Raw genomic sequence first — 72,089 nt, 5'->3', positions numbered from 1 at the left:
CGTCGCCCTGTCTCGCTTCCTCGCCCGATCGGGCGATCGCTGCCTCCCTTTCTTCAAGGCGCTCAAAGACCCGAAGAATTTCCAATGGACATCGGAATGCGAGGAGGTTTTCAAACAGATGAAGCAGCACTTGGCCAGCCTCCCTCGACTCGCCTCCGTCATTCCCGGCGAGAAGCTGGGACTCTATCTGGCGGCCTCCCCGCACGTAGTTAGCTCCGTCCTCGTCAAGGAAAGCTCCGCCGCACAACTCCCGGTCTACTACGTCAGCCACGTCCTGAAAGGACCTGAGGAGCGTTACACACCGATAGAAAAACTCGCACTCGCCCTGGTGCTCTCGGCTAGGAAGTTGCGCCCCTACTTCCAAGCGCACTCGGTGGAAGTCGTCACCGACCAGCCCCTCCGACAGATCTTAACAAAGTTCGATGTTGCAGGTCGGCTCCTCAGATGGGCGGTGGAGCTCGGAGAACACGATATCAGCTACGTGCCCAGAACCGCCATCAAGGCCCAGGCGATAGCCGACTTCATCATGGAATTGACTCGGATGGACAAAGACCTCGAGCGAACTCCTGAGGCTTGGACCCTACACGTGGACGGCTCGGCCAGCTCAAGGGGTGCCGGAGCTGGGCTGGTCCTTCTCGCTCCCGACGGACGCTCATTCGAATGCTCCCTCCGCTTCGGGTTTAAAGCCACCAACAACGAGGCAGAGTACGAAGCGCTCCTAGCCGGATTAAGGCTGGCCCTCGAAATGCAGGTGGCCGCAATACACGTCCTCACTGACTCGCAACTCGTGGCCGAACAGCTCAGCGGTGGATACGAATCTCGTGACGCGACCATGGCCAAATATCTGGCGCGGGTAAGGGATCTAACCGCGAAATTCCCTTACTTCACATTATCTAATGTTCCGAGGGAGGAAAACGGACGAGCCAACGCGCTCGCTAAGCTGGCGTCAAGACGAACCCCCGAAGCATGGCCGGAGATAGAGGAGCTTCCCGCTCGCGCCATCGAGGTGGCAACCACGGCCCCGGGCGGCGCGCCGACCACGTGGGTGCAAGAGCTGCTGAGCTTCAAGCGAGATGGAACCCTCCCCCTCGACGAAGTCGCAGCTCGGCGTCTGCGCCGCACACACGCGTGGTACACTGAGGAAAGTGGCCGGCTTTATAGACGATCCTTCACCTACCCCCTCCTGAGGTGTTTGGAGCCTGACGAAGCCCAGACCGTCCTGGCTGAAACTCACGAGGGGATCTGCGACGAACACATTGGCGGGCGGACCCTGGCGCACAAGATACTACGCCAAGGCTACTACTGGCCAACCATGTGTCGAGACGCAAAAGCTCACGTACAGCGGTGCAGCTTGTGCTAGCAACACGCCCGCGTGCCCCGACAGCCTGCGGTCCCCCTCAGTCCCATCAACTGCGCATGGCCGTTCGCCTAGTGGGGACTGGACCTCCTCGGCCCCTTTCCACCGGCCTCTGGGCAGCGGAAGTATATAATCGTAGGAGTGGACTACTTCACAAAGTGGGTCGAGGCCGAGCCACTGGCCACGATGACGGAACACCAAATGGAGAAATTCGTTTGGAAAAACCTTGTGACCCCATTCGGGTTGCCTAGAGCCATAGTCACCGACAACGGACCTCAGTTCGCTGGCACGAGATTCCGGGAATTCTGCGCCGGTCATGGCATTCAACTGAGGTTCAGTTCGGTGGCCCACCCTTAGACGAACGGGTTGGCCGAGGTAACCAACCGATCCATCTTGGATTGCCTCAGAAGAAGAGTGTCCGCGGCCCGATCGACCTGGACAGACGAGCTCCCCAGCGTGCTGTGGTCGCTGCGCACCACCCCCAAGGCTGCGACCGGAGAATCCCCCTATAGCCTGACTTTCAGAACCGAAGCCGTCCTACCGCCCGAGATGATTGTCGCTACGCTTCGGACAAGGAGCTATGACCAGGAGGCCTCGAACCAGGGACTTCGCGCCAACCTCAACGTACTCGAGGAGCGACGCGCCGATGCACACCTGAAGGCCCTCTCTCACCAGAGAGCCATCGCAAGGGTCTACAACAGAAAGGTGCAACCTAGGCCAATCAGGTTAGGCGATCTAGTCCTACGAAGGGCCGAAGTCAGCGACCCGACCCGAACGAGGGGGAAGCTGGCCCCCAAGTGGGAGGGACCTTACCGGGTTACCAGCGTGGTTCGACCAGGTACTTATCGACTCACAATGATGGACGGTTCCTCCCTGCCGAGGACATGGAACGTCCAGAACCTTAAAAGGTTCTTCATCTGAGGCCAATGCCCCGAGTTGAAGTTGTGCAATTCTCAGAGCTTAAAAGACACTGGAGAAAGACTCTTTTATTTACGAAGCATGGGATTACAAGACTCGACTTTCGAAGCAGAAAGACGTACTGGGAGGAGGTTTTCTTTACAAAGCAAGGGGCTACAACCGCAACCAGACCCGAAGGTCACGAAAATTACAAAATACGGAAGCTGCTCGGTTGAGCTGACCTCCAGACCGCCCTAACCGTCTGATCCTCCCATGCCATCATCGAAGGGAACTTCCTCCGGCATGTCCACATCCAAATCCTCAGGATGCGAGACAAACGGATCCGCCTCCACTTCCAGCCCGGGATGGCTCGTCTGGAACCGGCCAAGGGCGATTCGGTACCCATACTCGTAGGTAACCTGCCCCGACCTAGCCAGCCCGAGCTGGAAGCCCGGGGACTGTTTATAAGCCTCGATTATCTCCTTCTCTTTCTCCGGCCGCCCCTCCCGCTCGGCCGCCAGGGCTTCTGAAGCCCCCTTCACGTCAGCCAGTGCGCCCTCCAGCCGCTGGGTCAGGACGACTGCCTCGTCTCGGGCCAGACGAGCCTCTGACTGTGCCCCCTCCAGGAGTCCCCGGAGATTGCCTTTCTCCTCCTCGGTCGCCTTCACCTCGGACCTTAAGCGAAGGACCTCGGCCTCCAGCGCCAACGCACGCTTGTCGGCCGCCCCTGCCTCAGCTCGGAGACGCATCGCCTCCTCCTCGAGCTCCGAGGAGCGCTGCTCGGCCGCCGCAACCGCCTCCGGAGCCGCCCCGGTCCGCACCTCCTCGAGCTGTTTGCGCAGCTCGGCGTTACGGTCGCACAGAATTCCAAGGGCCCGACCCGCGTCGCGGACCCGGTCTGCCAGTGCCATCGCGTAGTGCTGGCCCTGCAAGAAGAAAGTCAGAACGGCCCTCGGGAGCACCACAAGCAGGAAGCCGACAGTAGAACACTTACCCACAACAGCGACTTCACCGACTTCCCGAACAGGACGTCGGACGGCAGAGTGTACATCTCGCGGGCCAGATTAGGGTGCAGCCCCCCTTGGACAAACACGGCCGCGGTCTCCCCGTCGGCACAGACCCAGGTCCCGCGGGTCAACCCCCCCCACCGGGCTACCAACCGGTCAGAAGGTTGGCCCTTAGAAAGTTCGCCCATCAGGCGTGCATGGTAGAAGTCGTTCGGCGGGCCCGCCGGAAGACGGCACAAGTCCCGGATCGAGGGCTCCCAAGGTGCCTTTCCTGCGACCACGTTGCTCGGGCCTGCCTCGCCCCTACCTCGCCCTCCTCGCCTATCACGCGAGCCCGACTCCGCCGCCTCTGCGCTCTCCTGAGCCCTTGGGGGAGTCGGTTTCCTCGGAGCTACGACCTTGGCCTTCTTTCGAGGACGGGCGTTCTCGAGATCCACCGGCGCCTCTCTAGTGCCAACGCTCGGGTCGACATGGCGCCGCGGAGATGCGGCGGACGAAATGCGTCCTCCACGCACCACGGCAAGGTTCACCATCTCTACACAAACACAACGACCTCGGTTAGTATCCCAAAAGAAAAAAAAGAAGAACAGCAAAACTGGAAGGCCCACCGCCACCTTCTCAGGGCATACCTCGAGGTACTGGGCTCAAGCCCGCCTCGACCAGCCACGCCTCGGTCATCTTTCGGATGACTCGAGAAGAAGGGAGGATCTCCTTCAATCTTCGAAGGGCTTGGAGCTCCCCCTCGTCCAGGGCCGGGGCAGTATTATCGACTGCGCGCGCCGCCCACCGGAGCCCGAAGCTCCAACTCCTCGGATGGCAAACGTAGAAGAAGCGCTCCTTCCACCCCTTGTTGCTGGAAGGAGCCCCATTGACACGGAAACCCGGTCGGGCAGACAAATAATAGCCTCCCGACCCTCTGGATAGACGGAAACAGGAGAGGAAAAGGGACCGGCTCGGGGTGATCTGGGCATAATAGCATTCCCCAAGGAACGCCACCAGATAGCGCCAAGAATTCGGCGCCATCTGGGAAGGGGAAATGCGCCACCACGAGACGCAGGCGGTAATGACGGGGTGGAACGGAAGGCGAAGCCCGACCTCAAAGGCGTCTACTGTTAGGGCGAAGCCCTTGGGTATAGGGTCATACGCCCGTTGCCCCGGCTCGGGGGCGATTAGCGTGAACTCCGCCGGGATACCGTAATGGTCCCAGAGGAGGCCGAGCGACGACTCGCTCACGGTGGAGTCGAGGTCATGCGGCCACATAAGCGATTCAAGGGCTTTGGTGGCCCTTTCCTCGGACGACGAGCGAGAGCTCGCCAACGCCACCTCCTCACCGGCGGCACCGTGAAGAGGAGGCGGAGAAGGAGGGGACGAAGGAGGGGAAGCCATCCTTACCGAACTTTTGGGAAGGAAGGGTGGCTGAAGAAGAGCCGGACTAGGACACCCAAAGGAGGGATTGAAGCAGAAGCAGGTACCAAGAAGTGAAAGGGACCGACGGAGCGCTACTTATAGCCTGTTTCCCGTCGAAACGGCGACCTTTCCTCTCCTGAGCCACGCTGCGAAGATGCAAAAGTCGCATCGCCATAACTTCGGCCGGTGCGGCCCTTAATTGCGACGCGGTACGAAGTACGGAGCCCCGAGTCATATCATCCTCGAAAACCGACGACGCCCGAAAAGCACGGCCCTTTGACCTTTCCCAGGCGAAAGGCGACAGGCCGCCCGTGCCCGCACAAACGGTCGAAACGACCTAACGCTAATCGAAAGTCAAGTATCGCTTCGATCACGTTACGCCTGAACCCATCACCTCGGCCGCGGCCCACCTGCACCAAGCGCCTCGGTCAATCTACCCCGAATCACACCTGCGCGGTCACCCCGCCAGCGTTGTGCTCCTCGGCTCTCGGCGCCACGCCATCCCGAGACCACACCTGCGCGGTCACCCCGCCTGCGTTGTGCTCCTCGGCTCTCGGCACCACGCCATCCCGAGACCACACCTGCGCGGTCACCCCGCCTGCGTTGTGTTCCTCGGCCCCCGGCTCCCGAGCCACACCTGCGCGGTCACCCCGCCTGCGTTGTGCTCCCCGGCCCTCGGCTCCACGCCATCCCGAGACCACACCTGCGCGGTCACCCCGCCTGCGTTGTGCTGCTCGGCCCTCGGCTCCCGAGCCACACCTTCGCGGTCACCCCGCCTACATTGTGCTCCTCGGCCCCCGGATCTCGAGACCACACCTGCGCGGTCACCCCACCTGCGTTGTGCTCCTCGGCCCCCGGCTCCCGAGTCACACCTGCGCGGTCACCCCGCCAGCGTTGTGCTCCTCAGCCCCCGGCTCCCGAGCCACACCCGCGCGGTCACCCTGCCTGCATTGTGCTCCTCGGCCCCCGGATCCCGAGACCACACCTGCGCAGTCACCCCGCCTGCGTTGTGCTCCTCAGCCCCCGGCTCCCGAGCCACACTTGCGCGGTCACCCCGCCTGCGCTGTGCTCCTTGCCCCCGCGGCTCCGATCTCCCCGAAACTGCGTCCACACGGCCAGCCTACCTGAAGACAGAAGCCATGCATCGGACTTCCCATACGTGACCACCGACGCATAGCTCCTTTCGGGGGGGGGGAATATGATAAGGGCAAAAATGGCAGCGCGCCACGTCAGCACGCCAAGTGGACACACTGCCCGAGGAGGCAAGCATTTACGCCGACTCGACGTGCGCCGACGTCACCAGCCCTCAGCCGACCACCTCAGCTGTAGCTCCGCGCGCTTGACCGAGGCGCGGGAGCACACCGACCGAGGCTCGCCCATACCCTGCGGCAGCCCGGTTCTCCACGCGACCCTAGTGGCCATGTCAGACGCCACGTGAGGTATTGTCCTGCCCCTGCAAGCGGGCACGTCAGGTAACATCAAACCTCCTCTATAAATACTCCTGAGTCCTAAGCAAAAAAAGGGGGACTCATTCAGACGCAAGACACACAAAGGCTCTTGTTCTGCCTCATCCACAATCCCCTCCACATCTTTCTCTAACTTGATCGTCGGAGGGGTCGGGCCGAGCTCCCGGCCCGACCTGTGTGCAGGTGCGAGACGGTGTTGCCTCTTCCTGAAGCTGCGACGGAGCTGTCTCCCGACCCGAACCGCCGACCCGACCTCCCGAACCGAACCACCCGACCCGAACCACCGTGCCAGGCCGCCGGGAGACCCCGAGGAGCTGCGCCCGAGATCCCCGACATCCGGACCCCCGAACCAAGCCGCGTCGGCCCCGAGGCCACGGCTAAAAAAGTTACTTACCGTAACAGCACTCATAGTATCAATTTATATATTTCTCCCCCTTTGTCATCAACAACAAGGAGAACGATATAAGCAAATTTTAAATATAAGTGTGATGCCATAATTTGGTTCATATCATTTTCCAATAGTGAGTGATAGGATACCAATTATGCAAACATCTCGAGGAAAACATGACATGGAGATAGCTTTTATTGCTTCTTCCTTTTTATTTGTTATCTTTTTACATGAAGGAGGAAAGCCATATGTGAAGTTCAAATCGATAAGATATTAAAGCACACTTCATTTTTGCAAGGATTAAGATATGTAAGTGAGTCAAATCCTTGTATGTAAAAATATCTTCCTTTTATAAGAGGGAATCATCAAATATGTTTCTCGAAAAATATTTTTCACATGATAAGTGCATTTGCTAGATGATTCCATATGTCAAAAATCAATGATGTGAATTAAACTTGATATGACATATGCTTGTTAAGTTCGGAAGAGGATAATGTATCAAGAAAATCCAATTGTTAGGATCAAGAAAATCCGAAAATGTAATTTGACACTTTCATACATTCGGACAGGGTTTTACTAGAGATATTCAATTACAATCATGAAGGTAAAACATGCTTATTATCATGGAAAATTTTGTATTCAAGCACATAATTTCCAACATGTAATCATGGCAAGTAATTGTGTAAAATCATTATGGCAATCAAGTGATTTGATTATTCAATCAAAAAAGTCCGAAAAATAATTTTAACACATTTAATCATTCGGACATATTTTTGCCATAGTTTTTCAAATATAATCATGAAGATAAGGCATGCTCATCATCATGGTAGTATGATAGCAAGTTTACAATATACAAGCTAGTAAAAAATTTCTACATTTTAAGACCCGCAAGCTAGCAATTTTGAGATGTTCAAGAAAGCAACTCTTGCTTCTTGAAATATAAGTTTTGCTAGATGTGCAAGTTAGCTTTTTGCTTCTTGAGATAGGCAAGATAGCATTCCTTGGTGATGTTCAATATAGCTAAGTTCTACGTCATGCAAGTTAGTGAATTTTATAACATTTTAGAACATGCATAATCACCAAAGCATCATAAATTTTAATGATGTGCAAAATTACAAAGTTTGCATGATTGCATTTGTGTGTCTTGAGATTTGCAAGATAGCACTTCTTGGTGATGTTCAAGATAGTAATTTCTTCTCTTTTGAGAAGTGCAATTTTTGCTTTCTTCTTGAATTGTGCAAGCTAGCTGTCTCCCATTTTGTCATTGTCAAAAAGAAGGGAAAAACCCTTTACATCAATTTTTAAATCATGACAAAGGTTAGTATCAATCTCATTTGTGCATCATTATATTTTCAAATTAAAACATGCACATTTTCAAAACATATAAACTCATTATTATATGCATGATTCCAAATCATCATTCATATTATTTCAATCATTATTTCACTCATTACTATAACTTATCATGCATAATATGTAAAACCATCTAACATGATATAAACATTTATTTATTTAATTTTTTTAAGCATTCATGATACACATCATATATTATCATAATAAAAAGCATATGCATCATTCCAAATCATAAATATTTCAAATCATCATGGTATTAATTTGTCACATTGCATCCTACCATGCATGATTGAAACTTCTCATTTGCATACATCAAAATAAATTCATAAATATCTCCTGCATTCATATCATCACTTGAGGAATATTGAAAAGAAATAATTGGGTGATGAGATAAATATTTCATAAATACAAAGAATTGCATAAAAATCATATCATGAATACAAGGAATACGAGTCACAATCATTCAAGAGAAAAATCATCGTTCATTTTCAATTCATTCAATTTGATAAATCAAGATCATGATTTTGATCAAATTCATTTCAAATTTAAATCATCAAAATCATTTTTATGGCTCACAAAATTTATAACATAAATAGATTCATGATTTCATTGATAATATATTTTCCCCCTTTTAAAGTGTTTCATTTTAAGTGGTTGATTTCATGTTAGCATGCCTTTTCATTTATGAAAATATGCATCAATTTTTTTTTAAAGCCACTGTTATTATCATGAAAATTGATAATCCATAAATATCAAGAATCATCATACATAATTTCAAAAATATATACTCATTAATCATAACTTCAAATTAAACATGATTTCATATACTCAAAATCGAGAAATAACAATGGAAATCAACATGATACACATTATTACTTCTCAACCACATATAGCATGATTTCATAAGGTATTTTTAATCAAAATCATTTTGTTTATCATAAACATACAATTTTCATGATTATTTTCAAAATTACTAGAATGATAAGCATGATTCCTAATTGTTTGTATTTTCATTATAAAATTATTAAACATGTAATTTTCAAGAAAATTAAATAAAAAAGAAAAATGCTTTATGAAAAGCATCATTGAATTTCAAAGTAAATTAAAGATATTTTGATTACCTTAGCGTCGAAAGGCGTAAAGGCGTAGTTTGCCACATCGCCTTTGTTGATTTTCTCCTCGTCTTCGGAGGAGCTCGATTCATCCCAATTTTTGTTCTTCTTCTTGCCACATCGCCTTTGTTATGAAGTAGTTCCATTCTTTTTTACTTTTTAATTTTTGTTTCATTTGTAGTTTAAGTTCACCATCACTTGAGCTTATGCTCGAGTGGTCTTCAAATGTTCTATATCCCAAATCCTTCCTGTTCTTTGGAATGTGGTTCTTAAGTTCTTTACGTGCATTGCACGTCATTTCATATGTGATCAATGAACCAATTAGTTCTTCAAGTGGAAAAATATTTAAATCTTTAGTTTCTTGTAAAGCCGTTACTTTTGAATCCCACTTCTTAGAAAGAGAACGCAAAATCTTGTTCACAAGTTCAAAATTCGAAAAACATTTGCCAAGAACTCTTAAACCATTGACGACATCCGTAAAACGGGTGTACATGTCACCAATGGTTTCGCTTGACTTCATTTGAAAAAGCTCGAAATCATGCAGTAAAATATTAACTTTCAAGTCTTTGACTCTACTAGTTCCCTCGTGCATGATTTTAAGAGTGCGCCAAATATCGAAAGCCGTTTCGCACAAAGAAACCCGATTGAACTCATTTTTGTCCAAAGCGCAAAATAAGACATTCATAGCCTTTGCGTTTAAAGAAAAATGCTTCTTCTCTAAATCCGACCATTCGATCATTGGAAGAAAAGACTTCGAAAAACCGTTTTCGACAAGATTCCAAAGTTCAACATCCATAAAAATAAGAAAGATCCTCATTCGGGTCTTCCAATAGGTGTAGTCCAATCTGTTAAACAACGGTGGACGAAAAACCGAAAAGCCCTCTTGAAAGCCATGAAGAGCCATTTCTCTCGGGTGTAAGTTTGAAATGAGAAATACTGGGCTCTGATACCAATTGTTAGGATCAAGAGCATTAAGAGGGGGGGGGGGGGGGGGGGGTGAATTAGTGCAGCAGAAATCTTTCGACGATTAAAACTTCGAAAGCTGCGTTCGTTCGATAAAAACGATTTCGATGTAAAAGCCGATTCTAAGATTACTTTAACTTAAGATTAAGCAAGATGACGTTAAAGTAGATCTATGAAAGCAGTTTGCAGTTTATGATGGAAATCAGAATGCAAGCGCAAACTGAAAAGCGACGTTCGTACGATAAAACCAGTTTACGTCTAAATGCCGATTCTGAAGATACTGAACTTTGAGATATGTTTTATAAATACGCAAAAGGCAGTTTGTAGTTATGATTGAAGTCTAAACGTAAACGTAAACTGAAATATGATGATCGTATAAAAAAGCCGATTTACGTCTAAACGCAGATTCAGAAAGCTCTGAACTTAGAAACTCGTTCGTTAAAAGCGCAGAGGGCAGTAAGCTATTAAGGAGGTTTGTAGTAAAGATAAAATGCTCAAAGTAAATGCAAACCGAGATTTAGAGTGGTTCGATCAATCTTGACCTACTCCACTTTTGGCTTCCTCCACCGACGAGGTCACCGACGTCAACTAGAGGCCTTCCTTCAATAGGCGAAGGCCAACCACCCTTTTACAGTTTCACTCTTTTTGACGGGCTTAGGAGACAACCCTTACAGAAATTTCTCTCCTCTCTTTACAACTCAGAACTTGGAAGAAAAGAGAAAGGAGAACTTTTGGCCTTTACAATAATTTTGAGGCCTAAAAATCACTAAAAAATATCAAGATTTCGGGTAAGTTCTTACTCTCTCAGTGCTGAATGGGTGGGGTATTTATAGGCCCCAACCCAGTTCAAATTTGGAGCTCAAAACTGTCAATTCCCAGAATTTCGGGATCAGGCAGTTGCACCTCCTGACTGGAGCGGTTGCACCTCTTGGTAGAGCTCGAAGAGTGAACCTCTGGGCGGTGCCACCTTTGTCAGGGGCGGTTGCACCTCTCTGCCAGAGCTCAAAGACCAAGCTCAGGCGGTTGCACCTCCTGACTAGGGCGATTGCACCGCTTGGTAGAGCTCGAAGACTGAGATCAAGCGGTGCCACCTCATGTCAAGAGAGGTTGCACCGCCCAGTCTCACTTGGAGACTGAGCCCAGGCGGTGCCACCTCTTGGCTAGGGCGGTTGCACCGCCCAGCCTCGCTGGGAGACTTAGCCCAGGCAGTGCTACCTCCTGGCCTGGGCGGTTGCACCTCTTGACACTATTTCAGATCACTGGTTGGGCTCCAAACTTGGCCCAAACCAGTCCGAATTCGGGCCCAATTGGCCCCTAACCGGGATATAAGATTAACACCTGATCATAATCCTAATTAACATGCTAACTATGAATTTAAAGACATTTCTTAAGCTATTACAAAGTCCGCAAGTCAAGACTTCTTCCGGCGAGCTTCTAGTGAACTTCCGACGGTCTTCCGATAAACTCTCAGAAACTATTCTACGGACTCCCGGCAAGCTCTTAGACTTCACGATTTGATCTTGGCGAGTTCCGACGAGCTTCTTTGGCAACCTTCTGGACTTCTCGGATTTGTTCCTGCAAAACCTCCGACGACCGTCCGAACTTCCGTCGAACTCTCGAACTCCCAACGTGATCATAGTCTTGACTCCAACGCAACTCCAGCTACATGTCTTACTTTCATCGTAGTTAATTCTGCACATATAAAACAAAAACTTTGATCGAGACAATTAATCCTAAGCAATTAACCAAGTTGTCCGGCATGTCATTGGTCTCTCGACGCTTCGTCCGATTCTTCGGCGCATTGTCCTCTCCTGCGGCCTAATGCCCAATCGGCCAGTTGACTCTGCAACTCCGATATCCTTGGCACAATACCCGCTCTTCTTGGCCCGATGCCCGAGTCCACGGCCCGAAGCCTTCTGTCGATACGTCGACCGATCCACCGGCCCGACGTCCAATCTTCTAACATGTTCCTCCGGCCCAACATGATTTTCTTGCTTTAATTGTCTCATCCTGATCGAAGTATCCTGCATCACTTAAAACGCAGATTAAATCACAAACATACATCAAGTGGTTTCATCATCAAAATACGAGATTCAACAAAAATAATTGGACCATAAAACATACGAACTTTTTTTCCTCTTACATTGACTATCATCGATCCAATCTTCGCTAATGACAATAGGAAATATAATAATGTAGATATTAAAAAATTGATGCTCAAATATGAGACCTATCATTTATGTAATAAGAATGCATTAACTAACTTAAATATTTCAATTAGGGTCGGAAGGTGCAATGTACCACAATGCCCGTTTCATTTGTAAAATGAATATGGTTATCCTTTATGATCCACTTTACCCTACTGTTAATCTAATCTAATTACATCAGACTCAAGCTAAAGCTTACCCTTTCCAAACATTCACATACATTGATATCCATTCGTTGAGTAGAATGAAGAGGGAAAGGTGACTATTGCTGAAGAAAAAAATTATAATAATATAAATATAAGGGAGTTGTTTTTATTCTTTGCCCCATTGATTGATACGATAAAAATAATAAAATGACATGCCAAATCATCACAAATCATGATAAAAATATTTTCTCATGACATAATTGATTTGGATAATATTTTCATAATCAGAAGCAAATTGTAACTTCCAACTATAAATAAGGGTTCTTTTAACCACGACACAAGTTATCTCTCCTCTCTATTATCCACTTAGAGATCTATTTGATAAACATGAGTATTTGAGGGATTTTATTAGAAGCATATGTAATATTTTTTAATTTTAAAATTATTTTTTACATGATAATTTTTTTATTATTTTAATATGAAATTTTATTTATAATTAATTATATTAACTAATTTTATATTGAAGGATTAATGTGTGAATTCTGGAATTTAGATATGATTTGTAAAAATTTTTATGTTAAGTTAGTGAAAGAGAAAAACATGAAAAGAAAACAAAAAAAGTAAAATGTGACATGTGTTTCACACAAATATGTGTGTGCCACCTAACCAAATGTGTGTGCCACCTATGCTGGATAAATTGTTGACACAAATATCTCTTTGTTGCATGGTTGTCACATTATAACTTTTTATGTTATCTAATTATAATAAAAGTAAAAAAAATTCTCAAGCTAGAAGCTTGCCAACCTTTAATGAAAGAAAAGGAAGAAACGAAAAAGAATTAAAGTCTTCTTTCTTTGTTAGAGAAATTTGGGCTAATTCAACATTTTGTAATTAGCTTTTAAGGCAAGTGTTCTATCCCATCTTATAGTATTTTTGTATCTTTGATTTCTTCTTAGTAATGAATAATTAGTAAAGCTTTAGCTACAGCATCAACCTCAATTGAGTTGTAAACTTACTAATGCTAAAATTTTAAGAATTTTGACCTATTTATCTTTTTTAAACTATAAATTTTGGTACAAAATTTGAAATTAAGCAAACTCTCTTTTCTTAAAAACTAGACTCTCATATCTTTCTGCCAATATCTTATATGAATAATTTAAAATATATCCAAATATTTATTTCAATTGATCCCTTAAATTATATTAAATAGAGATAAAATGATCTAACTTATCTATCTTGTTTTAATTATAATGTTTTGTACAAGACTCTAAATCAAGTAAATTAAACTCTTATATCTTTCTTTTAATATTTATTTGAATGATTTGAAATATCAACGACTATCCAAATGATTATTTCCTTTAAACTCTTGAATTTTGCTATATAGAGAGGATATATTTTAACTTATCTATATTAAATTACTTGCATCTTTTTTTTTTGTAAATAATTGTAATCTATACAAAACTTATTTTATTTGAGAGTAGACTCATTAATCTTCCTAACAATATCTTATTTAAATAAATTAGAGCATAATTTCTTATCTGAACATCTTGTGTAACTTACCTTATATATTTTGTTTGAACAAATTGATTCTCAAATTTACTAAATTTTATTTCTATTTTTGGAACTTAACTTTAGCTAAAATCCTCTAAGATAATTGCTTATTAAACTCTTATATCTTTTTACTCATTGTTCTTGAATATAGTTAAATAAATTATGCATATGCTTAAGTTACTTTTAATATTGCTCTTGCATGCACATATATATTTTTGATGTTTTATATATACTTTTGATATTATTCTACTTTTTTTTATTAAAATATTTTTTTATACTCCAATGTTTGTGGGATATTATAAACTCTTTGCCAGAAATGAAAAATGAATTATATTATATTGTGAAGCTTGACAAATAGAAATATAAATTATATTATCTTATGATTCTACTAGACCATATAAGTTCGTTTGATATGATTCCAAAAGATATGCTTTTGTATTGCTATATATTTCTTTGATAGTTTGTTGTCTTATTTATATTGATTTAGTAATATGTCACTTTTTTTCCTTTATTTTTAATGAATTAAATGAAATATCAAATATATCACTTAAGCTCATGCCTTTGAATCTTTGACTTGCATATAAGATACTTTTTACTCTCTTGTTATTAATGAATTGAATGAAATATCAAATATGATTCTACTCTTGAGCTCATGGCTTGTATTATAATATTGGTTCTCTCATATGTAATATGCTTTTTTTTATATGTTTCTTGAGCTCATTGGTTATGTTACTATATATTCCTTTTGATATCAATAGAATCAAATAAAATTATAATTATGACTCTACTTTTGATATCATGCTTTGTATTTTGATCTTGCTATACTCATATCATCATTTGTTCCTTTGTTAACACTGAATCAAATGAAATATCAAATGTGACACTTGAGATCATGCTTTATATTTTGACTTTAATCTAATCATATGTTGCTATATGCTCCTTTGATATTAATGAAATTAAATGAAACTATAAAAATGACTCTTGAGCTCATATTTTTTTATCTCGATTTGCTTATATATTACTCTTTACTCTTTATTAAGTATGAATTATATGAAATGCTAAGTATGACTCTTGAATCTATGCCTCATATCTTAAACCTTGTCTCATATAATTTGCATCTCTATATCAGCTTTGTAGCAAATATTATTACTATATAAAATTTTCTTGTTAACTTGTCACTTACACTCATATGAATTTTGGGTGGGCAATAGAATGTCAGAAGTTTGTAGAATGTTTTTGATGGTTTAGTAAGATATTATTGTAAAGAACATATTGCTTATAATGTTATCGGAAAGTATAAGTTGGTATGTGTTAATGTAAATACTAAATGATCTTTCATGTTTTAAAAGTAAGATTTTCAAATATGAAGTTTTTATATTGATATAAACTTATGATAAATTATTGATTTATGATTATTGTGTCCATTGAATTTATAAGTTTATAAGTGGTTGTTAATGATTTTTAAATTAAGTTTGGATTTTATAGAGTTATCAATGTGTTGAATGATTAATAATAGTATATATTTTATAGTATGGGAATGAGAATTAAATGTCCTCAAAATTATGTTAGTTTCGATTCTGAATAGTTGAAAAACTTAAATTATATTTAAGATAAATTCACATCCAATAAGTTAAGCGTCATGCTTACGAAGGGATCAAGTCATACCAATCCCCTAATCTATCATTAACCCTTGTAAGTGGTTCCAAATATCTTAATTAGCCATCCACAGTGAGATAATGTGAATGAATCATGTTCCACTACTTGCTTCTGTGGTGAACATTATGATATCATGTTTGGTGTGGCAAAGTCATGTCTTATTCTCTCTCTCTATCTCTATATATATATTTGTGTGGGGTTGTCTTTTTTATCTTTGCCTAATGAAATGTGGAAGCTCAACCCACCCTCTTCCTCTCTCTCAAACTTGGTTGTTCCATGATTTGTGCATGCATATAATTAATTAGAAATGGCTTCTTATTGGCTCTTCAAAAAGATATGGAAAAATAATACATCATTTTGTCGTCCGTGCAATTATTACCAAAAGAGTATCCCAATGTGCGAAACTCTCATCAATTTTCTTTTTGATGATATCATAGAAAAATAAACTCATCATTTAATATGGATGCAAAAAGATTCACAACTACGAGTCCAAATTGATGTTGAACGTTCCCATCAATCGATCGATTCAGACTTGTCATATTGATTGAGGAGACCTCTAATCAAACTTTGGTTCCTCTTTCTCTTCATTCTCTTGCTTCTTGTCCCTCCAATTAACATAAAGCTCGGTGTGCAGTAGAATTATGTTTGATAGTATGTGTTATCGACGAAGCTTAGGCAAAAGCAAGAAAGAAAAGCTATCGATTTAGAATGGAATTTGTAAAGATGATATGGATTAGAGTGTTGAGTGTTGAGTGAGGAGATCATTTATTGGGGGGGGGGGGGAGATTAGTGGCTTCAATAACTATAGAATTTGGGTCACCTTTGTTTATGTCAATGATAGAGATTTTAAAGTAGGATTGTTATTTTACTTTGATTTATGTCATATTTTAATTTTTTTCTCATCAAATAATCATATTAAAGTATTAAAAATATTCATACCTGTGAGATAAAATTAAAGATGAATTAAATAATAATATTATGTTGCTAGGTATTCTAAGAATCGCATAACATAAGATGAGTTTGACCCATAATTTAGTACTTTAAATCTTTGAATCATTTTAGTGCACAATCTCTATTGATTGATGTTACTAATGATCAATTCACTTCAGATTTGAAGAGAAAAAAATGTTCTACCGTGTGATTGGGCAAAATTCCATTTGCATGAGTTAAAGAGAGAGAGAGATATATATATATATATATATATATATATATATATAAGGAAAAGAAGTTAAAAATCAACGAAAATGTCATATATTATTAAGAATTAAACGATCAAACCATATAAGATGAGTTTTGCTGATCATTATGAGTTAAAAATCGTAAGGTCTATTTGATTACTTTAAAGAAGCATCACAAGTGGTCGCAATCACTTTATAACCAACACTACCTCTCTCTCTCTCTCTCTCTCTCTCTCTCTCTCGGGTCGATCATGACGACGGACTGCGGCAACCACGAGGAGCAGAAACGGCACAAGGTGTATCGCCGCCTGTTCGCGGCCTTCCTGCTGCTGATCATCCTCGTCCTCTTCGTCGTGCTCATCGTCTGGCTTGTCCTCCGCCCCACGAAGCCCAAGTTCTACCTCCAGGACGCCTCCGTCGCCCAGTTCAATCTCTCCTCCGGCGATGGCACCCTGACCGCCGTCCTCCAGGTCACCCTCGCCTCCCGCAACCCCAACGACCGCATCGGCGTCTACTACGACCGCGTCGACGCCTTCGCCCTCTACAAGGCCCAGCAGGTCACCGCCACCACCGCCCTCCCACCCGGCTACCAGGGCCACAACGACGTCACCGTCTGGTCTCCCTACCTCTACGGCGCCGCCGTCCCTCTCGGCCCCTACCTCGCCGACGCCCTCTCCCAGGACCAGAACGCCGGCTACATCCTCCTCTACATCCGCGTCATCGGTAGCCTCAGGTGGAAGGTCGGCACCTGGATCTCCGGCCATTACCACCTCCAGGTCAACTGCCCCGTCTTCCTTACCGTCGACAGCGGCAGGTCCCACGGCGGCGACCCATCCACGCCCTACCTCCGCTTCCAGCACATGACCGCCTGCAGCGTTGACGTCTGAGGCCGTGCCCTACGTGGCCATGAGCGTTGACGGAGACGTCCACATGCAACCCCCTTCCTTTTCGCCTTCAATCTAATCTCCATTTTGACGCCGTTGGCGACGGTCTCTGTATGCTTTGTCGTGATCCAAGTACAATAATAGATGGCACATATTATTATTATTATTACTCAGAAATAAACCGTAATTATTCCAATAATGATTTCATATGAGTCTCTGCATGATTAGATATAGGATAAGGTTGGGAAGCTACAAAGAAAGTGGCTCACAAGAAATGAAACGCCAGCTTGTTTGATACTTGGAAGAGACTGTGTGGGGGGAGACAGCATTGCGTGGAGATTTCTTTGTTGGGGAAAGGCGGTAGGTGCCACTCCGCTCACAGGCATTAGACAAACACAGACATGTGCAGTTAGTTAACTGCTTAGAAGCTTCTTCTTCCTCTTCTTGTGTGGGTGGAATGTTTAGGTCAATGGAATGGTGGGGTGATGGATCCGAGTCGCTTCGATCGATGAGATTCGTGTGCAGTGCAGTCAACGGTGGCAATTAAAGATGTATGATATTATTATATTCGTGGAGGGAAGTGATACGTCGTTTGGGCTCCAACCTTTTGCCAAGTGGATGGGGGCCAATTCACGCATACGAGAAGCTCAGCCTAATGCGAAAGCCGGAATCGATGCATCAGACTCATCTCTACAAAAGAATATGGGAGAGTTGAAGATCTCATCTGATAAAAATTTAAAGATGTTAGAAATTTACCGAGTAAAAATCTTAATTGTCGACAATAACATGTTGGCTTTTGTTTCACATCTTCATCACTTATTCTATATATATATATATATATATATATGAATTTTTACAAGAATTTATGCATATGAATTTTAAAAAAATAATTTTTTTTATAAGAATTCATCATATATATATATATATATATATATATATATATATATATATATATATATGTATATATATAAAATAGCTATCGCCTCCACCTAGTATCATCACCCTCGTCACACCCATTGTCACTAGGCCTACCCCTACATCTATGAACCAAAATTCTCACAAAGTATTATTTTTAAATGATGATATTACGCCTAATAGCCATCGCCTCTACCTAGTATCATCACTCTCATCACACTCGTTGTCATTGGACCTACCCCTGCATCCTAACCCTACATCCGTGAACCCCATTGGCCTTAGTTGAACCTACCCTGCATGTCTCACTCTCATTATCCTCACTCACGACATAGGCAACTATTGGCCCTCATCACTCCCTTCCCCTTTGCCTTACGGGACTCGCCCATGCCTTCGCTCCCTTAGCCCCCTCTACATACACCTCCATGCCACCTATTCCACAAACAAGAATAGTAAGGGAGAGGTGTGTATGGGTGCCAACAAGGGTTTGTAAAGATAGAGATGGACACGATGGGGCAAAGGGGAGGAGAATTAAGATGGTGAGAGCTAACAATTTCTTGTGCCACAAGCAAGAACAGTAAGGACGAGGCGCACAAAGGTAGGGTCCATGAAGACAAAGGTGATGTAGAGCAAAGGTAATAATGGGTATAAGGAAGAGAGGGATAAAATAATATTTTCACGTGAAAAATGATAACTCAAATTAAATTAAAATATTAAGAAACATGGCAGATCAAATAATTGATAAAAATTAAAGATATCATTTTAGATACTTAACGTTAGGACCAAAATCTATTGTAAGAGGAAGGGGTGTAAATTAGTACTTGCATAAAAGTGTTTAAGCTTGACTTATAATAAATGTAAAGTAAAGTAAGTAATTAAATAAGCAGCAAATGGAAAGAGCACATTGAATTTATTGTGGTTCAGTCGTCTCGACCTACATCCACTCCCGATTCCTTTTTACTAAAGACCACCGGCTTCCACTATTGATCTTTTTTCCAACAAGCGCAGATCAACTACCCTTATAACTCATTTTTCTTTTTCATAGGCTCAAGAGAGAACCTTTACAGCTCTCTCTTTTAGACCTCACTCCTCCCTTAGAAACCTTCTAACTCTACGAGGAAGAGACTCACTAACTTTAGAGAGATTACAACACTTTTTTCTCAAGTATATTTTCTCCTTTTTCTGCTTAATTTCTTGTTATTCCAAGAAAAAATAACTGGGGTATTTATAGACCCCAAGTGGCTTCAAAAATGGAGCCAAAAAAGGTCTCATTTTGTGTTTCTCGAGTCATGGCAATACCATCGCCTACAGCACTGACACTGGGTAATACCACCACCCAGACTGACGATACTACTACCTGATAGCCTAGAAAAGTATGCTTTTGACTTTTCCAACTTATAGGTGGTTCCACCTGACCTTTGGTGATCAAATGAGCTTTTTATTTGGCTCAAAATAGTCCTAAGTTAGGCCCAATGGGCTCCTAATTGAGTTAGCATGGTTATACCCAAAACCTTTTTATTTGGCTCAAAATAGTCCTAAGTTAGGCCCAATGGGCTCCTAATTGAGTTAGCATGGTTATACCCAAAACCAACTCTCATTTTGGGTTTCTCGAGTCATGGCAATACCACCACCTATAGCATTGACACTGGGTAGTACTACCACCCAAACTGACGATAGCCTAGAAAAGTATGCTTTTGACTTTTCCAACTTATAGGTGGTTCCACCTGACCTTTGGTGATCAAATGAACTTTTTATTTGGTTCAAAATAGTCCTAAGTTAGGCCCAATGGGCTCCTAATTGAGTCGGACCAAAATGCTTAAGCGGGAGTTAACGTAGTACACTCATCAGACCCTTATAAGCTAATCATACACATTGTCGACTTCCGATGTGGAACTAACAAGATGTTACACCCCCCCCCCCCCCCCCCCCCCCAACTTTTGATGATAATAACTAATTGATAATTGAGTTTAACTAAACTCCCCTTATCAATATGTCATATTGATAGAACCTCTGAATTCATGAGTATCATGAGTGTTTCATCATTGCATGCATCATGAATATTGAAAGAACCAATTAGTCATATTATTATATAAATCATAAAATCATGCATAATAATTTTAAAATATAAAATTTTATCATACCATACCATGCGTGATCATCATCATAACGTCTCTCACTTTGTTATCAACAAAAGAAGAAAAGTGCAACTATCAAGTTTTTTTGAAACATATAAGTTTTACAATACTTTAAAGCATACAAGCTACTAAGTTTTAGAGATATGTAAGTTTAGTAATTTTGCTTCTTTTGATATGTCCAAGCTAGCATATTTTTACATCTTATTGAAATGTGCAAGCTAGCACTTCTCTTTAGATATGTATGTACTTTTGGTTCTCGTTAAGATGTACAAGCTAGCATTTTTATATTTCTTGAAATGCTAGCAAGTTTTCTTTCTCCCCTTTGTCATTGTCAAAAAGAAAAAGAGGAGAATAATATAATGGTACGATTCATTTCCCTTTACATCAATTCTCTAAGCATCACATAAGGTATATAACCATAATACAAAAAAATTGTACATAATGAATATCACATAAAAAAAAATATAATATCAAAGTTCATATGAATACCAAAAGATATGATTCATTTTGATCTCCTTTTTAAAAAAAATAAAAAAAAATCTTAGGAGACCGAATAGTAAGAGAAATCATAAGTCATGAATTTCGAAAAGGATATTCTCTTTAGTAAATAGTAAAAAATAATATAGAAAAATAAAATATCTTGATTCATGTATAAGAAATATTTAGTTATTAAGATCATAAAAAATTAAAGTATTAATTCCTAGAATTCAAAAGAAAAATCATGATTCATTTAGATACTTCTCCTTTTGTAAATAGTGAAAAAGAAACATAGGAGATAAAATATCTTGATTTATTTAGAATAAATCTCAAGTATGAAGTGAAAGATTTGGAAAAAAGTTATTCAAATTTAAATCATCAAAATTATTTCATAGTTCATGAGATTCATAAAATAACATAAATTCATCACTCTCTTATTGAAAAACTCGATAAGATAAAGATTGAGAAATTTTCAAGAAAAATATTTTTCTCTTTTTAGTTGTTTCAATTCAATTTCATATAAGCATGCCCAAGTTTTTTTTATATCAAAACCATACATCATGTTTAAAATCAAAAAACAAGATTCATCACAAAAATTATCAAGACTTCAAATCATCATACATAATTAAATCATTAAATTATCAAGCATAATTTCATTAAATATAAAGTATTTTCAATTAAAATCATTTTGTTTCAGCTAGTGAGCTTTGTGAATTGTATTGGATCTACGGTCAGAAGCCTTGAGCATCCACTATCAAAATTTTATTTTTGTTATTAGCTTTTGATGGTAAATATGTATACAAGAAATGTGGGTTTCTTTTAGGTATCCATTTAACTTTGAGTTCCTCGTGGTTAGATCTATCTATCTTGATTTTTAGCATAAGATCATTTATGGTTCCTTTAAGAACCTAAACTAATTCGTGTGAATCATACTTTTTGAATGAACATTTATATGCAAAATGATCATGTCTATCACAAAAATTATATTTATTGTTAGCTTTTGTAGAGTGTTACTACTCATAAAATCAATTTCTTTTTTCTATAAATATGACTTTTATTGGCAAGAATCATGTTTAAAAATTTGTTACCAATTTTAAAATTTTCTAATATTTATTTTAGTAATAAATGTTTCATTTTGCATGAAACTAATTCTTCACGTTAAGTGCAAAAGGTTAACATGCACTAGAAAAATAAGCATGATCTTTATTTAATAATTTATAATTTTTATCAACTAATTTAAATTCATCAAATAAATCATGAAAAGCATCAAGCAATTCATTGTAAGGTAAAGGAGTTTTGATTGAGTCATTTACTTCATCATTGAAAGCCATTAAGGTGTAGTTCACCACTTTGTCTTTGTTGATTTGCTTCTGATATACTCGATTCATCCCAAGTCATCTTGAATACTTTCTTTTTCTTCGATAACCTTTTTTTAAGTTCATTTTTATTTTTAAAATTTTATTTTATAAACCTTTTAAATTTATTTGTGAGGAATTTAAAGTCATCATCACTTAAGCTTTCGCTCAAGTGGTCTTCTTTAGTTCTAAGTGTTAAATCTTTTTGTTATTTGGAATTCAAATTTTAATTTTTAGAAAGATACCGTAAAACTTTATTAACAAGTTCAAGATTCAAAAAATATTTGCCAAGAGATTTTAAACTATTGACGATATGTAAAATGGGTATACATGTCAATAATAGTTTAACTTGGATTTATTCGAAACAATTCAAAAATATACATCAAAAGATTTATTTTAGATATTTAACTCTATTTGTACCTTTATGTGTAATTTTAAAAGTGTATCAAATGTCATGTGCAGTTTCACAAATTGAAATATGATTAAAAAAACATAAAATAAAGCATTCATAACTTTCGCATTTAAAGAAAAAAAAAATTCTCCAAATCATTCCCTTCAAAAGAATTTTAAAAATTATTTTTAATAATATTTCATAAATCAAAGTTTATAGAAAGCAAAAAAATATACATTCAAGTTTTCCAATATGTGTAGTCTGTCCCATTGAACATAAGAGGACGAGTGATAGAAAGAGTCTTTTGATTGTTAGTAAAAGTCATTTCTCTAAATCAAAAGAGAAAAATCTTGACTTTGATATCAATTATTAGGATCGAAATAGACACTAAGAGAGGGAGTAAATTAGTACATATGTAAAAATTATATCAATTTAAAAACTCGTTCAATATAGAAAAACTGTTTTGATAAAACCCATATTGGAAAGTGTTTAAGCTTGACTTGGAGTAAATGTAAAGTGAAATGAGCAGCTAAGTAAGTAATAAAAGTAAGCAACAAAGGGAAAGAGCATACTGGAATCTCAATTTATGTCTACTCTCGATTCTTCTTCACTCGAGGCCATTAGCTTCTACTATTGATCTTCTTTCTAATGGGCGAAGATCAACTATCCTTACAACTCTTTGTCCTTTTTATAGGCTCAAGAGAGAACCTCTAGGAGGAAGAGATTTACTAACTTAGAAATTATAACAATTTTTTCTAAAGTATATTTTTCTTATTTTCTACTCAATTTCATGTTATTCCAAGTAGAAATAACTATAGTATTTATAGACTCTAAATGACTTCAAAAATGGAGCAAAAAAAGGTCTCATCCTAGGTTTCCTTAGTCCTAGTGATACCACCGCCTACGTTAGGTAGTACCGCCATGTGTAGCGTTGACACTGGACTATACCACTACCTAACACAGTGATACAAGGTGGTACCATGCGCTTGACACAGTTTGGGAGACTATATCTGGGTAATAATATCGCTTGATTGCTTGGAAAAGTATGCTCTCAACTTTTCTAGCTCATATGTGATTCCACCTAATCTTGGGTGACCGAATGGCCTTCCACTTAGCCCAAAACAGTCCCAACTCAAGCCCAATAGGCCCTCAATTGAGTTGGCATGGTTACACCCGAAACCAACTTAATTACGACCTATACTACTTCAATTAAGACATTACAAGCATGAATCACATGTTATCCAGCATACCATTGGTTCATCCAGTGTTTCGTCCGACCCTTCGGCGTATCGTCTTCTCCTTCGACATATTGTCCAATCGGCATATTAACCTCGACAACATCCGATCTCCTTAGTGCAATTTTCGATCCTTCTGGCCCGATGCCCGAACTCATGACACAAAGCCTTCTACCGACACGTCGGTTAGTCCTCCAACCCGATGTCCAATCTTTTGACATATTCCATTTTGACTCAATCTCTGAAGCTAGTTCGTCACTTAAATACAGATTATATCATAATTTTGTCAATTGATTTTATCATCAAAATTTGAGATTTAATACTTAATAATTTAATATTTTTAATCTTGATTAGCAGTATTTAGTTTGAGCTATTAGATGAATGGTAATGGAAGACATGTAATTATTTTGAGGGTCATATATGTCAAATTAAAATTTTTAAAGGGATATTTATACAAAGTTTAATGTAGACCCGTAAAACGTACTTGAGCAAGTTTGTTAAGCACCAAATACGAAAATGATGACGAGTAGAGTACTTATTCGCAAATCTAACATCTATACATTCAATCAAATTCATCCCCCCTTTTTTTTTTCTTCAATCATCTATTTCTCACCTCCTATTCTTTTCAAATCTGATTATCATACTTTTAACTTTGAGAATTTTGTTTAATCTAGTTTAGTATGAAATAGATTATACATACTAGTCCGAATATGGATCGATATATATAGTGTTCATTTCATGTTCGATCGATCGTCTGCTTCGAACAATCCGATCCAACCTAATATAAAAGAAAAAAAAAAACTTAAAACACTTATTCATGAGAAAGCATAGAACTGACATCGTTATCATTGTCATTATTCTTCATTTTTGAAATATTAAAACCGATACATATCAGTCCAACCAATGACCGATATAACTCCGATATGCAATACAATATTCTTTGTTTTAACTTAGCTTAAGCGGATAAGTCACCAAGAAACAAGAATTGAATCATATTCAGTGATCAACATTATTCTTCTCTAAGGTCAATGAGGTTCTGATTTCTATTCTCAAAGATTAGTTGTGAGCCACTTGAAGAGCTCAAGATGAGAGAAGACACTAACCGGTGTTGATGGGTATATTGTCGATTTTTTTGTTTTTTTTTTAATTAAGAGAATTTTATTTATTCATATAACTATGGGGATGATCAAAAAGTTATTGAGTAGTATAAAAAGGAATAGGGATATCATATTCCCTGGAACACAAAGTTATGCACATTCCTCGTTTGTATATCTAGGAATGTAGGAGGACCAACAAATGATCTTTACAGATTTAGAATTTTCAGAAATGTTAGTCAAAATGTTCACTAAGGAATAGAAACCAAAATTTATGATGAGTCTGATTGTATCCTCAGATTGGTAAAGCTTTTGTTGACTACCCAAGATAATGTCTTTAGTTTGAAGGGGGTGATCGAGCTTTAGTCGCATTGTGTATCCCACTGTGATGTTCTGACCATATGAGCATACGAGGATGAAGCCAAAACCAGCATAATCACAAGTAGTAGGGTTAAAAGAGCCATCACATTGTACTATCAAATCATCAAGTTTCATTGGGTGTAGAAGAATCATGTTCGATCCTCTAAATCCCCTCGGCCATAATAGGTATAAAAGTGTTCTAATTAGTTAAAGCAAAAAAAAAAAAAACTTCTAAAGAAAATATGCGAAGTGGAGTCTTATAAAAAGATTACAAAATGAAAATATCAATTTTTCTATTGGTGTTATTGAATCTAATAGCTATCGAAGAAGCAATATTGAATGAGTCAAAAGAAAATTGAACTTCCAACCTGGAAATATTTTTATTTCATCTACTAAAGAATCATTCTAATATCATAAATCTCAATGAAGCATAGTTGATGAAAAAGTCTTTTTAAGTTTAGGTTTCATAATTTTTTACAGTCAAATATTGAATAAGCGGTGTTGAATAAACAATAATGTATTCGAAGGAGATCTGGACTTGCATTCTAAAAATATTTTTATTTTGTGACATAAATCTTCACGAAACATAGTCGATCAAAAAGTTTTTCTAAAAACAAAATTATTAGGCTTCATAAATTTTTATATGTATTTGGTAGGATCCTTCCGATAAACAAGAAATTACTTACCGCTAAAGAAATAGTTTTCAAACTCATTTTATTTAAAAGATATTTTGGTTAGTATACTTCCGTGTGATTTTCCGACAGATGTTGAATCTCAAATTTGGCTTATTATTTAAGTTAATTTGTTTCCATTCGATGGTGATTAGGCCAAACATTGAATCGGCAAATGTTAATGTAGGAGAGTGATAGAGAGTAGGTATTTGTATATATTGTTTGTCGCCCTCCTGTCAATGCTGTTGCCACTCCCCGTATTCTCATCTGTCTCAATTACTCTGCATTTATTTGGTATTATGGGATTTCCAATCCAACATATCCATTTCTTTCAATGCTGTCAACCACCCAAACTTGATTACATAATTAATTGGCCAATATATATTCATGTTGATTAGAGAACCTTAAGAATTAAGTCCATGTCAGAGCCATTAGTCTCCTTTTGACCTTCTCATCATGTTATGGCTCTTCTGACCAGTACTGTGTTCTTCAGATTCGATTGAGTTTGGGCAAATCTCAGTCTGCAAACACTATGTAACTTAGATTCGATTAAGTTTGGGTTAATCAGGTTCACCCATGTACATAATCTTCACCAACAGGAATCTAGAGAGACAGAGAGAGAGAGAGAGTCCATGAGGAGGGGAGGAGTGGAGAAGATATCACGAGAAGCATATGAGCAAGCAGTGACATGCAGCAGCAGCAGCAGCAGCAGGGGATGCAGCCGTCGTCGTCAGCTCCTCCTGCTCCTGCGGGAGCTAGTGCTGCCGCGGTGGAAGTCCACCAGCACCGTGCTCTTGCACTTGGGGCACTTGGGGTCCTTCTCCGAGAGCATGACGTACATGAGGCAGCGGGGGCACCCGGCGAGCACCATCGACGACGTCGCCTCCGGGCTGTCGGCCTGCTTCTGCTCCTCCTCGGAAGACACGCACGAGCTCGGCGGCGATACAGACGGCGACGAGGATGAGTCATCCTCGTCCTCCGATACCACCACCGCCCTCGTCGACGGCCCCCCTCTCGCCCTCACCTGCTTCGCCGACAGGTTCAGCTTCAGGTCCACCTTGGGGTTCTTCCCATGGTTGCGGCTCATCTCGTCCCTCCTGTAGAATACAGAGTACCCCAGTTATATACATACCACCACTACTACATGCCAACCAGAGGTGAAGGGTAACGGAGTCATGTACCTCCAAGCTAGCAGGAGAACACGGGGTTTAAGGGTGGTGGGATATGGGGAGCACTGGGTTCTCCACCACAACTAGCAGCATGTTGGTCTTTGTTCATGGGGCTGGAAAGTGCACCTCACATCTCATTATATAAGAAGAGAATTCGAGGTTTGATGGTCTTCTTTAATACAACAACAGATGTTACATTAATGTTATTATTGTTGTTGTTGTTGTTGTTGTTTCCCTCGCTTTCTCTCTCTATCTGTTGAAAGCATCGTGTCTCTCTCCATTGCATCAAAGGGAACTCCAATGCTTATTAGTCCGTAGAGAGCTTGACAAAAGATTTGGAGTGTGAAAGGCTGGAGGATGCTAAAACTGCAGTTATTAGCTTCTCTTTTTGATGGGATTTATTGTATGGATGACCCCAGTGGTCCGTATCTAAGCAAGTAAATGGGAATAAATGGCTACTTTAACTTAGTAAATGGGTCTTAAATGGTTGCTACTTTTTAATGAATGGACTTTATTTCCAATCAATGAAAGTTACGGCCTCTCTGATTCAGATCTCAAATCTCCCTTTCGATCAGGCATGATGACATGATAAGCTTGCATTAATGTTCATCTATATCACAAACCCACAAGTGCATAACATTTTTATCTGACATGAATCTAATTGCAGCTGCTTAAATGGATCAAAAAGAGAATGGTTCAGAACTCGACAACAGTGTGCCTGTTAAACTATGTGATTGTTTTCGTTTGCTGGTTTCACTGCACTGCTAAGCAACAGCTGGAGAATTTGATGGTGCTCTTAATTCTGCCACCATCCTTCATGATGCCACACTGGAGCAGTATTATTAGCATGCAGAAGCATTGAAGGTTCATAAAAACCACCAACATAAATGGCTCTGACTTGAGGAAATCTCATTACTGTAGCAGTAGACTGGTAGATTATTTGAGATTAGTTTGGTCTTCAGAACAAGCCCATGCATGTGAGCATCTTTATTTCTGCTCAGGCCTCATGACATGGGGGGAGCTTTGAACACCCAGCAACAGGAAAGAAGAGAACATTAACAAGGCATTCATTGACTGAAAGCTGGAAAGTTGGTGGCATAGAAAAATCAGTCAGATGGTAACTTCTTTTTTATGTTAATGTGATTCGATTTAAAAAAATTTATGATTAGATATTTTGGAATAAAGATAAATTGATTAGATATTTTGGAATAAAGATAAATTGATTGGAATAAAGATAAAGATGAATTTTTTTCTTATCGAATGGTCTGAAGCTCGTCAAACAATAGGATTTGGTCTCGAATAAGCTAAATTCTAGTTCATACAGCACAGAACACGAGAAGAACTTGTTTGATTTCGCAACGATTTGTGCTTCAGAAACCCCTCTTCGGTTCGTTCAACATTGATTCGTAATATGTTTGGAGTCGGTACAAAGATTCACTGTTACAGGTACAATTTTCTTTGACTTGTTCAAGCATAAAAGCATTGCCAAAAAGAGCCACAGATCATCCATCCTGGAGGTGAAAGAGGCAAAGATTGGTGTTTGTATTACTCGTAAACCATCTTTTATAACCCATAAGAGAGAGAAAGAGAGAGAGGTGATGATGATATCTGCACAAGTTGATGCGCCATTTAAGGTGGTCAATGGGTGCTTAATGCCAGGCCGACTTGTAACGTGCTACATACATGCCAATAAGAATTCAACATACCCATTGAAGGAACATTGAATTGTCTGCATGGCTTGAGGGTCTGAGCTGTGCACACTTGGCATTGCTCGTTTCACCGCCACAGCCCTTCCTTCCACTGGCTCTCATCTGCCTCCAAAGACTAGGGCAGTCCCAGTGCCTTCAGCTCACTGCATTATAAGAAAGACGACACATGAACAGCCGAGAACACTGTTAAAGTTCTCGATGACCGCAGAACAGTGTCCGAGAAACGTTGTTTGAAAGCTTCTGACGTCAGGATCATGGATAATTTGTCACTCAACAGTCTGCTGCATGTTAAAAGGTTGGGAGTTGGTGAGAGCTCATAAGAAGGAAGTGCTATAATTTGCAACACATACTGACGTGGTAGTGTGGAAGTCTCACAGCTGAATTAAGTGAGGAGGTGAGCTTGCAACAGCTTTTCCAGGTACCATTCGAACTCTGAAGAAGAAGAAGAAACGAGTCTCTGACGCTGACGAGCAATAACCATCCCTCTTAATGAACACAGAAGGAGAATCTTGGTTGCCAACACGGAAGAAGCGAAGATGCGAGACACGTCGAGGCCCCGTACCTTGGTGTCCAAGCCAAATCATGATGCAGAATGTGTCCCGATTAGCATCTGATAACAATAATTCCAACCGATATGTCGGGTATAATCTTACGATTGTAATATTAACTCAATAGATATATCTTAGCAGCAGAGTTCATACACAAGACACACAACAATTAACTCGATAGGCACATGCTTGACTACTTGTATTAGCCTCTCGTTAGGAAAAATTGGAAATCCCTGCATCAATACCTGCATCTTTTGGGATCACAAGTTAGATTTACTGACATTGCCAAAAAGGTGAAGAATGCTAAGCTAGAGTTAATTGCAAGACGAAGCTCTTAAACATACGACCCACATCTTACTTTTATGCTCAAGCAATATAACATTTTTCAATAAAGCCCCAAGTTGCAAAATTGACCACGATGATTAATAAAACTTTTCAAGCAAAAGAGAACTTTTTATATCGCAAGAGTTTTAGGCAGGAAATGAATTTGTGATGATGACTTACTCTGGTAAATAACAAATATCATACCAAAAAAGAAAGTTACGAGTACTTCCATCCACAAATAACCAAAAAGATACATATAAACACAAGTCCCATGTCTTTCATCTGCAACTCACGAAGATTTACAAAACCTCTACATGAATAAGCTACACGATTAGCAACATCATGCACTGAGCACAATCTCTCCATTTGTCACCAACGTCTTATTATTTTGTCACGAATAATGTGCATTTAGCATCTCCCGGTAGACCATATCAATGAATTCATTATTCTGTCAAGAAAACATTTAAAAACCAAATGAGCTTTTAATGCAGTGTACAACTTGGTATATAATGTGTAAGAACAAATATCAAAAGCATTTTCAAGCTCCCTGTACAATGTGATACTATAGCTGAGTTGCAGGTACAAGTTCTGCTAATAGGATAGACAATGATCAATACTGATAAATGGTCAGTTAATTAGTTAAATATTCCTCGGAGTTTATTCATGTATTCTTCAGTAACAAATCACTAATAGTTAGAAACATTCATATTCTGTCAAAGCTAAAGAAGCACCTAGAAACACCAAGCTTCAACTTAGAAAATAAATGCAAAAACAAACTATATATATATATATATATATATATATATATATATATAATGATGGAGATCACACTTACATGCATCTGATGAGAGCAGCACTTCCAAGCAAATGCCATTATCATAAGATAGTACATTGATGTGATGATGAAATATCAGTAAAAAATGAAATCATGAAGCTGTGAGCCAGACTTGATAGTAAAGTAGGTTAAAATAAGAAAGACAGAAGAAAGGCTTGAAGCAAAGCAAAAAAGACAATTACCAACTCATCAAGGAGAAAGATAATAAATAAATAACTGATAGAACAGGTGAGATGAAAAATTAAGAATGCAGGAGATAGACTAGCATGGATTAAAAAAAAGACAAAAGTAGGCATCACTACCTATTCATGATAACAGAATCAGATCCATCACTAGCTATCAGGGATTGGAGTTACACACAATATATATTTGGGTATCATGTAAAATCAAACATAATAGAATAGTGTGGTGAAAAGGAAAAATAGGAGTAAGACTATTGGGAACCTGCCATACAATGCTCTGAAACAAGAAATGAAATGAACAAGTTGCATAGTGAATAATTTTAAGCTATCCAGACTTCTGTAAGCATTTTAAGCTTTCTATAAGTTCTTTGTGCTTAAACTATCCTTGTGGACTCTATGTAAACATAACAGACCAGAATACGAAGGACTCTATGTAAACATAACAGACCATATGCGAAGGCCCAATGAGCACCCGGCGGACTCAACCATGGGACCTGTAAACTATCCCCCTGCTGTAAACATAGAGTCCACAAGTCAGAGACCAGAATACGAAGGACACTCAAGACAGCCAAGGTTCAAGGCAAAGAATTTCTCGGAAGCCTGGAACCTCCCTTCGGCTTTCCAACAGCAAGGAGCTATGTTCATAATCCCATCCCAATTGGGAATGTTTGATGAAGTTTTCATGAGATGGGAATCAGTAACAAAGAACTTGGTATCCTTACAAGGATTTACTGATCCCCTAGCAAAAATGGAGTTTATAGAAAATCTGCTTGGAGAAGCAGAAAAACTAGCATGGATCCAGTGGCGAATGGCCTACCCAGAAGAATATCAACTATTAATAGCCAATGCAGATGGGACAGGAGGAACACAAAACATCCTCTCACAACTGCGGACGATTTTCATACTGGAAGACCCATTTCAGGGATCCACAACAGCACAGGAAGAAGCCTACAGAGACCTTGAAAGGTTATCCTGCACTAATCTCAAAAACATCATTCAATTCTTAAATGATTATATGAGATTGGCATCAAAGACAGGAAGGCTATTCATAGGCCCAGAGTTATCTGAAAAATTATGGTCCAAAATGCCCGGAGAATTGGGAAAGAGAATCAAAGAGGCATTTGAAGCAAAATATAGAGGAAATACTATAGGAGTAATCCCAAGAATACTCTTCTCCTACAAATACCTGGAAGCCGAATGCAAGGATGCTGCATTCAGAAGAGCGTTAAAAGACCTATCTTTCTGCAGTGAAATTCCTATTCCAGGATACTACAACAAACCGGAAAGAAAATATGGGGTAAGAAGGTCAACAACTTACAAAGGTAAACCCCACTCATCAAATGCCAGGATTGAGAAAAGAAAGCACTTAATAAGGAACAAAAGGTGTAAGTGCTATCTCTGTGGGGAAGAAGGACACTTCGCAAGAGAATGCCCCAATGACAAGAAGAACATCAAGAGAGTTGCTATGTTCGAGCAACTAGACATTCCGGATGAATATGAGATACTATCCGTTCAAGAAGGAGAAAACCAAAGCGATGCAATCTACTCAATTTCTGAAGGAGAGGACATGGAAGATTTACAGTACGGTATTCACTCCTTTACTCATAAAATATTCGTCCTAATAGAAGACAGTAGGACTTGGTGGATAGGTCCGGAGACAGGTTACCGGAAAAGAATACAAGTTTCACAAACACAAGCTGAGTGCAGACATATATGGGAAATCAACACCGAACTTCCACCAGAATGGGAAAAATACAAATGCTGCAAAAAAATTTCTCAAAGAAGGCACAGAAGGCATTGTCCATTATGCAAGATTACTTCATGTGGAATGTGCAGCATATATTATTTCGACAAAAGAACCCCCGTCATGACGGAGGAACCTCCAAGGTATGAACCTAGAAATTTGCTTCAACAACAACAAGATTTTATTAACCATTGTGAAGCAGAGATAAGGAGGCTGAAAGGAGCAGTGGAATCCGAGCAACAAAAGGCTAGGGAGCTGGAAGAAATGCATGTCCAGTCTATAACCATAGCCCAAGAAAATCTCCGCCTAAAGAACGAGGTGGTAGAGCTAAAAGCCAAATATGACAAGTTGAAAGAAGAAATACTAGAGGTAGATCAGCTAAGACTAGAAAAGGCTGATCTCCTGAGGGAAATACAAAGGCTAGGAAAGAGGAAAACTGAAGAAAGTGAGGAGGAAGGAAGTGAGGAAGCCCTTGTCCTCCTAGAAGAAGAAACTCAGAAAATTCTGTCAATAGAAACAAAGGAAATAGGGGGAATGAGGAGGGCCAAGAATATGCTCTTCAACTTAAAGGTACATATGGAAATTTTGAATATTCCCACTTTTGAGGTTAACGCTATCCTAGACACAGGCGCCACTACTTGCTGCATAGATGAAAGGGCTGTTCCAAGCGCTGCAATAGAAGAAAACCCTTACATAGTACATTTCAGTGGGATTACCTCCAAGACGACAGCAAACAAAAAATTAAAGGGAGGAAAAATGACTATTGAGAATAATACTTTCAGAATCCCCTACACTTATGCGTTCACAATGAAACTTGGGGATGACATCCAAATGATCATCGGATGTAATTTTATAAGGGCAATGCAAGGAGGAGTCAGGATTGAAGGTAATACGGTGACATTCTACAAAAACTTAACGACCATCAATACCTTGCCCTACATCTCAACAGCTGCAGCTATAGAGGAATTGGATTTAGAAGAAGAAGATTATATCCAAATCCAAGAGGCAGTACTCTATTCAGCAGAAGCACAGCAAAGTGACAGAAATATAAAGGCCAAGTTCGGAAGCCTGTTAGATCAACTAAAAGCCCAAGGCTACATTGGAGAAGATCCCCTTAAACATTGGGAAAAGAACAAGATAACCTGCAAATTGGAAATCAAAAACCAAGACTTCGTGGTAGAAGACAAACCCCTAAGACATTTAACACCACAAGCAAAGGAAGCCTTTTCCAAACATGTAAAAGCACTACTGGACATAGGGGTTATCAGACCAAGCAAGAGTAAGCACCGAACCACTGCTATAATTGTTAACTCAGGAACTACTGTTGATCCTATAACAGGAGCTGAGAAGAAAGGGAAGGAAAGGATGGTTTTCAACTACAAGAGGCTTAATGACATCACCGAAAAGGATCAATATAGCCTTCCCGGCATCAATACCATCCTCAAAAAGGTCAGCAATAGTAAAATCTACTCAAAATTCGACTTAAAGTCTGGCTTTCATCAGGTTGCTATGCACCCCGACTCCATTGAATGGACCGCATTCTGGGTCCCTGAAGGATTATACGAATGGCTTGCGATGCCATTCGGTCTCAAGAATGCCCCCGCTGTGTTCCAAAGAAAGATGGATAATTGCTTCAAAGGTACTGAACAATTTATTGCAGTATACATTGATGACATTCTTGTCTTCTCAGAAAATGAAAAGGATCATGGGCAACACTTGGCCAAGATGTTAGAAATATGCCAAGAAAATGGCCTGGTCCTAAGCCCAACGAAGATGAAAATTGCAGTAAAGGAAATTGAATTCCTTGGGGCAGTTTTGGGAAACTCCAAGATCAAGCTGCAACCCCATGTTATTAAAAGGATCACGGACTATCAGGAGGAAGACCTCACGACCAAAAGGGGCCTTAGATCTTGGCTAGGACTTCTAAATTATGCAAGGAGTTACATACCTAACTTGGGCAGACTCTTAGGCCCATTATATTCAAAGACAAGCCCGACTGGGGAGAAAAGGCTAAATGAGCAAGATTGGAAGCTAATCAAGAAGATCAAAAAACTAGTGCAAAACCTCCCAGATCTAGAGGTACCCCCAGAAGACTGCTTTATAATACTTGAAACAGATGGGTGCATGGAAGGGTGGGGAGGTATCTGCAAATGGAAAAAACAAAAGTATGATCCCAGGAGCACTGAAAAAATATGCGCCTACGCTAGTGGAAAGTATAGCCCAATCAAATCCACTATAGATGCTGAGATGCACGCAGTCATGAAAACTCTGGAGGCATTGAAAATCTATTTTCTTGATAAAAGGGAGATCATCATCAGAACTGACTGTCAGGCAATAATAAGCTTCTTCAACAAATCCACTCAAAACAAACCATCTAGGGTCAGATGGATGGCTTTCGTAGACTATATCATTGGGAGCGGCGTGGAAGTCAAATTCGAGCATATTGAAGGAAACAGTAATATTCTGGCCGACTCTTTATCTCGACTAATAAATGTTCTGGTTGCAGGATGGCCGAGCGAATCGTTACTGTTACTCATAGAAGCAACTCAGGAAGTTCAAGCCAAACCAAACCCCAAGCAGTGATTTAAAAAGCGCTAGGCGCCAAAAGGCGCCAAGGTCCACAAACGCCCGAGGCGCTAGGCGCTCGCCCAGGCGCTCGCCCGAGCGAAGCGAGGCGCTAAAATATAAAAATATATAATATAATTAATAATTTCAAATAAATAAAAATTAACAACATTAAAATCAAAATAATATATTATTAATCTATTAACAAAAAATTAATCATCGAGGAAGCAGCGGCGAGCGGCGACAGCAACAGCGGCGAGCGGCGGCAACAGCAGCGGCGAGCGACGGCAGCGACAGCGGGAAAGGGAAAGGGAGCGGAAGGCACGAGCAGCGAGAGGGCTCGCGGGAGGCGCGAGCAGCGGGAGGGCTCGAGGGAGGCGCGAGCAGCGGGAAGGCTTGCGGGAGGGCTCGCAGGAGGCGCGAGCAGCGAGAGGGCTCGCGGGAGGCGCGAGCAGCGAGAGGGCTCGCGGGAGGGCTCGAGAGAGGCGCGAGCAACGGGAAGGCTCGCGGGAGGCGCGCGCAGCGAGAGGGCTCGCGGGAGGCACGAGCAGCGGGAAGGCTCGCGGGAGGCGCGAGCAGCGGTAGCGGGAGCAGGAGCGACGAGCAGCGAGATCGCGATCGGGATCGGGATCGACAGCGGTAGCGGCGGCAGGTTAGGGTTGGGTAAGGGTTAGGGTTGGGGGTATATCGGTTTAGTTGGTTCGATTGAACCAACTAACAACCGAACCAGACCTAAAAATCTGGTTCGGTCGCCTGGTTTAACCCAGGCGCTCGCCCGAAGCGCCCGACGCCTGGGCTCAGGCGAGCGCCTAGGCGGCGCCTCTTTGAAGTGAGGCGCCTGGACATGAAGCGAGGCGCTCGGGCCTCGCCTCGCCTCGCCCGAGCGCCTAGGCGAGCGCCCGAGCGCCTATTGAAATCACTGACCCCAAGGCAGTGGTACATCTGAGTCAATTAATAAACCAGGTGACCTCACACAATACCAACAAGAGCTGGGTAAGCTTAGAGCCAGAACACAAGGAGGACTCCCATTGGACGAAATGAGATTGTCCGAAAGAAAACTCGGAGCAATCCAAAAGGAAGCCGCCCGACAAGCATGTGAAGCGCTACAGCAATTCAGGGACATCCACCTAATCAAAGTGGAGGAGTACCAAAGAAGAAGTGGAGGAAAGGACAACTGGTACAAGGACTGGTTGCCAGTTGTCCTCAGGCAACAACAACAACTGGAGACGGCTTTATCACTAGTAAAGGACGTCTCACAAAGGACAACTAGCTTCAGCCTCTAGAAGGATGGTGAACCATTGGCAACAGCTGGAGCATCTGCTTTCCTTAGCCGCCAAGTAAAGACGAGTTGAGCCTCGGGGAGCCACTCGTAGTGTCGTCAATAATTGACAAACAGCTGGCAACAGCTAAAGTGTCTGCTTTCCCTTAGCCGCCAAGTAAAGACGAGTTGAGCCCCGGGGAGCCACTCGTAGTGTCGTCAATAATTGACAAACAGCTGGCAACAGCTGGAGCATCTGCTTTTCTTATAGAAACTTGAGAAATATGAGTTGAATGGATAAGAATGCGATGGGGCCCAATGAGCACCCGGTTCTATCCTTTCTATCTATATATTCTCTCGTTTAGTCTCTTGAAGGGCATCGGTCGAACACCAGAGTCCTACTTGAGAAAGAAACTTTTGGTGTGTCCAAACCTTCTGTAAGCTATCCAGACTTCTGTAAGCATTTTAAGCTTTCTATAAGTTCTTTGTGCTTAACATTTCTTACGAAGTTTGTCGATTTCTTTCATATCCCGCTTCCCACTTTACGAAGTTTGTCGATTTCTTTCATATCCCGCTTCCCACTTTTGGTATCAGAGCTAAGTTGTATTCTGTTTTGATATAGTCTCTAACTGAATTGCTATGATATTTATGCTAAGTTTGCTTTGTAAAACATCACTTACTGTTTAAAACTTGTGAGGAGCCCGAGGAAGGCAACCAGGTCAGGGAACCACAGTAAGACCTTTGACGCAAGCCCTCAAAGTTAAGAACGTAAGTAGATCTAAAACAATGCATATTTAGCATATGTCTAAGCTTTGGGAAGAAGCTATTCAAAAATGGTATACAGACTCCCATACCTACCATCTGGACTACCTAAATCTAACGGAGACTTCAAAACCCACTAAGAAAGAACTAGCTCACAACATCTCTGTCATTTACGACCGAACTTGTCTATCAAGTAGAGTAAATTTGAGAAACTTCAAACTTTTGCTTGAAGAAAACCGCAACCTTGAGCATAGGGTTAAGAACCTCGAATCCTCGATAACAACGCTATCTTCCTTACTCATCGAGAACAAACCTCTTACTCAAGCTGATGTTCAAAAATTGGTGCTAGAAATAACTAAGCAACCCAAACTCATTGAGGAAGAAGCCTTACGACTTTCACAGAGCCTGGATCAAAAACTCCAAAGGATTGAGATTTTATTATCCAAAATAGAAAAACAAATTTTTGGATGAGCCATATATCCTCCAGGAGTACTGAATCTTACAAGGAAGCTCTTAAAGCTATTGAATCTATTGAACCCCCATCACTTGGGTTTCTCAAAACAAGTGATTTTTTGGGAACTCTCAGCCATCAGGTAGCCGTAATCAAGCAGCATAACGTACAAATTCAACTGCTGGTACAAATTGCTGAAGACATAAAAGGAATACGAACGGAGCTACAGACAATACGGGAACTGCAACAATCAAAGGCAACACAATCCCAGGTGATACCAGACGAACTCATCACCAAATTAGCAAACCTCAACCTAGGTCCCTCTGAAAGGCCTAAAGAAACAAAAGGAAGAATATTAGTGATGAGTTCGTCTGGTATCATAGCAATTCAGTTAGAGACTATATCAAAACAGAATACAACTTAGCTCTGATACCAAAAGTGGGAAGCGGGATATGAAAGAAATCGACAAACTTCGTAAGAAATGTTAAGCACAAAGAACTTATAGAAAGCTTAAAATGCTTACAGAAGTCTGGATAGCTTACAGAAGGTTTGGACACACCAAAAGTTTCTTTCTCAAGTAGGACTCTGGTGTTCGACCGATGCCCTTCAAGAGACTAAACGAGAGAATATATAGATAGAAAGGATAGAACCGGGTGCTCATTGGGCCCCATCACATTCTTATCCATTCAACTCATATTTCTCAAGTTTCTATAGGGAAAGCAGACACTTTAGCTGTTGCCAGCTGTTTGTCAATTATTGACGACACTACGAGTGGCTCCCCGAGGCTCAACTCGTCTTTACTTGGCGGCTAAGGAAAGCAGATGCTCCAGCTGTTGCCAATGGTTCACCATCCTTCTAGAGGCTGAAGCTAGTTGTCCTTTGTGAGACGTCCTTTACTAGTGATAAAGCCGTCTCCAGTTGTTGTTGTTGCCTGAGGACAACTGGCAACCAGTCCTTGTACCAGTTGTCCTTTCCTCCACTTCTTCTTTGGTACTCCTCCACTTTGATTAGGTGGATGTCCCTGAATTGCTGTAGCGCTTCACATGCTTGTCGGGCGGCTTCCTTTTGGATTGCTCCGAGTTTTCTTTCGGACAATCTCATTTCGTCCAATGGGAGTCCTCCTTGTGTTCTGGCTCTAAGCTTACCCAGCTCTTGTTGGTATTGTGTGAGGAGGTCACCTGGTTTATTAATTGACTCAGATGTACCACTGCCTTGGGGTTTGGTTTGGCTTGAACTTCCTGAGTTGCTTCTATGAGTAACAGTAACGATTCGCTCGGCCATCCTGCAACCAGAACATTTATTAGTCGAGATAAAGAGTCGGCCAGAATATTACTGTTTCCTTCAATATGCTCGAATTTGACTTCCACGCCGCTCCCAATGATATAGTCTACGAAAGCCATCCATCTGACCCTAGATGGTTTGTTTTGAGTGGATTTGTTGAAGAAGCTTATTATTGCCTGACAGTCAGTTCTGATGATGATCTCCCTTTTATCAAGAAAATAGATTTTCAATGCCTCCAGAGTTTTCATGACTGCGTGCATCTCAGCATCTATAGTGGATTTGATTGGGCTATACTTTCCACTAGCGTAGGCGCATATTTTTTCAGTGCTCCTGGGATCATACTTTTGTTTTTTCCATTTGCAGATACCTCCCCACCCTTCCATGCACCCATCTGTTTCAAGTATTATAAAGCAGTCTTCTGGGGGTACCTCTAGATCTGGGAGGTTTTGCACTAGTTTTTTGATCTTCTTGATTAGCTTCCAATCTTGCTCATTTAGCCTTTTCTCCCCAGTCGGGCTTGTCTTTGAATATAATGGGCCTAAGAGTCTGCCCAAGTTAGGTATGTAACTCCTTGCATAATTTAGAAGTCCTAGCCAAGATCTAAGGCCCCTTTTGGTCGTGAGGTCTTCCTCCTGATAGTCCGTGATCCTTTTAATAACATGGGGTTGCAGCTTGATCTTGGAGTTTCCCAAAACTGCCCCAAGGAATTCAATTTCCTTTACTGCGATTTTCATCTTCGTTGGGCTTAGGACCAGGCCATTTTCTTGGCATATTTCTAACATCTTGGCCAAGTGTTGCCCATGATCCTTTTCATTTTCTGAGAAGACAAGAATGTCATCAATGTATACTGCAATAAATTGTTCAGTACCTTTGAAGCAATTATCCATCTTTCTTTGGAACACAGCGGGGGCATTCTTGAGACCGAATGGCATCGCAAGCCATTCGTATAATCCTTCAGGGACCCAGAATGCGGTCCATTCAATGGAGTCGGGGTGCATAGCAACCTGATGAAAGCCAGACTTTAAGTCGAATTTTGAGTAGATTTTACTATTGCTGACCTTTTTGAGGATGGTATTGATGCCGGGAAGGCTATATTGATCCTTTTCGGTGATGTCATTAAGCCTCTTGTAGTTGAAAACCATCCTTTCCTTCCCTTTCTTCTCAGCTCCTGTTATAGGATCAACAGTAGTTCCTGAGTTAACAATTATAGCAGTGGTTCGGTGCTTACTCTTGCTTGGTCTGATAACCCCTATGTCCAGTAGTGCTTTTACATGTTTGGAAAAGGCTTCCTTTGCTTGTGGTGTTAAATGTCTTAGGGGTTTGTCTTCTACCACGAAGTCTTGGTTTTTGATTTCCAATTTGCAGGTTATCTTGTTCTTTTCCCAATGTTTAAGGGGATCTTCTCCAATGTAGCCTTGGGCTTTTAGTTGATCTAACAGGCTTCCGAACTTGGCCTTTATATTTCTGTCACTTTGCTGTGCTTCTGCTGAATAGAGTACTGCCTCTTGGATTTGGATATAATCTTCTTCTTCTAAATCCAATTCCTCTATAGCTGCAGCTGTTGAGATGTAGGGCAAGGTATTGATGGTCGTTAAGTTTTTGTAGAATGTCACCGTATTACCTTCAATCCTGACTCCTCCTTGCATTGCCCTTATAAAATTACATCCGATGATCATTTGGATGTCATCCCCAAGTTTCATTGTGAACGCATAAGTGTAGGGGATTCTGAAAGTATTATTCCCAATAGTCATTTTTCCTCCCTTTAATTTTTTGTTTGCTGTCGTCTTGGAGGTAATCCCACTGAAATGTACTATGTAAGGGTTTTCTTCTATTGCAGCGCTTGGAACAGCCCTTTCATCTATGCAGCAAGTAGTGGCGCCTGTGTCTAGGATAGCGTTAACCTCAAAAGTGGAAATATTCAAAATTTCCATATGTACCTTTAAGTTGAAGAGCATATTCTTGGCCCTCCTCATTCCCCCTATTTCCTTTGTTTCTATTGACAGAATTTTCTGAGTTTCTTCTTCTAGGAGGACAAGGGCTTCCTCACTTCCTTCCTCCTCACTTTCTTCAGTTTTCCTCTTTCCTAGCCTTTGTATTTCCCTCAGGAGATCAGCCTTTTCTAGTCTTAGCTGATCTACCTCTAGTATTTCTTCTTTCAACTTGTCATATTTGGCTTTTAGCTCTACCACCTCGTTCTTTAGGCGGAGATTTTCTTGGGCTATGGTTATAGACTGGACATGCATTTCTTCCAGCTCCCTAGCCTTTTGTTGCTCGGATTCCACTGCTCCTTTCAGCCTCCTTATCTCTGCTTCACAATGGTTAATAAAATCTTGTTGTTGTTGAAGCAAATTTCTAGGTTCATACCTTGGAGGTTCCTCCGTCATGACGGGGGTTCTTTTGTCGAAATAATATATGCTGCACATTCCACATGAAGTAATCTTGCATAATGGACAATGCCTTCTGTGCCTTCTTTGAGAAATTTTTTTGCAGCATTTGTATTTTTCCCATTCTGGTGGAAGTTCGGTGTTGATTTCCCATATATGTCTGCACTCAGCTTGTGTTTGTGAAACTTGTATTCTTTTCCGGTAACCTGTCTCCGGACCTATCCACCAAGTCCTACTGTCTTCTATTAGGACGAATATTTTATGAGTAAAGGAGTGAATACCGTACTGTAAATCTTCCATGTCCTCTCCTTCAGAAATTGAGTAGATTGCATCGCTTTGGTTTTCTCCTTCTTGAACGGATAGTATCTCATATTCATCCGGAATGTCTAGTTGCTCGAACATAGCAACTCTCTTGATGTTCTTCTTGTCATTGGGGCATTCTCTTGCGAAGTGTCCTTCTTCCCCACAGAGATAGCACTTACACCTTTTGTTCCTTATTAAGTGCTTTCTTTTCTCAATCCTGGCATTTGATGAGTGGGGTTTACCTTTGTAAGTTGTTGACCTTCTTACCCCATATTTTCTTTCCGGTTTGTTGTAGTATCCTGGAATAGGAATTTCACTGCAGAAAGATAGGTCTTTTAACGCTCTTCTGAATGCAGCATCCTTGCATTCGGCTTCCAGGTATTTGTAGGAGAAGAGTATTCTTGGGATTACTCCTATAGTATTTCCTCTATATTTTGCTTCAAATGCCTCTTTGATTCTCTTTCCCAATTCTCCGGGCATTTTGGACCATAATTTTTCAAATAACTCTGGGCCTATGAATAGCCTTCCTGTCTTTGATGCCAATCTCATATAATCATTTAAGAATTGAATGATGTTTTTGAGATTAGTGCAGGATAACCTTTCAAGGTCTCTGTAGGCTTCTTCCTGTGCTGTTGTGGATCCCTGAAATGGGTCTTCCAGTATGAAAATCGTCCGCAGTTGTGAGAGGATGTTTTGTGTTCCTCCTGTCCCATCTGCATTGGCTATTAATAGTTGATATTCTTCTGGGTAGGCCATTCGCCACTGGATCCATGCTAGTTTTTCTGCTTCTCCAAGCAGATTTTCTATAAACTCCATTTTTGCTAGGGGATCAGTAAATCCTTGTAAGGATACCAAGTTCTTTGTTACTGATTCCCATCTCATGAAAACTTCATCAAACATTCCCAATTGGGATGGGATTATGAACATAGCTCCTTGCTGTTGGAAAGCCGAAGGGAGGTTCCAGGCTTCCGAGAAATTCTTTGCCTTGAACCTTGGCTGTCTTGAGTGTCCTTCGTATTCTGGTCTCTGACTTGTGGACTCTATGTTTACAGCAGGGGGATAGTTTACAGGTCCCATGGTTGAGTCCGCCGGTGGCCTGTAATTTGATATAGCAGATGATGAATATACCTGTTGAGATAGCCTTGCTAACTGTGGGTATTCCTTTATCAGTTCCTCCTCTAGTCCTGCTGCAATTAATTCCTTTTGATGCCTCCGAGGATACGGCATCTCTACTTCCTCTTCTGTGATGTGGGTGTCTCGGAAGTAGGAATTAAGGTTTTCCCTTAGCTCCTCAGCCTCGTCCTCGCTGTTGTCTAATTGAATGTTGACAGCTATTGTGTGGCTTCGGATCTCCTCTTCATCGCTGAATGTTTCGTCATCCGCGTTGTTGTAACGGATCCTGCTGGATGTTGATGCTGCTTTATAATTGTCGAAGATAATTGAAATTCTTCCATCAATTAGATTTCGACTTCTGAGTTCAGCAGGTTGCATGGGAATTGAGACCTGTGTGGGTCTGATCATCCAGTCTCTTCCTCTGAATTCTGCTGTGGAATACCTTCTTCCTGGCAAAGCCCTTACGCCATGGCTTGTTAAGTAATCCACCACCCCTGAAATTTCATATGCGAAGGCGACATTCGGGGTATTTGAAAGTCGCCCCACCATTCCCCTGGTGATTAGCAGATTTGCTTCTCCATTCTGCCATGTGTCATATCCACGGGTCAGTATAGAAAGTTGTATATTACGGTAAAAATCTCCTATCGTCATCATGGTGTCTGGTACAACGTAGACCAGTTGACTTCCTCTAGTCAGGTCTACTTCCATTGTGGCAATGATGGACCTATCATCAGCCCATCTGTTGTCCCGGAACACTAATAGTGCCAGTGTTCCCTCTTCCTGTCTATGGAGTGTCTGAACCCTTGTTTGTAGGATTCCGAGATGAATATACCTCATCCCGCTCCTGATTAGTTGGTCAAAACTTGGCTCCTGAATGAAAGCCCTGTCTTCTTGATTGTTGGTGACCAACATAGCCTCTTCAGATCGATGCGTGTAGACCCTGTGATGCGCATCATCTCTTCTTGAGTGGTATAATACTTCGGCAGGTGCTATTGCAGCTCTTTCCCTCATGGACAATTGCAGCTGTGCCTGAGGGTCTATTTGTTGTTCCAGAACCTGCGTGTTTGAGTCTGTGTTTCTGAAGATAAGTTGCCCAAGTCGTCTCCTAGCGTTGAACATTCTCCTCTGGTTTCTTCTGTAGTTCCTGATTTGGTCTTCTACGAGAGGAGTCGATGTAGATACCTCTTGGGTCTGTGTCCTGGAAGACATCTTCTTGCTTCTTGGAAGATCTTTATAGGGTCTTTAAAGACTAATATTCTTCCTTTTGTTTCTTTAGGCCTTTCAGAGGGACCTAGGTTGAGGTTTGCTAATTTGGTGATGAGTTCGTCTGGTATCACCTGGGATTGTGTTGCCTTTGATTGTTGCAGTTCCCGTATTGTCTGTAGCTCCGTTCGTATTCCTTTTATGTCTTCAGCAATTTGTACCAGCAGTTGAATTTGTACGTTATGCTGCTTGATTACGGCTACCTGATGGCTGAGAGTTCCCGAAAAATCACTTGTTTTGAGAAACCCAAGTGATGGGGGTTCAATAGATTCAATAGCTTTAAGAGCTTCCTTGTAAGATTCAGTACTCCTGGAGGATATATGGCTCATCCAAAAATTTGTTTTTCTATTTTGGATAATAAAATCTCAATCCTTTGGAGTTTTTGATCCAGGCTCTGTGAAAGTCGTAAGGCTTCTTCCTCAATGAGTTTGGGTTGCTTAGTTATTTCTAGCACCAATTTTTGAACATCAGCTTGAGTAAGAGGTTTGTTCTCGATGAGTAAGGAAGATAGCGTTGTTATCGAGGATTCGAGGTTCTTAACCCTATGCTCAAGGTTGCGGTTTTCTTCAAGCAAAAGTTTGAAGTTTCTCAAATTTACTCTACTTGATAGACAAGTTCGATCGTAAATGACAGAGATGTTGTGAGCTAGTTCTTTCTTAGTGGGTTTTGAAGTCTCCGCTAGATTTAGGTAGTCCAGATGGGAGGTATGGGAGTCTGTATACCATTTTTGAATAGCTTCTTCCCAAAGCTTAGACATATGCTAAATATGCATTGTTTTAGATCTACTTACGTTCTTAACTTTGAGGGCTTGCGTCAAAGGTCTTACTGTGGTTCCCTGACCTGGTTGCCTTCCTCGAGCTCCTCACAAGTTTTAAACAGTAAGTGATGTTTTACAAAGCAAACTTAGCATAAATATCATAGCAATTCAGTTAGAGACTATATCAAAACAGAATACAACTTAGCTCTGATACCAAAAGTGGGAAGCGGGATATGAAAGAAATCGACAAACTTCGTAAAGTGGGAAGCGGGATATGAAAGAAATCGACAAACTTCGTAAGAAATGTTAAGCACAAAGAACTTATAGAAAGCTTAAAATGCTTACAGAAGTCTGGATAGCTTACAGAAGGTTTCTTTCATATCCCGCTTCCCACTTTACGAAGTTTGTCGATTTCTTTCATATCCCGCTTCCCACTTTTGGTAGTTAAGCACAAGTCGGAGACCAGAATACGAAGGACTTGTGGACTCTATGTTTACAAAGGACTTGTGGACTCAACCATGGGACCTGTAAACTATCCCATGGTTGAGTCCATGGGATAGTTTACAGCCTTTCTATGTAAACATAACAGACCATATGTAAACATAACAGGGCCTTCGCATATGGTTGAGTCCACAAGTCCACAAGTCAGAGACCAGAATACGAAGGACTTGTGGACTCTATGTAAACATAACAGTCCACAAGGAATGTTAAGGTTGCTTAACATTCCTTGTGGACTTTAAGCTTTCTGAAATGAACAAGTCCTGATAGTACCAATAATTTACTTCATTAATTTCAGAGAAGCATAGACAAGGAAAGCAAATGATTCGGCAAAAGGAAAGAAACTTACCTGCACAAGTTTCAATAAAGCATCACGGACTTTGTCCTTTGTAATAACTGGGCCATAGTTTGGCGTAGGAGTGAGGGATGCAGATGGAGTGGGTGGTGGGAAGGGTTGAAGTAATAGAGTGCCATATGGACGTTGCATTGTTACCGGAGGATGGAGAGGTGGAGCAGCTGGAATTGAAGACGATACTGGAGGCATTGCCGATACAGAAGAAGATAGCACTGGTGAGAAAAATGAAGGTTTCACAAGATTTGCGGCACGGTTGCTGTTTCCACTGTTAGATTCAAGCACATCCAGAGGTGGGATTAGAGTGGATGAAGCTGGGATAGTGAGGGTGGACTGAACAGTTGGAACCGCTGATGGACTGACAGCATGCGAAGTAGCAGAAACAGTTGTAGAAGCAATAGGTGGTTGCGCTCCAATTGCTGCATTAGTTGCATTTCCAATGTTCACAGCATTCTGAAAAATAAGAATATTCATGTTAAGGGCAATCATTCAAGACAATCATCATCTGCTGCTTCAGGTGCTATAAAAGTTATAACAGGAAACTCTAGCAGTAATGCATACACTGAAATAGTTTACAAATGAATCATCCGGAACATCGGTGATTGATGTAGCAGCAGATGTTGCTGTTGGCTCAAGAGGACCTTCAATTACTGATGAAGTGGGAACAGCTTCAAGTTCCTCAAACTCACTGTTACAAGAAGAGAATTTACTCATGGCAACAGCTATCCTAACTCACTCATTACAAAATGAGTTTATATGTATTTATGACAATACAGAATTTAAAAAAAATGCAAGAATAAAATATGGTTATTATTTGTAGAAAGTATCTGAAATAACTTGAATAACAGATAACTAAAAGGAGATTATATTTCAAGATGGGTGTTGATAGAATTATATTGATAGAATAACAGATAACTAAAAGGAGATAACTAAAAGGAGATATAATTATATTGATAACAGTGGAGGGAGGAAGACAGTGGAGGACAGCAGAAAGAGGAAGAAGAGGGAGGGGAGAGAACCTAAGAAAGGGAGAGAGAGAGACAGAGAGAGAGAGAGAGAGAGAGAGAAGGGGAGGCTAGCCACAAAGAGGAGAGGTGATGGGGAGATAAGAAGAGAAAAGGAAGAGAAGAGAGTATAACGAAGGTGCACCATTGAAAAGAGGGGAGAAAGAAGACGAAGGGGACAAAAGAGGCAGCTGACAATGGTAGAAATTTGACTTATGTCTGATCTGAAGGGATTTGGGTCCGCAATCAAAGCAATGGCCTGGGATGGCCAATGCCTCAACTGAGGTGCTTCACCTGGACAATACCCAGTTAAAGGCATTGCAACCAGAGCCCCTTAGGTGCTTGGATCATGCCTCACATTGCCTAAAGCGCCTACTTGAGCACCCAAATGCCTTTTGACAAACTCGTAACTGTAATTTTCGTCAAAGGAACCAAATAATTTAGGCATAAAAGGTACTGTAGAAGATTAGTTTATGTTTCCAAAGATTCTATAAACCTACCAACCATCAACATCAGAATGGACAGTTTTCCAAAAGAAAACACTCATTTAAAAGATCAAAGAATGATGAAAATAATAATAGGTGTTATGTAAGCATGACGTACCAAAGAGAGAGAGTAGATTATACCTTTTGGAAGATACCTTAGGCTTTGGAGGTACCTTGGAATAGGCATTAAGTATCCTGAAACATAGATATTATATAAAACCCGAGCATCCAAATTTATTAAATGGCATAGCTGCAGCTCCTATGATGAATAATAAGACTCTCATACTTCAGACAATGAAATTTCAATATATACATAATAACATATAGTGAAAGAGTTAACATGGAATAGCATACACTATATTAGTCATGCTTGTTCATAAAAAGCAAACTTCACACCTATTTGAAGTGCCTGTATGCTCAGGTAAAGTGACAGAAGGATGCATAAAAGAGATGGATCCAGGATTCAGATTATGTAAAGATGGAAAAGGTAAACAAAAATGAGTGCCACTTTGTCTCAGTTGCTAGAAACTATTTAGCACAAATCTACCTTAGCACACAGAAACTCCTAGGTGAAACATGATAAGAGATGGTACAAACTATTTAAGAAAAATGCTTCTCAGGTTCGACATATGAGTAAAAGAGGAACAACATGTGAGATAGATAAGACATGGAAGGATCATTTGTATCTGTCTATCAGGACCTTTTAGAATGGGATACAAAATGCAGATACTAAGACATGCCTTGTATATATCAGCTATAAATAATCATCAATTATTTCTTCCTTGTTAAAAACTCCAAAATTCCAGTAGCACCCCTTTCTCAAACATATTATTGAAATTGTGAACATTTTCTAAATATTTGACTGAACATTGACTTGCAGGTTTTCTTAGCTAAGTGTTGAAATATGAATGTGGACAACGTCAATAAAATACTTATTATAACATCATTCAATGGAGAACGGGATGATGGCCAATAACTTTCTACAGCAATGTGTTCTTACTTACAACATCAACTAATCTTCTCTTTTAAATTTTATATTGTTTTGTTGTTAAAAAAGCTTGACTCTCTCCTTTTAGTACTTGTTATCAGTAGTCATATTTATAACAAGATATTCTCTTGATAGGATTAATTAAATATCATCCTACATAATACAATTGGCATTGTTATTAACATCATTTGTTGCTTAAATTTCCTGTTTCATGTCCCATTTTATTTCCAACAAATACTTATTCTGAAATCATAATTATATCTGTGCTTCACAGACAAAGGGACAGGTTTAATCTTGAGATAACCTATATTGTATAGGATACGAAAATATTAGGCATCTACAACCAAGTTCTAATGAATTAATATTCTGCAAATAGATGAATTAACATTAGTGCAATGATGATTCACCAGCATTTTATTAACATCAACACCACTTACTAACGATGCTACCAAACCTACAAGACACTCTCTGCACCTGATGAAGTCCTTGTAAATATCAAGTAAATACAAGTATTATGAAGAAATATGAAAATCAATTTGGCATGTTACCTAGCAGCAACTTGAAGAAAACAATACTAGTACCTGCTGAAAAGATTTGCTACTGATTCACAGTCATGTGAATTGTAGAACCATATACCATTGACTTCTTGAGCTGCGTTTCGGTACAATAGATATGGGACCTGGACTTCATACTCGAAATCTCCCAGAAGATCCTCAACCAGATTATCTGTTAATCAGACGAATACAAATAAATTAGTAAATCATCCGGCCAATTTTTATAGGTAGCATGTAATTTATATCCAGAACTTGTGACTTCATATATAAAAACTTTTGATTTAGATACTCATGGGTGCAGACAAAAGCTAAACTAATTGTCTTCAACTGCTAAATCAATTTAATCACCTGGCACACTCCCAAAAGCATGCAAATACTAATTCACAGTAAAATACATTCAAAAGATTTGTCAGCAATGTATGCAACAACAATAAATAATTATTCATACAACCAACAACCTCCTACAGTCTAGTGCACCTTACAAAAGCTACACCACTATGGGACATATAGCACAAAAGAAACTATGTAGAAAATAACATCAGTGTGGTCCCATAGAGGAACTCAGTTTGTTGGCTTCTTGTACAGAGAAATCAACAGAACTGAAGTGTCAACAAGGCATTGATTCATTTGACCATGTCTACATGGCAGGAAAAACATTACTAGTAAATACAAACTTCAACAAATCCCTTAAACAAGACTGTTTGAAATATCAATAACAAAAGGACCTAGCTCGACATAAATACATAGTCAAACCGTTCAACCATTACAAACATGAATAACTTTTTCGTATGACCAATTAATCTAACTGCATTGCCCATGGATGCCTGCAAGAAAGAAACCTCCAACAGACCTAAAGATATTATCTTTGTTTTACCTTTTGACTCTCGTTATAGTACTTATATAAGTTATGATGAAAATCTTTCAGAAACAACAATAACAAATAACTAACAACCAAACTACTTCAAACATAAAATGCCAAAAATTCAGCATGGACTGATTTCAGACCTGTGTTGCGCCGGTTCATGACAATGAACTGAAATCTGGGTTGTGTATTCCTGAAAATATACACTCATTTTTTTTAATAATTAGCAAAATCCATCAGGATCAATCAAAACAAAATTAAAACATATCACATCAAAATACTACTTCAGTTACGAATATTAAAATTCCCAATCAAAATCAACACTTAAGAGTGGTCGAATCAACAAATCAATTATTCCATGCAAAGTCCTGGACACAAGATCTGAATCACAACTCAAGAATCGATCCAGCACAAAGGAAAAAAAAAATAAAACAAAAATAGATCCTAAATCTAGGTATCACTCTATCCTATACTTCAATCAGAACCAGTGCAAACATCAGACGGACAATACAAATCACAGCCACTTCAAATTCGACACAAACATAAAAAATACAACAAGGTATATCCTATTAGCGAGATCTCCTGTTACCTCTTGACAACAAATAGTGATCCTTCAACGTCCTTTCGGCTCTGAACAAAACAAATAACGAAAAGCATAGATCAGATGGAGTAAAACCAAACAACGCCTAGTCGAAACAGAATCGACAACGGAGGGAGGAGGGGCTCCCGATCGAGACGCACCCACTGGTTAAGCTCGATGTTGAACTCGTAAAGGGTGACGTGCGCGGCGGTCATAAGGATCTCCTCCACGAAGGGGTCGATCCGCTGGAGGACGGTGAGGTTGAGGATCTTCGTGCTTTGCTGGTCGAGATTGGGCATCAGCTTCCCGTTCTGCGTCATCCTCGAAGCGCGCGGCGAAACCCTAATTAACAGTTCTGGAAACAATTCGAGCAGCGATAGATAGGAGAAAAGGAGAAACGGTTAGATAACCGCGACGGGAAGATAGATCGACGCGGGAAGTCGTGCTTCAGCTTGGACAATGTCGGAGATTGCGATCGCGAAGGGATGGATGCGAGAGAGAGAGAGAGAGAGAGAGAGAGACGAGAAAAAAGAAAAGGAAGTAGAGACCAGAAATAGGGGAGCGAAATGAGAGAGTAGAATTTTATATACGAGTCCAGATATGCGTACCGAAGAGCAATACTTTCCATACCCGTTCACGCCTACCCTCCTCTCAACTGAATAGGAGATAGAGGTTTCGTGGGGCCCAAGTGGGCTAGTGTGGGAGATTCCCCAAGGACGAGAAGATCATGGGTGACAAAACATTATCAGAGGATTCCCCGAACTGGATGTCACTTTTGCGCCTCCTCGATTGACGAAAATGCCCCTCATAGCGAAGTGTCCCTCCCCTGTTCACAGATCTCAACCTATCTTCTTCTCAGATTTCAGCCGTCCATTTGTGCCAATTCCACCGACCAATATAACATAGGCCACAATGCCTACGTCAACCTATAAATACATAAGATTTATTTAAGCTTAAAAGCTTCATTAAAGAAGCCATCAACCTTATAAATAGGACAATGCGTCCTTTGGGCCACATACATCACATGAGGATGAGAAGAACCTCAATGATGGCTTTAAGTGAAACTGGATGGCTAAAAGCAACTGTAGACTCAATATTGGAAAAGCTGAAATCTTTTCTTTTTTTTTTCTGGAATCCAAAATCATCTCATGTAACTGCAGCATGATAGTTAATTAAAAGTGAAAATTATGGGTTTTAAGCAGGAAGTGGAATACCTGACAAACCATCTGATACACCTTGACTGATGAAGGGCAACATGAAGATGAGAAAACAGATTATAACCCACATATATAATAAACACCAGGGTGTTAATACTATTCAAAGCGCATACAACATAATCACGACATCAATACAAATTGGGAAACCCACATATCTGACTCCTAAAATTTACGCAAGCAACATGCTCCACCTCAAGTATAATAACAACTTATCTTGATCTACATGATGGGAGAGTGATGCCGCCACAGAAAGCTGCTATTATCACATAGAGCAGCAGCACAATCGCTAGTGTCAACACGGCTCTGCAGTGGCACGAAAGGAAAGATGGTCGGTATCAGCAGAATGTAAAAGTTACCAAGCGTACCGCACAAAATTAACCTAAATTAACAAAATGGCCAAGCATCAATGAAATCCACAAAGATGGTTCGATGCTTGTCTTAAGTAATAAAGTAACACATATATGCTCCATCATGATCCATTTAGCCATGTTCAGAATTGTCAGTTGTCATATCCAAAAAAAAATTGTTTCAGCCATTAGCAGGAGAAACAGGCTTGAATGCTGGTTTTACCAGTAATGCAGGATATAGGCATAAGTTATTAAATGATGGGCACTCTGACGAGGCAAAACCATCATTTTGGCATGACCTATGAACTAACTTAAGGCAGTGCCACGTTAATGATATATACTCTAGTGACAAGAATTGATCCAACAGTAGGATATAAACATCAAACCTTACAAATACCTTATGGACTGGCAAAGGCCTCTACTCTACCACAACTTGCCGGTCAAGCATTAGCAGACAGACTACTCATACATAGACTAGGACGATCTGTATTATTATTATTATCAGAAAAAGGATCTGTATCATAACAAGAAAGATGCTTTCAGGATTTCATTACTTGAACAGCAAGAATGGACTTTATTGGGCAGTCTCTTTGACTAAAACAAAAAGCATCCAATTAGGGAATATAGAATTGTAATGCTAAATGACAAACTCCAATCACTAAAATAGAATCCTAATGCTAAATGACAAACTACAATCACTTAAATAATGTAAAGACCATTAGCTCTAACTTTGTTTCCTGAAGACATGAAACAAAACCTGAACAAGTAGTTGCAGCACATAACAAGGCCAAAAGTAGCTAATGAAGCACCTTGCATTAAATGAATAGTCTCAGAATAAAATAAAGAAAATAGGGAATCTGCAATACATAACAAGAACAAAGATAGCTAACAGAGCTCTTGGTATTAAATGGTGTAGTCTGGGAAAGGAAATAGAGGATCATTTCCAATAAATACTTCCCCTTGGTTGCACTCTAATAAACAAAATCATAGCCCATGGTCTGATAGTCCTTAGGTCATCCAAGCCACCAGACCACATACTTAAACTAACAAATTTGAAGCAGTAACAACAAGCTAACCAGCTTATTGTATCATCTTATGTCCTTGATGGACCACAGTATGTAAAGCATCAAATCCGCGTTCTAGATTTTAAAAGGCGACAATGTGGATTCAGATTATGTGAAAAAGTGCCAAAAATTGCCACAACACAGATAGGATAAAAAACCCACTTAATCAATACTTGCTGGTTCAATAGTTCAATGATGCTGATTTAAACAACTATAATACATATTCAAGAAAATCCCAAATGCTATATGCACACAGAGAGCCAATGATTCTAAATCATTCTTGTTTTCAATTAATTATCTGGTGAAATCAATTCAAACAACACAAACTTATTGGCATCATCGGCAACATGATGCTTAGACATCTTACCGTTGTTAAGTCTTAAGATCATATAATTATTCAAGAAACCAATGTAATACCATCTCACAGTACAAGGAGCTGACTCAAGCGAAGATCAGATACTTACAAAAGCTTCGCATTTTTCATCCAGAGAGCTCGACGAAGGCGCCTGGACTGCTTTCTAAAATGAAAAGCACTGTCTTGCATCGTAGCAGTTTTATCAACAAGAAGTGCAATACGATCACCTCTGTCCAATATCTTTTCAACATTGTCCACCATGATAGTGTGTATCTGCGAATTTTGAAATGTCATAAGTTTAACGAGTATATATCAGGTAGAAGGATAAATCAAAAGTTGCAAATAGCATTAAAAACAAGGCAAAAACCTGTAAGAAAATAGAAAGACAAAAGCACGATGATATATAATTCTTCTGGAGAAAAAAAAGATATTCATTATTGTTAGGATCGAGAGCACTAAGAGGGGGGGGGTGAATTAGTGCAACGGAAATCTTACAGCGATTAAAAACCAAAAGCTGCGTTCGTTCAAAAACTATTATGATGCAAAAGCTAATTCTCAGTTTGTATCTAAGTGCAGTTTGCGTCTAAGCGCAGATTGCGTCTAAGCGCAGTTTTGCGTCTAAGCGCAGTTTTGCGTCTAAGCGCAGTTTACGTCTAAACTCAGAATTACGTCTAAACGCAGTTTTACGTCTAAACGCAGATTTACGTCTAAACGCAGTTTTACGTCTAAACGCAGATTTACGTCTAAACTCAGATTTACGTCTAAACTCAGATTTACGTCTAAACGCAGTTTTACGTCTAGACGCAGATTTACGTCTAAACTTTGAAACTCGTTTGTATACTCTCAGAAGGCAGTATGCAGTTGAAATCAAGACGTAAACGTGAACTGAGATCTGATGATTGTGCGAGGAAAGCCGATTTACGTCTGAATGCAGTTTTACGTCTAAATGTTGAAACTCGTTAGTAAAATCGTAGAGGACAGTTTGCAGTTATCAATAGGATCAAAATGTAAGTGTAAACTACAAAGAAGCTCGTTCGTAAAAGCACGGAAGACAGTTCTGCAGAATCAAACGTAAACGTAAACTGTAATGTATGAAAATACGAATTTACGTCTGAATGCAGATTCGGAAGAACAGCACTTAGAACTTGTTCGTGAAAGCGCAGAGAGCAGTAGTAATGAAGGAGGTTTGCAGTAATGATAAAGTGCTCGAGAATAAACGCAAACCAGAGATTTAGAGTGGTTCGGTCAGCCTTGACCTACTCCACTTTTGGCTTCCTCCACCGACGAGGTTGCCGACGTCAACTAGGGGCCTTCCTTCAATAGGCGAAGGCCAAACTGCCCTTTTACAATTTCTCTCCTTTTGACAGGCTCAGGAGACAACCTTTACAGACCTTTCTCTCCTCACTTTACAACTGAAAACTTGAAGAACAGAAGGAGGAGACTTAAAGGCTTTACAACACTTTTGAGCTCTTAGAATCACAGAAAAGATCAAGATTTCGGTGTAGGTCTGTATCTTTTCAGTGCTGAATGGGTGGGGTATTTATAGGCCCCAACCCAATTCAAAATTCGAGCTCAAAACCATCAAATCCCGGAATTCCGAGATCAGGCGGTTGCACCTCTTGACTGGAGAGGTTGCACCGCCTGGCAGAGCTCGAAGACTGAGCTCAGGCGGATGCACCTCTCTGTCAGGGGTGGTTGCACCTTTCTGCCAGAGCTCGAAGACCGAGCTCAGGCGATGCATCACCTGTCCAAAGAGGTTGCACCTCTCTGCCAGAGCTCAGGCGATGCATCACCTGTCCAAAGAGGTTGCACCTCTCTGCCAGAGCTCGAAGACCGAGCTCGGTGGTTGCACCTCTTGGCAGAGCTCGGAACTTGAGCTCTGGCGGTGCTACCTCTTGACAGAGGAGGTTGCACCGCCCAGTCTCGCTTGGAGACTGAGCCCTGGGCGGTTGCACCGCCTGGCTGGAGCGGTTGCACCGCCCAGTCTCGCTGGGAGACTTAGCCTGGGCGGTGCTACCTCCCTGCCTGGGCGGTTGCACCTCCCACAGCTACTTGGGTTCGAATGGGTTGAACCATTCGACCCAACTTGAGTTCTTCAGGGGCCCAATTGCCCCAGGATTAAGCTAATGGGATCACCTCCCATTTCTAACTTAATCACCGTGCTAACTACGATTAAATCTAAGACAATTTCTGCAGCTTTGCTTCGGTACGTCAATCGCTTCTTCCGGCGAGTTTCCGGCGAACTTCCGTCGATCATCCGATGAACCCTCGGTGATGCTCCTACGGACTTCCGGCAAACTCCTGGACTTTGCGAAGATCCACTTGGCAAGTTCCGACGAGCTTCGCTTGGCAAGTTTCTGGACTTCTCGGATCTGTTCTCGCAGAACCTCCGACGACCGTCCGAACTTCCGTCGAACTCTCGAACTCCCAACGTGATCATGAACTTGACTCCGGCGCAACTCCTGCTGCTTGTCTAACTTTCATCGTAGTTAATCCTGCACACTTATCTCAACACATAGATTAGACAACAAATGACAATTGACTTCATCATCAAAATCCGAGATTCAACAATCTCCCCCTTTTTGATGATGACAATCAATTGATAATGGAGTTATCCTTAACTCCCCCTATCTATATGCCATAGTTGAGATAAGTCAACCTTGAATTCAAACTGAATTCAAGTCATTGCAATATTCATCATGAATACTTGCAACACGTCAACATGAACTTATGCATAAACTTATGCATCACATGTCATGTCATCAACATACTTCTCCCCCTTTGTCATCAACAAAAAGGAGAAGTACTACAATCAAGTGTGTGTGATATTGGTTCAACTCATTGCATGAAAATCATAATATCAAGTTTTATCATCATGCAAGTTTGCTAATATCAAATACCAACATGAAAAATTGCGATGTAAGCTTTTGATATCATAATGCAAACATTTCAAGTGTTTATCAATTATAGCATTTCATCACATGGTATAATACAAGTTTGGCAATCATAGCATCAATTCATATATCTCTTAATGATGCAAGCATTGCAAATATGGTAATCATATCAATTCATATATCTCTTGATGATGCAAGCATAGCATCAGTGTTCATAGCATCAATTCATATATTTCTCATCATGGCAGTGTTTATCAATTCATATATATATCTCCCCCTTTGTCATCAACAAAAAGCATAGTAACTATGATACCAGAAAATAATAATAGCAAGCTTATAGAGGAATTTTACATAGATTGCTTTAAATACTTCTTCCCCTTTGTGTTATAATCCATTGTAAAGATTTTGCAAGATGGAATACATACACATGAATCACTTCATCAAATCTATTTCAAAAACTCAATTTTCATGAAGGTGTACGAGAAAATCTGTTTCATAAATAAGATGCATTCGGACAAGATTTTGCAGATTTTCACATATAATCATGGAAATCAAGTGATTTGATCATACAATATAGTCCGAAAAAAAAAATTTTAACAAATTTATCTATTCGGACACATCAACATTCCTAGTTTTCTTCGAATGAAATTAAAACACAAGATTTTCAGAACTTTTAGTTTCAAAGCACAACATTCTTAATTTGGACACATTACAAACAGTAATGATAAGAAGTGAGTATCACAAACAGTAACTTTTACCACAATAGATGTTTACAGCCAGTTCATCAAAAGTGAGTATCATAAGAAGTTTACAACAACAACAGGTGTTCAATAAGTTCATTGATGCGGTGGAAAATTAAAGTGCCTAAACAAGGAGTCAAATTGACTATGAATTTGCTGCAGCTCAGATAGGATTTGATCTTGTCTTTGTTCAATCCGTTCTTGTCTCTGTTCGAATCGATCCATACGAATCCCAATTTCTTCGATGGATGTATGAGTTTGCTCAGCTGGATGTGTTTCCTCAAGGGGAAGGATCGGAGGAGATTGAGTACCCCTAAATACTGGTGTTTCCGGTTCTGGTTCAGATTGAGGGTGATCTGTCCTTCTAGGGAGTCTAACCCAGTTACCGTTTCTATAGTAGCATCTTAGTCGGTGAAGTAGATTTTTGTTTATTATGCTGTATCGATCTACTTTCATTACTTCTTCTTCTGGTGATATTAGAATGTCGTAAGCTTTTATTATTCTAGTGATTATACCACCAAATGGAAGCATCATATCTTTCTTAGATAATTCTAACATATTTTGTTGAATAAGATAGCCAAGACAGATGTCATGTCCCTTCAAGATAGAGTACATAGTTCCTAATTCTAGTTGACTTATTTCATCATGATGGTATTGTTTAGGAAGAATTATACTAGTCATGATATAATGAAGTATCTTAGTGTTCAAAGGCAATAGATGTTCACAACTTTTAGGAACCAATGCTATGTTAGGATTGGCAAAGATTGTTCCTAAGGCTTCAACATAGGATGTTCCAATACTTTCATCATCCCATGATCCTCTAAAGTAGAGTCCTATGCTTTTTATGGGAATGCCTATCATATCACAAATGAATTTATCAGTGATTGAGATGTGTTGTCCCAAAAGATAGGTGGACATTCTTCCTTCATCATCTATTTGTATGTTATTGTAAAATAATCTAACAAGCCTAGGATAGATGGGTTCATTAATCTGCAAGATTGGAAGTAGATCTAGGTTCGCAAACCATTGGATGGTCTCTAAGTCTCTTAGTTCATTTAGATCTACGTATTTTCCCTTAGCAATACATCTAAGTTGGAAAGAGGGAAATTTTTCAGCATGGTATTTTGAATCGAAAAGAGTGAAATCAAACTCTTCTACTAATCTCCTCTTTCCCTTGTCCCTTGAGGATCTTCTAGATCCCATAACAACTGCTGTTTAGAGGGATGATGATGAGCTAAAGTAAAAGAAGAACAAAACAGAATTTAAGAGCTTCTTAGAGAGTACCTTTGTGAAATCTTCAAGAGAAGGAAGGATTCTTGATGTTTTGCTCCGAAATGGGAAGTATTTTGAAGGCTTAGAGGAGTGAAATGGGAATGGAGGAGACTTGGAAGAGTAAGAAGGAAATGGGGGTGAGTTGGGGTCGGTTCCATAGCCGGCCCTAGTGTGGGTTTAAAGGGCAGAGCTGCTGGCGGTTGCACCTCTGGCTGGAGCGGTGCAACCTCTGGCAACCCGTGATAGCTGGAGGTGCCACCGCCAGCTGGAGAGGTGCCACCGCCTGCAGCCAGTGAGCACCTAATATGATTTGATTAGGGAGCCTTTGCCTTGAGGAGAGTTTCAGAGCAATTAATGTTTGTTACATGATTTCGTATGAGTTTTTATTTAAGGAAGAAGCTCTTGTACGATCAAGATAGATCTTTTAACGTGCATACGTATGTTGTTTGGTATCCCTTTTAAGATCATGACATATTTATGTGAATTTGGATATCATACGTTTCTAATAAGGTTGTATCATATTTGTGATTTCACAACTTCCACTTGTTACTTAAGCGTTGCGAGTTCCTTTTTGATTCTTGGTTTATGACCATTGAGAGTCAAGGAGCAGAATATTATTTCTTGCTCCGGCCTAGACTTTTAATGTTTTTATAGGAAGGGATGATCTTTAGGAACCCATTTGCTTTTGGGTGCCTCATAAATAGATCTACATTTTCTATCATGTTGCATAGAGTTTATCATGGTTCCTTTAGGAACCCAAATTAATTTGTTTGGACTCAATTTCCTGAATGGACAATAATGTGTCTTGTGACCAAACTTGCAACAAAAGTTGCATTTGCTTCTAGCATGTAAGATGGGGCCTTTTACAAAGGTAGTTGGATTTCGGTGAGGACTCCTCACAAATCCAATCCCACTTCTTTTGGGAGCATGACCCTTGTTTGTAAGGATCATGTTTAATGACTTGCTACCAACCTCGAATTTCTTCAAGGTGTCCTTAAGTAGCAAGTTTTCTTTTTGCATAGATTCTAAATCATGACATTTGATACATGAATTTAAACTATCATGATGTTCGACTTTTAACTTATCAAACTCATAAGTAAGACTATCATGCATCTTTTTCAGCAATTTGTATTTTCTATTTATAACTTTGCATTCATCAAATAAATCATGGAAGGCATTTAATAATTCATCGAAAGATAAATCAGCATCTAATAAATCCGTTACCTCCTCTCCGATGGCCATTAAGGCGTAATGAGCAACTTGCTCGGTGTTGGACTCCTCTTCTTCAGATGCGCTCGAATCATCCCATGTTGCTTGGAGCGCCTTCTTCTTTGTTGTTCTTTTCTTGACTTGGGGACAATCACTCTTGTAGTGTCCCGGCTTTTTGCATTCATAGCAGATTACTTGGTCCTTTTTGGGTTCAAGTTTATTTTTTGCATCATTCTTGAACTTGTTTCTTTTAAAGAACTTTTTAAACTTTCTTGTTAGAAGTGCTAAGTCATCATCACAGTCCTCATCACTTGAGTTTTCTCTCAAGTGGCATTCTGAAGTTTTGAGTGCCATATCCTTCCTGTTCTTTGGAAGGATGTCTTCTTGCTCTTCATGAGCTTTACAAGTCATTTCGTAGGTCATTAATGACCCGATTAGTTCTTCAAGAGGGAAGTTGCGCAGATCTTTTGCCTCTTGAATGGCAGTGACTTTAGGATCCCAACTTTTAGGAAGGGATCTTAGTATTTTATTTACGAGTTCAAAATCCGAAAAACTTTTTCCGAGTCCTTTTAGACCGTTGACGACATCCGTGAAACGGGTAAACATGTCGCCAATGGTTTCACTCGGTTTCATTCGGAAAAGTTCAAAAGAATGCAGCAACAGATTGATTTTTGACTCTTTCACTCTACTTGTGCCCTCGTGGGTCACTTCAAGTGTGTGCCAAATATCAAATGCAGTTTCGCAAGTTGAAACACGATTAAACTCGTTTTTATCAAGTGCGCAAAATAAGGCATTCATAGCCTTTGCATTAAGAGCGAAAGCCTTCTTCTCCGAATCGTTCCAATCGATCATTGGAAGAGAAGATTTTGAAAATCCATTTTCAACAAGGTTCCATAGTTCAAAATCCATAGAAATAAGAAAGATCCTCATTCGGGTCTTCCAGTAGGTGTAGTCCGTTCCACTGAACATGGGTGGACGTGTAATAGAATGCCCCTCTTGGTTTCCGGCGAATGCCATCTCTCTTGGGTTTTAATCCTTTAGAGAGTTAACCTTGCTCTGATACCAATTGTTAGGATCGAGAGCACTAAGAGGGGGGGGTGAATTAGTGCAGCGGAAATCTTACAGCGATTAAAAACCAAAAGCTGCGTTCGTTCAAAAACTATTATGATGCAAAAGCTAATTCTCAGTTTGTATCTAAGTGCAGTTTGCGTCTAAGCGCAGATTGCGTCTAAGCGCAGTTTTGCGTCTAAGCGCAGTTTTGCGTCTAAGCGCAGTTTACGTCTCAACTCAGAATTACGTCTAAACGCAGTTTTACGTCTAAACGCAGATTTACGTCTAAACACAGATTTACGTCTAAACGCAGTTTTACGTCTAAACGCAGATTTACGTCTAAACTCAGATTTACGTCTAAACGCAGATTTACGTCTAAACGCAGATTTACGTCTAAACGCAGTTTTACGTCTAGACGCAGATTTACGTCTAAACTTTGAAACTCGTTTGTATACTCTCAGAAGGCAGTATGCAGTTGAAATCAAGACGTAAACGTGAACTGAGATCTGATGATTGTGCGAGGAAAGCCGATTTACGTCTGAATGCAGTTTTACGTCTAAATGTTGAAACTCGTTAGTAAAATCGTAGAGGACAGTTTGCAGTTATCAATAGGATCAAAATGTAAGTGTAAACTGCAAAGAAGCTCGTTCGTAAAAGCACGGAAGACAGTTCTGCAGAATCAAACGTAAACGTAAACTGTAATGTATGAAAATACGAATTTACGTCTGAATGCAGATTCGGAAGAACAGCACTTAGAACTTGTTCGTGAAAGCGCAGAGAGCAGTAGTAATGAAGGAGGTTTGCAGTAATGATAAAGTGCTCGAGAATAAACGCAAACCAGAGATTTAGAGTGGTTCGGTCAGCCTTGACCTACTCCACTTTTGGCTTCCTCCACCGACGAGGTTGCCGACGTCAACTAGGGGCCTTCCTTCAATAGGCGAAGGCCAAACTGCCCTTTTACAATTTCTCTCCTTTTGACAGGCTCAGGAGACAACCTTTACAGACCTTTCTCTCCTCACTTTACAACTGAAAACTTGAAGAACAGAAGGAGGAGACTTAAAGGCTTTACAACACTTTTGAGCTCTTAGAATCACAGAAAAGATCAAGATTTCGGTGTAGGTCTATATCTTTTCAGTGCTGAATGGGTGGGGTATTTATAGGCCCCAACCCAATTCAAAATTCGAGCTCAAAACCATCAAATCCCGGAATTCCGGGATCAGGCGGTTGCACCTCTTGACTGGAGAGGTTGCACCGCCTGGCAGAGCTCGAAGACTGAGCTCAGGCGGATGCACCTCTCTGTCAGGGGTGGTTGCACCTTTCTGCCAGAGCTCGAAGACCGAGCTCAGGCGATGCATCACCTGTCCAAAGAGGTTGCACCTCTCTGCCAGAGCTCGAAGACCGAGCTCGGTGGTTGCACCTCTTGGCAGAGCTCGGAACTTGAGCTCTGGCGGTGCTACCTCTTGACAGAGGAGGTTGCACCGCCCAGTCTCGCTTGGAGACTGAGCCCTGGGCGGTTGCACCGCCTGGCTGGAGCGGTTGCACCGCCCAGTCTCGCTGGGAGACTTAGCCTGGGCGGTGCTACCTCCCTGCCTGGGCGGTTGCACCTCCCACAGCTACTTGGGTTCGAATGGGTTGAACCATTCGACCCAACTTGAGTTCTTCAGGGGCCCAATTGCCCCAGGATTAAGCTAATGGGATCACCTCCCATTTCTAACTTAATCACCGTGCTAACTACGATTAAATCTAAGACAATTTCTGCAGCTTTGCTTCGGTACGTCAATCGCTTCTTCCGGCGAGTTTCCGGCGAACTTCCGTCGATCATCCGATGAACACTCGGTGATGCTCCTGCGGACTTCCGACAAACTCCTGGACTTTGCGAAGATCCACTTGGCAAGTTCCGACGAGCTTCGCTTGGCAAGTTTCTGGACTTCTCGGATCTGTTCTCGCAGAACCTCCGACGACCGTCCGAACTTCCGTCGAACTCTCGAACTCCCAACGTGATCATGAACTTGACTCCGGCGCAACTCCTGCTGCTTGTCTAACTTTCATCGTAGTTAATCCTGCACACTTATCTCAACACATAGATTAGACAACAAATGACAATTGACTTCATCATCAAAATCCGAGATTCAACAATTATCACGTCCATAGTGTGATGTCAAGCCGCAAGCCCTGCACTTGCAGCAGCAATCTGATTAAGGCACCCCTAGTTCTTGCTAGCAATACATTTTTATCACAACACATTATGATCTTTGTACAAAGAAACAAGCCAGATACAAATGAAAATCAGCTACAACAGATTTTTCTTCCATTTCTTTTAAGGACAAAAATCTAGTCAGATGGAAAAATATGTCAAAATCTGCTAGTAACTTCCATTGATGCGAAAGTAACAAAATATCATTATGGAATATCACTTCAAGGATCACCCCCCATGGCGGACTCTCTGCTTGACTTTAGAACAAAGATTAGCAATTACTCAGGTAATCCTGATTGATTGACATCCTTCCATACCCATCCAATTAATATCTAACAACTAATATTAAAAAGCACTGCAAATAGAAAAATAAGTTCCAAAAACCAGGGTTTATAGTCATGACCATCTACGAAACTTCATATTGCATAGCATTCTTGATGAGTAAGGTAGATAAAAGAAAATGCACTGTGGGAGAAAACTCCTTCTTCTGCTTACTCTTAATGGACAGAAAAATAGTTAGGTAAGGATGTTAAAATAATAGCAACCTAATGGAAGCAAACATATAGTAACAAAATGTCAATTAGGAACCTCACTTCATAGATTGCCATTCATGCTTACCTTTTCTTTGAATAGAAAGAAAGACCTTAGAAGAAAATTATTTCAATATATTCATTATTTATTCTAGTTGACTGGTCTCTTAGTAAATATAAACAAGAAATATTATGTAAATACCATATCACCAGAAATGTAAGTTCCAAAGGTCATACAATCTCCAAAGACAAAGCTACAATTGATGCATTCATTACCATCACGAGAAACTAAAGAATTTCATTATACATAGCAATCATTAATAAGAATGCAAAGTACTAACAAAAGGGCATTGAGGTCTTCTTGAGAACAAATTGCAGACAAATCCCTAATTGTTGATTCAAGTGACAGTTTAGAAATTGAAACTGAGAACTTTTCTGCAACAGGAAGGCTCACATTACATTTTAGAGAACAAATACTAAACACGAACAAGCATATCAGTAATGAAACAACTACCAATTTGTTAAACAAACAAAGGTTTTAAATAAATCTCCACAACTTGCCTCACTAACTTCACCACGCACACGGTTAAGTGTATCTGCACTTGGGTTGCTTGAGAAGAATTCCATCTGCTGATGTAGAACTCTAGAGAACTCATCATTCATTGCATAAGCTAGTGCAGAATGAGCAACTCTCCCATAATTTTTCATGAATCTCATGTGAATGTCCTCCAAATATAGAAAAGGAACCCTCCCTACAACATAGTAGATGAAGACCCTCTAGTAGAAACAATAATCAACAGTAATTATAGAACATAAAAGTAACTAATAAATGAAATAAAACAAAAGATAAAAAATTTTGACATATAGACCGCAAAGTTCATCCAGTTTGTGAATAAACTGTGAACTCCAGAAATGTCAATGTGTAAGATTGCTAAAATTAGCTTCTCCTTATTAACTTGCAAGACATAAGTTAAACATGTTGATAGAGAAACAAATACCAGCCCTGCTCTATACCCAGGTCTTATTAGGACTTCATCAATCTCATCTGTCTTGGCCTGTCACGCAATAAATGGACTATGAAGCATGGTACAGACATGGGATACAGATGATATAATATGAATACTAAAATATACCAGGTCATGAAAAGAAGGATAATTGCATCATAGATTTGGCAATTACAAAAATGATACAAGATGATAAACTTGACATTTGCCGTTATTGCTCAAATGCATAGTAATACACCACAATAAATGTTAACAAGTAATTAGCATTCCTAACCCATTTGCAATGAAAGAATATATGTAAGTAATAGGTACTTTAAGAATATCAAGCAGATTTTGATAATTGAAATTACATTAGTATTTTCATTTCAGTAATCAAAATCTTATGTTAACATAAATGACATAGACATTTAAGACAAAAATAGTTTCATTCAAAAATATACATGAAGGAAATCTGACAAATATCATCAGATGACATGCAAGAAGGAACAAAGGCATTTTTTTAACATAACCAACAGAAGATATTCAAAAAAATACTGAAAGAGTGACAATTTGCATCGACGACTATTGGATCCCAAGAATTTTTTAGTGTTAAGACTAGCATGCTTATCGATATGTAGTTGTCGCATTATCATGATCGACATGTAGCTCGTAATTGGCCAGTTTAACCCCTATTTCCCTCCACGACTCAACTTTCCCCATGTTATTGTAGCTTGTAAGATGAAAACTGTAGATTCCACATAACCACAACAGTTGGACTGCTACTAATCTGAACAAAAGAATAAGCTTCTATTAAATACACAATAAACAGAGAAGCAACAGCATAGGAATCAACTCAGAACCCCAAAATCCCTATGCCTCCAATTGAAATAAATACCAATACTCAAGTGAAACCTCAAATTGAAACAGACACAAAGACGATACAGATGAATTGAGAGGGCTGATGCCTTGGACTCACTCCCGAAGGTGTCGTTGGCCATGCAGAGGAAGGTGATCCCATCAGATCTTAGGACGTGGAAGATGTAGCGATCCTGGGAGAAGCAGAGCCTGGAATCGGAGTCCGGCGGCAGCTTCTCGAGGATCCGGCGTGCGACGGCGCCGACGTTGCCGGTCACGGCGGCGAACTCCGCGAGCACCGATGTTCCCCTCGCGACCACCGCGTAGAGGATCGCCATGCCAGCAAAGATCCCCCTCTCTCCCTCTCTCTCTCTCTAATGATGGGGGTCTTGTTAGGGCATGGGAAACGAACGCCCTTCTTTGGCTACTGGACGGTCAAACGTTCGATGGCTCGTCGTTGACCGATTGGCCTCTTTGTGAATATACCACTGTAAAACCACCTTCACATTTCACCTTGCAATAGAAAAAGGAGATTTTAAATAGATTATCTGCCTGTTTTATTCTAATATAAATTTATTGCAATCGAAATGTATGCCTTTTTTCTCTCTCTTCTTCGGTAGAAATTGGTGAAAAGTATTTAAAATATTTTTAAAAGGCCCTATTTGTTTATTCTTACTCATAGTTTTCTTTTCCTTTAATTAAGGCCCTCCATAGCTTAGTTGTGTAAAATAAATATTATAAAAAACATGGTTATTAGAATCGAACCAGATGATCGGACCAAAAAAATCGGATATCAAACTATTAATCAGTCGAATTTTAATTATTTGAATAACCCATATGAACTAATCATATTACATAAAAATGAATCCGATTTTATAATATAAAAAAGATTACTTAAATATCTTTAGTTTAATTTTTTATTTATTCAAGAAGATATTTACGTCAATCATAAAATTAGAATTGACACGAGAAATAAATTAAGATCGATTCGATTTAGTGTAATTATCACCAATATTATTAACGTTTATGATAACGGTTGATATTTTTTGAAATTATATATTAATTTTAATAATTTTAAATTAATTCATATATATTAATAATTTTTTATTAAATATACGGTTCGACGATTGGATTATGATAAAACGCCACTGCAGAACACTTGTTGATTAGTGGCCCAAGCCTTGATCAGACGGCTGAGGTGGGTCATATCGAGGTGTTGGGTATTTTGTTTTGTAAGTTCATAACTGGAGAGAGAGAGAGAGAGAGAGAGAGAGAGAGAAAGGAAAAAGGAAGATGGTAGGGTTGGGTTGGGTACTCCGTACTCCGGCCAATTATAATGCGTCATTATTTTTCCCTACAATGATATATAACTGAAGGCATAATAGCTTAGAGTGTTACTGAGGCCAAAGTTTTGCTTTGGTTTGATTTGAAACATCAATCCTTATTCCTTCAGTTCAAGCTAACACTCACAATCATCTTTTTTGCGACTCCATTATATGCTCTCTCTCTCTCTCTCTCTCTCTCAACCTTGCTTTGCAGTTTCAGAAGCTGCTTTCTCCAGTTCTTCACAGAAATGTAGCTCAGCAAAAGCATGAATGTAGATACATTCATCATGATGATTGCTCATTTACGATGCTGCTCGTGTAATGAATCTTCACAATTTCAGCAGCTGTTCTCTCCAGTTCTTCATAGACAAGTAGTTCAGCAAAAGCATGCAACATTCTGTAGATAAGTTCATCATGATCATTGCTCATTTGTGATGCTGTTCATGCAATTAATCGTCACGAGTTTGGTAGCTGTTTTCTCGAGTTCTTCACAGACATGCAGTTCAGCAAAAGCTGAAACATAAACTAGTTGCTTATTTATGCTACTGGATCATTTACATGATCAAGAACTGTACAACTTTACTCGAGCAGGCGATTGGAATTGTTTGGCCAATTACGAGATGGAGTATCTTCCATTAAACAATCTGATGGTAGATATAGGTGGACTCATATCACTAACATCGCTTTACAATATCTTATTATCAAATGCTCATAATCATGATTTTAATACGATCATGTGATCTATTTGTTGCATATATAGGCGACGCATCCATTGGCGACTACAAAGTGAAACTTTGCTGCTGTGACAATCTCAAATCCATCAGTGTGTTCTTCCTGTGATACGATACTCTTGGATGCTGATATCTGTTAGAAAATAAATAGATAAATAAATCGTAGAATAAGTTGATTGTTATTAACATATCCCCCTTCCTTTTATACGGGTTAGAATGGAGAATTTTCCTCATCAGAGTAGAGAGATTTCCTCAAACAGTTAGGAAAATCTCATCTACTTATCATGTCCCCGCAAGATGATGCTCCGATCAAGGAGGTCAATCTTAGACTGATGTAATGTAAAAAGTTTACGAGCTAGAGGCTTCGTAAATGAGTCGACCAATTGATCAGTCGTATGAACATGAGAAACACGAAGTTGACGGCAGACAACTTGATCGCGTACAAAGTGGAAGTCGATAGCAATATGTTTCATGTGGGAGTGGAATACCGGATTAGCGCACAGATAGATAGCTCCAATATTATCACAATATATTGTAGGGGTGGAATCGATGTTGAGCTCCTGGAGTAGATTCATGATCCAATTGAGTTCTGCAGTGGTAGCGGCAATGGCACGGTATTCAGCTTCAGTTGTAGACTAGGTGAGTGTCTTTTACTTCTTAGAACTCCAACTGATTGGATGAGCATCAAGGAAGATAATATACCCCGATGTGGATGTTCTATCATCAAGGTTACCTGCCTAATCAGCATTGACAAAGGCATGAAGACGAAGTGGAGAGTGTTTATGAAAAAAGAGCCCATGATTTAGGGTCCATTTAAGATATCGTAGAAGTCTCTTGACCGCAGACCAGTGTAGAGTAGATGGTTGCTGCATAAACTGTGATAATTTATTGACAGCAAATAAGATGTTTGAACGCGTGAGAGCTAAGTAATGTAAAGAGCCAATAACTTGGCAGTATTGAGTGGGTTCCGTAGCAGGACTTCCATCCGATAATTTGAGAGAACCACTAGTAGAGATGGGGATTGTAACTGCATTTGCATCCTGTATATTTGTCTTTAATAACAAATCTTGAATGTACTTGCGTTGTGATAAAAGGAGATCGAAAGATGTGAAGGTAGCTTCGACGCCCAGAAAGTAGCTCAAGGGTCCGAGATCCTTAAGCGAGAATCGAGCTGCCAGCAGTTTGATGAACGCTTGGATGCTGATGGGATTGTTGCCTGTGACAATAATATCATCCACATATACCAGAATATACATTGTGTTTCCATGATGATGTCGCAGAAACAACGAAGTGTCAGATTTGGAGTTAATAAAAGCCGACAGAAGTCAAAAATGAGCTAAGTTCAGTGTACCAAGCTCTCGGAGCCTGTCGAAGTCCATAAATGGCTTTCCGAAGTTTGCAAACATGCTGTGGATACTGAAGATGAGTAAAACCGGGGGGTTGTTGCATAAAAACATCTTCGGATAGAGATCCCTGTAGAAAGGCATTATTAACATCCAATTATCGTAATTGCTAGCCTTTAGTGGTAGCCAGACTCAAGATAAGCCGGATTGTAGTGGGTTTAACAACAGGACTAAACGTCTCAGTGAAATCAACTCCAGGTCGTTGATGAAACCCTTTGGCGACCAGGCGTGCCTTATATCGGGCAATAGAGCCATCTGGGTTCCGCTTAATTCTAAAGACCTACTTACACCCGATGATGTTTTGTGAATGATGGAAAGGAATAAGATCCTACGTTGAATTATGGAGGAGGGCATTATATTCCTCACTCATGGTAGTACCCCAATGCAGAGATTTTTGGGCTTGAGTGAAGGTGGTGGGTGCTACTCATAGGTGCCCAGCAAGCCAATCACGTGAGTGATAGCACGTGTGACTTGATACAGAATCTTTTTGCTTATTATATTTTGGCGTATATCACTTTATAACTATTGCATAAATACATATATATATATATATATTGTGATGTCCTTAGATTTGTGCAATGGGAATCGGATCGTGATGATATCATGATAATGAGATCGATTCACCTTTAAACGCATATCCTAAATAATCCCGGTCATAGGTTACTCGAGAGGGACATCGTGATAACCGGATAGACTGGTGTGTTGTATACCCATCCATATGATGGATGCAGCTGGTCTCATAGCTGCTCGTGTAGGGACACTAGGGATACAGTACAGGTGCTCATTGGAGAATGAGTTCACTGATTGATCCGCTTACGGAATGTTAGATGGTTGATGATGCCTTATTGTCAGACAGCGATTCCGCAGTCCTAGTGGTGTATCTGGTCCTTAGACTTGAGACACCAAGGATGTCCTGTATGAGTGCTCCACTCTTTGATACCAGACTTATAGGTTTGGCTGTCCCCAGATCTAGTACAGCTGGTCATTGGGAGTGGTAGTCGACCTTACGAGGGCTATTGAGTGTCGATAGAGGATCATCCACTCTCGGCGTCATGAGAGGAATATCCCATGTGTTCTTGCTCAGACAAATCCCTGGCCAGGGTCATTCGGGTTGAGAGAGAAAGAGTTCTCCGGGAGAATCCAATTAGAGCGAGACTCGAGTAGAAACCGTATGGGTCTGACAGCACCATGCTCGATATACAGTCTCTGGGATATTAGATGGATGAGGGACTATAGGTACATGGTAACTAAGGACAGACAGGTCCAATGAATTGGATTCCCCTGTATTGTCTGGGGACTACGGCGTAGTGGCATAGTACGTCCGTAGTCGATGAGTCGAGTGAATTATTACAGAGATAATAATTCACTAAGTTAGAAGGAGTTCTGACAGGTATGACTCACGGCCAACTCGATATTGGGCCTAGAGGGTCACACACATATGATAGGCATTGCGATGAGTAGAGGTTCGGATATGAGATATCCGACGGAGCCCTTGTCTTACTGGATGCAGATCCAATATCCACTAGGGAAGGACCCATTAGGGTTTGACACGGGATCTCTATAAATAGGAGGGATTCACAGCCTCATAGGCTAGAGTCTTTGCTTGCCTTTCCTATTCTCCTCTCCCTCTCCACCTCAGAGTAGGCCTTGAGTTTTGAGGAGCGTCGTCGCAACCCTGCTGTGTGGATCACCGGTAGAGAGGAGGACGCTTGACCTCCTTCACCCTCTCCTAAGGATCTGCAAGGAAATAGGGATATACGATCTCCCTAGGTAACACAATCTCTATACGTAGTTTTGTGTTTTGCGGATTTTTTGCGAACCAATCTTCGCACGACGACGAACATCTTTTTGGGAATCGGGGATTTTTGTTTTCTTGATCTTCCGCTGTGCATATGATGTCGCTGCTAGTCATAGGTGCCCAGCAAGCCAATCACGTGAGTGATGGCACGTGTGACTTGATACAGAATCTTTTTGCTTATTATATTTTGCATATATCACTTTATAACTATTGCATAAATGCATATATATATTGTGATGTCCTTGGATTTGTGCAATGGGAATCGAATCGTGATGAGATCACGATAATGAGATTGATTCACCTTTAAACACATATCCTAAATAATCCCGGTCATAGGTTACTCGAGAGGGACGTCGTGATAACCGGATAGACTGGTGTGCTGTATACCCGTCCATATGATGGATGAAGCTGGTCTCATAGCTGCTCGTGTAGGGACACTAGGGATACAGTACAGGTGCTCATTGGAGAATGAGTTCACTGATTGATCCACTTACGGAAAGCTGGATGGTTGATGATGTCTTATTGTCAGACAGCGATTCCGTAGTCCTAGTGGTGTATCTGGTCCTTAGACTTGAGACACCAAGGATGTCCTGTATGAGTGCTCCACTCTTTGATACCAGACTTATAGGTTTGGTTGTCCCAGATCTAGTACAGCTGGTCATTGGGAGTGGTAGTCGACCTTACGAGGGCTATTGAGTGTCGACAGAGGATCATCCACTCTCGGCGTCATGAGAGGAATATCCCATGTGTTCTTGCTCAGACAAATCCCTGGCCAGGGTCATTCGGGTTGAGAGAGAAAGAGTTCTCCGGGAGAATCCGATTAGAGCGAGACTCGAGTAGAAACCGTATGGGTCTGACAGCACCATGCTCGATATACGGTCTCTGGGATATTAGATGGATGAGGGACTATAGGTACATGGTAACTGAGGACAGACAGGTCCAATGGATTGGATTCCCCTGTATCGTCTGGGGACTACGGCGTAGTGGCCTAGTACGTCCGTAGTCGATGAGTCGAGTGAATTATTACAGAGATAATAATTCACTGAGTTAGAAGGAGTTCTGACAGGTATGACTCACGGCCAGCTCGATATTGGGCATAGAGGGTCACACACATATGGTAGGCATTGCGATGAGTAGAGGTTCGGATATGAGATATCCGACGGAGCCCTTGTCTTATTGGATGCAGATCCAATATCCACTATGGAAGGACCCATTAGGGTTTGACACGGGATCTCTATAAATAGGAGGGATTCACAGCCTCATAGGCTAGAGTTTTTGCTTGCCCTTCCTATTCTCCTCTCCCTCTCCACCTCAGAGTAGGCCTGGAGTTTTGAGGAGGGTCGTCGCAACCCTGCTGTGTGGATCACCGATAGAGAGGAGGACGCTTGACCTCCTTCACCCTCTCCTAAGGATCTGCAAGGAAACAGGGATATACGATCTCCCTATGTAACACAATCTCTATACGCAGTTTTGTGTTTTGCGGATTTTTGCGCACCAATCTTCGCACGACGACGAACATCGTTTTGGGAATCGGGGATTTTTGTTTTCTTGTTCTTCCGCTACGCATATGATGTCGCCCCCAATGATTTCCCAACAGTGGTATCAGAGCTAGGTTGTTCGTGCGAATGATTGGTTTTGAACTGCGTGTGTTGTGTTTAGGAAGAATATTGACGTCAAAATCGTTGACGTAAAAGCGAGAAAGGGCAGCAACAGTTGCTGCCCTCGATCTGCATGCCTGCAGCCACCTGCAGCGGCAGCCGCAGCCGCAGCCAGGCAGCACAGCGCCGGCACATGCGCAAGCGCTATGCCTGCAGCAGTCGGCCGACGGTCTGCTTGCAGCAAGCTTGCATCCGGCGGGGCTAGCAACCCACGGGCAGAGGCGCCGCAGGGCAGCGGCGCCTGCCGCTGCAAGGCAGCGATGCGCGACGCTTGCCGCCGTTGCTCCCGCG

At 40.8% G+C, this 72,089-nt stretch overlaps 3 protein-coding genes across 3 annotated transcripts; 1 reads left to right on the top strand and 2 right to left on the bottom strand.

The window, feature by feature from the left end:
* The first annotated feature begins 16,897 nt into the window (after positions 1-16,897).
* On the top strand, positions 16,898-17,738 carry LOC135626002 (NDR1/HIN1-like protein 1). Its single transcript, XM_065131193.1, has one exon. It carries the CDS (start codon positions 16,940-16,942, stop codon positions 17,573-17,575), a length of 636 nt encoding a protein of 211 aa, XP_064987265.1. The 5' UTR covers positions 16,898-16,939; the 3' UTR covers positions 17,576-17,738.
* An 8,980-nt stretch (positions 17,739-26,718) lies between these two features.
* Positions 26,719-27,471, bottom strand: LOC104000056 (protein GL2-INTERACTING REPRESSOR 1-like). The gene is made up of 2 exons (XM_009421993.3): positions 27,384-27,471; positions 26,719-27,299 (listed from the first exon to the last, which is right to left on the bottom strand). Exon 2 carries the CDS (start codon positions 27,287-27,289, stop codon positions 26,933-26,935), a length of 357 nt encoding a protein of 118 aa, XP_009420268.2. The 5' UTR covers positions 27,290-27,299; positions 27,384-27,471; the 3' UTR covers positions 26,719-26,932.
* A 2,657-nt stretch (positions 27,472-30,128) lies between these two features.
* On the bottom strand, positions 30,129-51,291 carry LOC135624412 (mRNA-decapping enzyme-like protein). The gene is made up of 8 exons (XM_065127980.1): positions 50,335-51,291; positions 50,183-50,223; positions 49,737-49,786; positions 48,759-48,903; positions 47,331-47,384; positions 46,262-46,388; positions 45,698-46,153; positions 30,129-30,400 (listed from the first exon to the last, which is right to left on the bottom strand). Exons 1-8 carry the CDS (start codon positions 50,491-50,493, stop codon positions 30,344-30,346), a joined length of 1,089 nt encoding a protein of 362 aa, XP_064984052.1. The 5' UTR covers positions 50,494-51,291; the 3' UTR covers positions 30,129-30,343.
* Between the last annotated feature and the right edge of the window lie 20,798 nt (positions 51,292-72,089).

The sequence above is a fragment of the Musa acuminata genome, chromosome BXJ2-10 (assembly GCF_036884655.1).
Source record: "Musa acuminata AAA Group cultivar baxijiao chromosome BXJ2-10, Cavendish_Baxijiao_AAA, whole genome shotgun sequence".
In the NCBI taxonomy this organism is placed as follows: Eukaryota; Viridiplantae; Streptophyta; class Magnoliopsida; order Zingiberales; family Musaceae; genus Musa; species Musa acuminata.
This window is presented reverse-complemented; position numbering and strand designations above follow the sequence as displayed.

Excerpts from the sequence above, each read along its gene's own strand:
- LOC135624412 (XM_065127980.1), bottom strand. The coding sequence starts at position 50,493 with ATGACGCAGAACGGGAAGCTGATGCCCAATCTCGACCAGCAAAGCACG. Across the intron at positions 47,385-48,758 it reads GTAGCAAATCTTTTCAGCAG|GATACTTAATGCCTATTCCA; the intron begins GTACTAGTATTG and ends TCTATGTTTCAG. Across the intron at positions 30,401-45,697 it reads CTTTATTGAAACTTGTGCAG|AATAATGAATTCATTGATAT; the intron begins GTAAGTTTCTTT and ends TTTTCTTGACAG.
- LOC104000056 (XM_009421993.3), bottom strand. The coding sequence starts at position 27,289 with ATGAGCCGCAACCATGGGAAGAACCCCAAGGTGGACCTGAAGCTGAAC.
- LOC135626002 (XM_065131193.1), top strand. The coding sequence starts at position 16,940 with ATGACGACGGACTGCGGCAACCACGAGGAGCAGAAACGGCACAAGGTG.